The following is a 62,013-nucleotide window of genomic DNA, read 5'->3' on the forward strand; positions in this document are numbered from 1 at the left end:
GGGTGGACTCCTCGTGACCCCCGCTGCGCCCCGGCTTGTGACGCTCCGTCCCAGGCGCGCCCGTGACGGCCTGTGACGCTCCGTCCCAGGCGCGCCCGTGACGGCCTGTGATGCTCCGTGTGAGTGACGGCCGCCGCGTGACGTGGTGTCGCGGCCGTCACCCGTCAGCGGTAGGTCCGGGGGCGGTGACGCGCGTGACGGCTCTCCCACGCGGCACGGCCCGGCGGCCGGAGCTCGGTGACCAGTGGCGCCGGCCGTTCGGCTGCAGCGCGTGCCGCGTCAGTGTCCGTCTGTGCCCGTCTGAGGCTGCCGCTGATACCTACAGCACGTCCATCCGCCGACCTGCCCACTGCACTGGTCACAGGTGAGTACCGAGTGATCACTGAGTTGACGGGCAGAGCGCCATGGCCCATGGACCTAAAATTTGGCGGTCACCTATGTCCCATTAATTGTTTGGATCTTGGAACTTGGAGAATGTGGTCAGATCCAATTAATAAAATTGCATTGTGAATGCTGGCTAAAATCGATAGCACACAAACACATAAATTTTGAACGAAGAGTTATCTAAAATTAAAAAGAAATGATGAAACACTTTTCAATCGTGAATGGACCTGACAAAGTCACTTGAGTAATCAAAAATTCGAACGGATTTACCGTCTTCCCATAAAGTAATATTTAGAAGAAATGCGATAAAACAGATGCCTCAGTCTATTAAACATCCCGAGCCCGTCGGGTCCAAGGCCTGTCAGTCAATGGTCCGGGTCACTCGTTCCAGCTAAGTAGTGCTCGTTGTGCGAGCCAGACGGTTCATCGTCCCAGCCCGACAGGCGGTGTCGGTTTAGTTAGTTGGTGGCTCGCTTTCTCGACGGGCTTAGTGACTATAAAATCACTATATTACTATGTTATACATACATCACTATATTTTTTATAGCTCGATTCTCGATCTGAAAATTTTTCATTGTGCAAAATACTCACTGTCCTAATGCGCATGTCTCTGTTGTTACGTAGTAACGGACTAAATAATATTTCCCGTTACCTACATTTTATACAGCCAGAGCGGATAAACAAGTAATGAAAGTCATAATTTCTCGGCACGGAGGAACGGGTTACGAGGTAACAATTTTGCTGAACGATGCCCACTTACATGAGTCGCTATGCTCATTGCTCACCATGTCTTCATCACCGAGATTTGAACGAATAACTATACTTTTCAAATCATCTCATTTTGATGCCGCTACAGTGCAGGTCCGCAATCCAAACGCCTGCGCTGGTAGGCTACCCGCATGGCAGACGTGTACAGCGGCACAGTATGTGCGCGCCGCCGATAGACGATGCTTGGTGGCCGGCGGCCGGCGGGTGTCGGGCGGTGCCCGTCAGCGAAGAGGTTTCCAGCACGGCGACTATAGATATTTTCCAGCATAAGTCGGAATTTCACATATGAAATTTGGCTGCCACCTCGTTATAATAAAGGCACTTCAAAATCCAGACTGTGCCAAAATATGTATTCTCAAACTCAAAGTCTCAAACACATGTAGAAGAGACCGGGGCAAAGCGGCCACCCGGGCAAAGTGGCCAACCCGCGTTTTATCCCTTCACAACTGACGTCAGCTTCACCTTATGGTTGTCAAGTTTAGTTCTCTTCGCGTTCGTTCAAATGAGTCACACCAGGGTTTCCGGCCCGTCGCCATTGATCCGTGCCAGACGGAAATGCATTTCTTCTTGGGTTATTCTTATTATCCCAATATTCTCACGCTTTTTGAGTGTCATTTTGTACATACAAGCTTGGAAGTTAAACTAAGCGTTCTCATTATTGCATTGAGCACTGGCGGCGGAACACCTTCAATTAACCCTCGCCGGCACAGGCCATTTTGCGTCCCTCGACGGCACAAGGGGGGGGGGGTTGGTACGACCCCCCCTCGCGTTTGGCCCCTGATCGAGCTAGAGCTTCGCGGAAAAACGAGCGTGTTGCCCGTCACGAGAGGAAGCCGATGATACCCAATTTTAAGGTCCTAGGTCATCGGGTGACCTTCCAGGTCAGGTCAATGACCCGAAAACCGGGAAAATCGGGACCTGTTAGAAAGTCGTAAAGTGTGGCTGCTATGTGGTTTTCCGGGGTGCTGATCACGAATATCGTGTTAGTTTTGATCAGAGATGATGTCTTTAAGCATTTAGACCAGGTCGGGTCAGGTCAGGTCAGGTCAACCGGTAGGGGTTGTGACGGGTATTCGTAATACGTGTCAGCCGCCTCTGACAGCTGCGTAACATGTTACGAAGGCACCAAAACTACTTCGTAAATGTTCAAATGGTTGCTAAATTCGAATTCAGCTCCAAAAACTAGCCTAGAAACATGTAAAACTCGAAAAAGTGAACCGAGGTCACCCGAGGTCACCAAAGATCAATGACCTGACCTGACCTTCAGGTGACCTTGAAACCCACCCTAATGTATGGGAGCAACATCAAATCACATGTTTGAACGTTTGAAACCACGAAAAGCTTGCAAACGCGCGGCTAATGCGAGCCGACATACGCCGATTCGCGATTCCGGCCAAACATGGTCTCGGAAAAGAGGTCACAGGTCAAAGGTCATTTGGGTCAGGGTCATGAAATTTTCAAGGTAGGTGTAAAATGGATCAATGCGAGGGTACTGAAAGTTTCGTCGCGATCGGCCGCTTTTTACGCGAGTTATTCGCGAAAAACCTTAGGGGGGTTGCATCAACCCCCCTCCCCCTGGGCCGGCGAGGGTTTAAGGGGGGCACTGGCGACTTTTGGTCCCATTCTTTTCATGCAACGTCCATAAGACTAATGTTAAAATGCGTAAATCAAAGGGGGACACGCCGACACGGTGCCCCGGTGCCCTCCCCGTTCCGCCGCCTATATGGCATTAAGTGACTATCGTACATACATATTCTATGCCAATTTTAATGCGATTTGCCACATGAATAACAGCTGAAATATTTTTCTCTTGGACGGTACGCGCGGGGCCAATTGGACGGGGCAGAGTGGCCAGCTCAAAATTTTATAAGCTGTTTCCACTTGGACAACAAACGTTATCAATATGAAATTATATCGTAATGCACTTATCTCGGTTATCTTGGCGACTTCTCGGTTACATCGGCTCCAAAAAATGCATTTAAGTATTTTCCATGAATGTCCTTTTAATGTTTACCTATATGGGTGGGAAGATGGCAAAATAAACATTCATCCTCGCTTAAAACCTTGTCTCCATCAAACACTACAGTCGTACAACCTAGAAGGTTTCATCTTGATTTCCGTGTGAAGGATATCCTGGTACTGAAGAAGCAACCAAGTTGCGACATTTTGGGACCATGCAGAAGTTCACTTTTGACGTCAGAGGTAAATGACCTGACCTAGAAATATGGCTGGGATCACAAAGCAACTTTCAGCCAGGGGCTCCGCCACAGGGGGGTACGCGGGGGTCCGGACCCCCTCAATAATTTACCTGGGGGGTACAGTACCCCCCAATATTCCCAATAACTATAAGCTTGTTTTCGCATAAGAATGACTAAATCATTCACAGAATGTGTTGAATAATTTAGAATGTGTTGACAGTCGCAAAGCTAAGGAATTTAAGATCTGGAAATGTAGGGATCCCTTAAAATGTTGTGACACACGAAGTGCTCAACTCTCGCCGACCTATATGTGCGGCAGTGCCATTATTCTACCATTTTGTTATTAAAATGAATGCGTTTAAGATTGCTATAGGATTAGCTAAGCATGCCAGAATTCGGCTATAATTTCGTGAGAGAGGTCCAGCTTGCAGGACACCTCCTAGACACAATACCCGCCCTAAATGAGCTTCAAATCGATCTGAGAATCCTTTTTGCATGTGAGGTCAACCGATAGTGTTGGGAGAAGGGGGTTAAGCCGGTCTTTCGAGCACCGTACTAGTCTAAGCAGCCTCACACCGTTCTGAGGTAATCTGCAATATAATATGCACAGGACTCTGAATGCAGGTCGGTAGAGATACATCTACAAGTCACAACTCTTACAGGATCCCCTGCATAACCTGACCTTTGATTCAATTGCAGCATTTTGATATCCATTTTCAGGTCAAGCTAGGCCACACTCTGATCACAGAGACTGAATGTCAGTCTCTCTAAGGACTCCATACTGCTATATGTATGAGGGCAGGGCGGCTTTCAAATCCCTTCAACGACTCCTAAAGCCCTGTGCTTTCCTTTAACTAAGGCCTTGGAGGACCGGCACTGGCCTAAGAGCCTACATAGATATCTGAGCGCCAATGAAGGTCCCTGAATTCCCAAGCCCATGCCAGTCACTGAGAGCCTAATGCGCTGTCTGATGGCTAACACCGCCCTTGGAGCGTGCAACAGCGGCCTCCATTACTTAAGAACGTTGATTTGAGAGGCCGCCACGTCGGTGTCGATGGGCTCCGCTTCTCGGTTTTCGATTCCTTGTGCAAATTGAACCTTGGTTTTTCGGTTTAAAGCAGAATTATCCCGATAAAATTATTAAATTTTCTTTGAGCTCTAGAAAAAGCGGCAATTTTTCATCATCTTCGGGAGCTGCAAGGGGGAGGGGAGGGTGAATTCGCCCAAAATACCCACCCTGGATCCGCCAGCAAGGTTTTGTGTTTTGGGTCGGACCCCCCCAATCCCAAAACCGTGGCGGAGCCCCTGCTTTCAGCTCTGTCAACCTTCAGTTTTCTATTGTCTGCACAGTGCACACTCCGTGCGATCGGATAAAGTCGTCGGAAAAAGTACCCCCTCCCTCCCTGCACCATATAGGCCGGCGAGGGCTAAGACATTAATGGATTTCCCGCTTCAGAAAATATGACAGCTGACAAGTGTCAGTGTCAGTTTGTTTGTTTTGTTGGATTAGGCCCTTTCAGTCCAATAAGACCATTTCAGAGCTGGAAGGATGATAGGAATAATGGGGAGACATTGGTCTGGGCAGGCACCCATAGCGACTCAACGGGCAGAGCCCGTCCCAAAGGACGGACCGAACAGCCCCCAATATGTACTCGCTGCACCCGGCTACGGGTGTGCTCCCTCGGGAGCAGCGTTGCCGCTCCAAGGGAGCAGCCCGCATGAGATAAAGGTGCCTGTCCAGCCCGGACCGGAGGTTGCGGCGTGGAGGAGAAGGATTTAAATGTCCTGAGGATGGAAACGACGGACGGGTATGTCATGTCAGTGTAAGTCTGTGTAGCGCTACATTATCAAGCGTACTCAATATTTGTCGCCCGCAACACGGCCAACCAAGCTCCCCCACCGAGCCCATATCGGTCTGACCACTGTGGCCGCTCTCATCAGCCCCGATTGAATAGAATGTGACCCAGTTACATGTCACGCTCATACGTGTGTCCGCCATAATCACAGGTCACACCCGTGTGTCGCTGCCGCAGGCGCGGTCTGACTCCCCGAGTCACAGGGTCCACGCACCGTTTCAGTCTAGCACGCACCGCACCGGGACGGCTACGTGAGGAATTTGGGAGGGTATTCAGCACAGATATAGAGCGAGGTGCCTATCGAGCTTAATTTGGAAGCAATGGTACGTGTGTGTAGCGGGGGGGGGGGGAAGAGTGACAGGCGACTGGTGACAGGAGGGAGGGGTGCAGACTAGTCGGTGACGCACTGAATGTCACGTGGCGTGCACCATCCGAGGGCACCACTCACACGCGCAGTGACAGACAGCGGGGTGAACGACGGACGAGCGCTCAGTGCTCTCATCGGCGTGACAAAAGGGAGACTGGAGCGAAAGCCAATGAGTTTTGCTGACATCTGAAGTGTCTTCCGTCTAGCGTCTGAAGCGAGTGCCTGACGTCTGAAGTGAGTTCTGACGTCCCAAACGAGTGTCTGACGTCTGAAGTGAATGTCTGATGTCTTAGATTGTCTGACGCCTGAAATGAGTGACGTTTGAAGTGAGTGTCTGACGACTGAACTGTGTATCGGTTCAGTGAGTGCCTGACGTCTGAAGTGCCTGACGTCTGAAGAGGGCGTCTGAGTGTTCAGTGAGTGTTCACTGTCTGAGTGTTCACTGAGAGTTCAAGTGAGTGTCTGACTGACACCCGCCGCCCTAATTTGACAGGAGATCGGCTGTGTCCGGAGCCGGACAGGCGGAGCCATGGCTGCCGGCGGTCGGCTGTGGATGCTCTGCTGCTGTGAGTTACGCCATTGTGGGCAGACGTGGTGGAGCCGTGCCGTGACAATCGGAGCGCGGGATAAAGTGATGGCAAGATAAATATTAGGCCTGGAACTGAAATTGTTCGATTCTTTTAGTGACGAACTACGAGTAAGTTAGGTATGAGCGAGACTTAGGGCTCTTATAGGAACGCATGAATGCCTGCGTAGAGCTGGGCGTTACACGGTTGTGCAAAGTTGATTGTTTTTAAAATGGTCAAGCTTATTGTGTCACGACTATATTCGCATATTTGTGGGAATGTCACCACCTATAAATTTCAAACGTAACATTCGTCGTGTCCATTATTACACACTCTCTTCAGGCCTTCTGCTGGCGACGCATTTGACCGACGCCGGCAAAGGACGGAAGAAGGGTAACGGGGTGAAGGGCTTCCTGTCGGAGCTGCAGACGGTGCTGGACAGTCGGAAGACCAATATGGCTAGGATGGAGGGATGTGAGTACAACCGGCGGCGACCGCTGCCTCCTGGGCTGGGCGACCGGCGCCGATCCCTGGGTTGTGTGACCGGCTGCCCGGCTCCGACCACTGAGCTGTGACAAAACGGCACCGATCCTTAACCCCCCCCCCTCCCGACCCTTGGGCTGTAGGTGTGATCAGCTTTGAGCAGAGCAGCCCCGACCCGAGAGTTGGCGGAGGTGTGATCATTGATCTTCGATCAGAGCTGCATGTGCGATCACATCCATTTTTGTAGCGATCGTCACATGCAGAAAAGACACCTTAAAAGATAAGCAATGAAAGAAAACGTCCAGCCTGCAATTCAATAGATATGAATGATGTTTGGGATTTGAGCGGCCGTCTCCCTAGACTACCTGCGACTGATTGGGCTCCCTTGTCCCCCCCCCCTCTACCTAACAGGCGGAGTGGACAAGGTGGGTGCCGAATGTGAGCGCGCCACCGCCGACGACGACGGGCCCGTGCGGCCCGACGAGAAACGCATCCGGGCCGCCATGATCCCCAAGAGCGAGCGCGAGGCCGTGTCGAGCAGCGGTCGGATCGTCAACTCCGATGCTGAGGAGGAGCCGGGCGAACGGCAGATATTCCTGCCGCCGGGGGCGACCGCAGCCAGCGGCCAGTCGAAGGCCACCACGAGGATGTTGTACAGTAGTGCGGCCCAAGGTATCGGCGGAAGCACGTCAGGTGAGCTGTCTCGGAAATAGAAGTCGTTAGATACTGGGGTAGCGAGTGGATTTGACTAATCAAGAGCTGCTAATAAATTAAAACCATAGGAGGGGCATTCCACGATAGATCGACAAAAAAATTACACCCTTATATTTTATTTTTTGCTTAAAATTGGTCTATTGGGTTGTGATGGGCGGGGAACCCAGCTGTGGCAAGGATTTTTTTCTTCGAACAACGGTTTCCGAGATATAGCCTCGGGCGGTTCCTGGAGGTCACGCTGCAACCCTATGTTTGGTGGCTTATAACTCAGAAACTATTGGTTTTCTATGGTAAAAACTTTATATGGTTCAACTTGCAATCAACCAACAAACGTTTTGGCTATCTCGGATTTTCGATTTTTTAAAAATTTTGATCACGTGGCATCTTGACCTTTTTTCGAAGAGTGACCTTTATATTTTCCCAACTGAAAGTCGCAATTTTGTCTGATGACGGTTACAGCCTTATCAATTGTCATTCATATGCGATAATAAAAAAGTGGCTTCCGGCCTGCGTTGACCTCAGGTCAGGTCATTTTTATGACCTTCCCATTATTACGAGCGGGAGCGACAGCGAGATCTCGAGAACAAAGCAAGATAACGACAAGCGGTAAACGGCACAGGGTACACATGGATAAGGTCTACAATTTTTACTCGGGTCATTTTCAGGTCAGGTCAAAGATGACGTCACAGGGGTAAAAAGAAAGTCTAAATGGCGGCACTACATATAAATGAAGTTTTTTTCTCGAATAACTTTCAAAGTATCCCAGCTAGGAACAAACTAATAGCACCAACGTGATCCTCTCGTCGATCCGCATCGAAACATGTGTATGTTGACCTCGAAAGGTCAAGGTCAAAAGTTTACCTTAGGTCACGTGACCTTAAGGTCATCATATATATCATTCGATGGGCCTTGACGAGCTGAACACAATGAGCTTATCCGCGCGGCTGTATCTCAAACCTGTAAGGAGTTATTAGCAAAAACATTTGGTGACCTTTAATGACGTCACATGACCCAAGAGCAACGTCACAGTTGACCAAGAGCAAAAAAGGTCTCAAGGTAGTCAAAGTTAGTCGTATATGAAGTCACTCATGGTATATTAGGCAATTCCGACGCGTTTTAGTGTAAAAATAAGGGAGCTGATTTTTCCCCAATTGACTTATAATGGGGTGGTCAAGAAATTGACCTGACCTGAGGTCATCGGTATTGAAATTCAAAACGAACTGGCGCTAGGCGAAAGCAAACGCATTGGTGCCTATTCTACGTCTCTTTCTTTATTAGATCAAAAGGTACAGCCAAAAACGGAAAATTATTGTGTGTTCAACGCGTGACCTCGGATGACCTTTCAGCGGGTCACTGATACAAAGCTGCACCAGTGCCATCAATAATAGCCTAACTCAACATGATTCAAAAGTATTTGAACCGGTCAGATGCGTTTCGGTGGTAGTCGATATTTCTGCCATTGACTTAAAGGACAGGTCATAAAAATGACCTGATCTCAGGCCAATGCAGGCCGAAAGCCACTTTTTTATTGCCGCATATGAATGACAATTGATAAGGCTTTAATCGTCATCAGACATAATTGCGGCTTTCAGTTGGGAAAATATCAAGGTCACTCTTCGAAAAAAGGTCAAGATGTCACGTGATCAAAATTTTCAAAAATCGAAAATCCGAGATAGCCAAAACGCTTGTTGGTTGATTGCGAGTTGAACCATATACAGTTTTAACCAAAGAAAACCAATAGTTTCTGAGTTATAAGCCGCCAAACATAGGGTTGCAGCGTGACCTCCAGGAATTGCCTGAGGCTATATCTCGGAAACCGTTGTTCGAAGAAAAAATCCTTGGCACAGCTATCTTCCCCGCCCATCACAACCCATTAGACCAATTTTAAGCAAAAAAATAAAATATGAGGGTGTACGGCTTTGGTCGATCTATCGTGGAATGCCCCAGGAGGTATCTGGTTTCATCAATGACACCTAAGGTCAGAGCGTAAGTATATCGTTAATTGTATATTTTACACTCGCGCTTAGAGCTGTATGAGCTCAATTTATGTTATGCATTTGCACGATAACAATCGTGTCTTAACGCCCTCATTGTTTCAATTTCAGGTGCATCTCTGGCAAGAGACGCCGGAGGCGTTTCAGTTGCCAAGGCGAAGAAAGGTAATGCAATGCAGCATGTAGCTAATTAGTCTCCCAGAGAAAACAGTTTTTACGAGTCTCAGAAGACAGCGCACAGATTAGCGCCTTCTTACCTACTTGCGTGCACAAAATCAGACACTTTCATCAGCGACATGAGCAATTGCAAAACTAGAGCAGCATCGTTTTAATCGTTTAAATCCACACGTATACCGCTCCTCGTAAATTTGATACGCATTAGCCGTTTTCATGACGGGCTATCCGGCGAGTGCATCTAATTTGACCAAATCTGCACCTCTTTCTTCTGCAATCTCTTTCACAGCAAATATCTGTATTTTATGAATTTATTTCAGTGTTTTAATCGATAATATTCTCTGATAATATGACAAAGCAGGCATATAAGCAAATAGTGCAACCCTAGCTGATAGCTACTAAGAGACATACTGAACCTGATTTGACCAAATCTGCACCTAATCTGCACCAGATGTGCACCAAATGTGTACCAGATGGCCGTCGTGAAAAAGGCTGATAGCATGTAAAATGAAACGTACACACTACATAGTACATATACATAATGCATTCCAGTTATCTTGACCGGCCTCCATTTTCCCTTTTCGACGTCTGATTTCGCAGGTCCGTGTCGCACCCGTAACGGAATGTTTCCGCACAAGAACCCGACACGCTACTACCACTGTACCGGCGGACGGTACGTGGTGAAGAAGTGCGCCAAAGGGCTGGCATTTGACGCCAAACTGCAGTACTGCACACCGGCAAAGTCGCCAGGTCAGAGCTCCCGGTCGCGGAGGGGACGGGTTAGGACTGTAAAGTGCGCGGGCGGCAGATTAAGGTTGTGCAGATGACAGGCTAGAGTTGTATAGTTCACAGATTCAGGCTCGCCGTGTGCATACGACGTGGTAGTGATGACAGGGTAGATACTCGTATGTGCCGTTGACAGGTCAAAGTCGTGAAGTATAGACTGTTAGTTGACAGATAAATTACCCATACGTATATAAGCACTGACAGTCATGCTTGCTGACGCCGCCGAGCTTGCGAGCCTTTACGCGCGAGGTCACTTCCTGTATAAAGCTGCCGTTTACTATTTTGCGTCCAATGTTGATAGTTGATTTATGTCCGTCCCTTCGTTTTCTTTCGTAAGAACAGAACTTATCGCGGACATGCAGGATTGACATGGCAGGTCACATTTTTCACTTTTTGCTGATCAGCACAAGTCGTTTACCTTACAGTTGGTATGGTCAATCTTGTACTCGTTAGCGCTTGATGCAGTTTCTCATGCGTATAAGCCGGCATATACTTTTACTTATATAGACGTATACTTTTACTCCTATTTGGCGGTTTCTTAGCAGATAAATTTTTGGTGCGGACCACATAGCCGAAAAGTAGAAATATGCGACAGTGCGAGCAACAGAAACACAAAATGTTATCAGCTTGTATGAAATTGTTCGTATAATTTGTGTATGTAATATGTAGGTATATTGGACTACGTCCATCAATGGGTATTGGGTGCCCATGCCCGTGGATGTTAGAAAAATAAATAAATAGGTAAATAAATAAAGAAATAAAGAAATAAAAAATAAATAATTAAATAACAAACATCGCATGATCATAACCGACAGGGCTGACCGGACGGAGCGCGGCCGGCGCCATCCAGAAAGGCGTGGTGACGCTCGCTGCCAAAGGACAGGGTACGTCACGCTCAACGAAAGCGTCTCTTATGAAAAAAATTTGCATCACCAGGACTGCGTGCACGTCTTATCTTACAGGAGATCCTTGAGCTTATCCTAGCAACGGTCAAGTGTCCGACCAATGATTCGTGTTCCTAGGTTGAAAATATACAATTCAATCCCTAGAGGAAAGGCTACCAAATTATATGAGACTCTGACCGTAATGATAGTTATCTTCCGTGTGACGCATGACGAGATGAGTCTGCCTGAACTGACAGGAGCTGTTGCGGACGCGGTAAGCAGCGGGCCTGGCGACTTGCTCCTGCAGGCCCGGAACAACATGAACAAGCTCCAGCCATCCAGACGATACATCGAGAGCACCGTGCAGCGGGCCATGAAAGATAGAAAACGTGAGTTTTTTTTGTAAGCGGTGAAATGATGTCAATTGTAAATTGTAGCACCAGTATAACGCCTTTTGGGGCGACTAACGGAGCGAGCGAAAGGGTGGGCCTTGCACGTGCGAACTTGCGAGGGGGTACCTCCAACTGACTTGTGCACGACACCCTACTAACCGGCCTCTAGCGATGTGCCAAATTTGAACACAATCGGCCCAGCCGTTCTCGAGATCTGGAAGCGGCACCCTGCACGTGCGCACGCGCAAAATGGGTCCCAACTGACTTTTGCATGGCACCCTACTAACCGGTCCCTAACCATGTGCCAAATTTGAGCGCCATCGCGGTCCAACCGTTCTCGAGATCTGGAATCGACCCCTGCACGTGCGCACGTGCAGCAGCACCCCAATTCTGGCACATGGATATGCATTGCCTAGTGGGTGCCTACCTACATGCCAACTTTCAGCGCAATCGGCCAAGTAGTTACCGAGATATTGCAACAATTACAAAAGTGACACCTCTTCGTTTTGTACGTGGCACGTGCATAAGGGGTCACCCACATGCATCGGGAATAGTCCAATACTTGGTAGAAGGAATGAAGCTATCCTACAAAAATTACCGCGTGTAAATCGGTCAAGTGGTTGCTGAGATATAAGCGTCGCAGAATCGTGACCACGGCCGACCGGCCGGCCGGCCGCTTCCGTTAATCTAAGGAAAGACTACGCTCGCTTCGCTCGCTCCGTAATAACTGTTATCACTTTTGTCCTCCCAGTTCACAGCCAAGCAAGAATGTTGTAAAGGACATCCGCAACACTAGGATATAACGATGGGCTATGTTTTTCGTTAATACCGAACCCTTTTAAGTCCGGGCCGTGTATTAACCCTCGCGGGCCCGGGGGGGGGGCGTTTTTCGCCCCCCCCCCTGGCGAATATTTGCGATAGCTCCCGAACGCTTAGGGATAGGAAAGCGAAAGTTTCAGTACCTTTTCTCCCATCAATTTGACATCTTCTGAAGTAAAAAATTTGGACCTAGCCCCCTTGATGACGTCACAAGGTCCATTTTTCTAGACCCCTGCACAGCAAACTTCGGCGTCACAGACGCAAACTTCAAATAGCTGCTAAAAATAGAGTTTTAGAGATAAAGACAAATTACGAGCACGGTTGTGTAGCGTTTGACCTAGAGAAAAATAGAAAAATAGTTTTGGTGACCTGAGGTCAGAGGTCAGGTCCACGACCCCGAAATGTGGTTTTTGTTTTTCGCAAATAACTTCGACAAAAATGGTCCTAGAGCTACGGCAATGGTACCATCGCATTCGCCTTGTCAAGCCGCGTCGAATGATATATATTTTGTTCGGAAAAGGTCAAGTTTTATGTTGACCTCATGTGACCTCGAATGACCTCTGGTTGACCTTGACACATGAAAGGTCGTTTATAATGGATTTGTACCCGCTGATCACGAATCTGGCATCTATTTTCCTCTAAGCCTTCATTTAGAGCTTCCGGATGGCAAAATTGTCTTATTTATTATTACTAACTTGAATTAGTGAAATAGCCTCTAGCAGGGATACTCTTCAATGACCTTGACCTTTGAGCAGCCTTGTATCGTAAGAGGAACCACAAATAGGGAACTGATAAGCCTCAAAACATTTCAAAACATCTTGAAAGTTAGCACGCAAGATGTGCGAAAAAGTGCCAAGTTTGAGGTCAATTTTGAGCGTGACCTTGACCTTGACCTTTAATTTTGAGCACATTTTCGGAATCCTCAGATTCTCTTCTTTCGTTTTTGACACCCAATTTTGCCGGTTTGATGCCGCCTGCCGTCCTCTAGAAGGCTTACTTTGAGATCACTACACATGTGCCGGTTTTTGCCTTTGACCTTGACCTCTGACCTTGAAAATTGACCTGAGGTCAAAATTTTTAGGTGCTTTAGAATCGTCTCGTAAGGACCTTTCGTTTGGTATCGCTTTTGTTTCCGTAGCTCCCTTATTTACGGAGTTAGACAGGGGGGGGGGCGAAAAACGCCCCCCCCCCGGGCTGCGGTGGTTGGGATTACCCCCCGGGCCCGGCCGGGTTAAGCACGGCCCGAATTATGAAACGGATCAGCCTTATATCACTTATTGAGACTTGTTCGGTATCAGCGGCAAGTACATGAGCTAGTCAATACAATGTTACCATGGATCATTGCGGTATCATCACATTCTGCGGCGTTATCTATCCGTGTCGCGGTCCCGGCAGGCGGCTGTTTCTGCTCTGTGACCCCCACCCGGCGGCCGTGGGAGGCGCGGTACGCCACGGTCGACCAGTGCTGGCTGGAGGCACTGCGGCGAGGCGTACGCTACCTGCTGGTCGGCACCGACGGCTGCCAGTTCTGGAGCAGCGTGGCGCCACTCACCATCGGCTCGTGCACCGACGCCGCCTACCACATCATCGACGTCACCTTCTTCCAGAAGGACCTGGCGCGCCTCCAGCCAGGTGAGAATGTGCCACTGGGGCGAGCGGAGGACGGGGCGTCAGCGGCACATCGGCGGCGCCCCGTCCCAAACAGGAGATCGGCGGCGCCTTCATTTGCCGTTTTGCGTGGCTAGATCGGCGAATGATAGATGATGGGCAGTAGGTATCTTTATGACAGTTGCTATAATATTCTTCTTTCGCCGGTTAAGTGTGTTAGAGAATGTGCAGAACCGATGTATAACAATCGTTATACGCGGTATGAGAGGTGCGCGGTCGCCCTGTTCTGTGGGCAGACATGCAGTTCTGGGTGTCAGCCCGCTCCCCGTCCGACGTCATCTGGGGCACCGTGTCCAACATCGCCTACAAGCCACTGGACATCAGAGGCTGCGGCGAGCTCTGCTACAAGTTCGGCCAAGACTTCGCCAGGGTCGACTAGTAAGCAGCCCACCATCGCTCCTTCAGTCAACAGTTTAGTTGAAAATTATGCAAAAGAAAAAAGGCTCCGTATCTACCATATTGTGCTTGTATCCTGTGCCCTGGTACGACCTGCACCCCGCGTCCCTCTTTGACTTATGACCTACACCCTATCCTGCGCGTAATAAACTTCACGATACTGTAACCTCTGACCTGTATACCTTACTGCTGTGATCTGTGACCCGAACCCTGCGTCCCTTCCCGCAGTCGCGGCTGCCGGTGCGGTATGGCCGGCCGGCAGACGGTGACCATCCCGCAGGAGGACCTGGCCTACCTGCGCCGCCGCCAGGCCGCGCTGGACCCCGGCTTCACGGTGCAGCTGCAGCCAGCCGGCCTGGCCGACTGGGAGTGCACGGCCGCGCCGGCCCACTTTGTGCGTGTCACGGCCGCCGAGAGTCTACAGGAGGCGCTCATCGCCTGCCGCGAGCGGCGCTTCAAGTTCCTCACGCCGGGAAAGTCAGTACTGAACACATACACGAAATGACGAGGAAACGGGATAACCTGTTGCTAAAATTGTTCACATTACACCGACGGTGATCAAGGCAAATGAAATGAAATGCAAATGACTCATAATTTCGTTCATTATTTACAAGCGAAGACGGAAGAATTTTGCGGCAACATGTCCAGCTGTGTGCTCTGTACATACTCAGCCACCTCTAAGCGAGCGCCATGCAACGAACACGTACCGTTCGCTCACCAAATCGCACTTCTTTCCTGTCACCAGGGACGGCTTCTACTGCGGCAACAGCACGGCCAACCTGGAGCGTTTCTCGCGCACCCAGTGCCAGATGAACGTTACCACCACGCGCGCCTACTCTGTGCTCAGCATCCAGGCCGTCGAGCGGCAGATCGTGATGGTCGAAAACACCGTATACGGTCAGTGCTGCCTTCATATGTGTCAGGGATGGTAGTGGGTGGACTCCGGGTCACTTGTGTCACGTCTGTATGACCCACATGCCCTCTGTGCGAATGGGTTACCTCCCTATGACCTGTGTTACCCTTGTATGACCTGTGACCTGCGTATGACCTGTGCGACTTCTGTATGACTTTTTCTACCTTGAACGACCTCCATGTGATCTCTGTGACCTCTGTGTGACGTGGTTGATGTCCATGTATCCTGTGTGACTGTCGTTTGATCTCTGTGTGACCTTTGTGACCTCCATTTGACCCGTATGACCGTCGTGTCACCTGTGTGACCATCATGTAACCTTTGTTTAACCTATACACCCTCCGTGTGACCTGTGTGAGCTCTGTGTGACCCCTGTGACCTCCGTGTGACCCTTGTCTCCGCCGCCAGACTACGTGTTCTGGTGGGTGTCGAGCCGGTCGCCCGGTGTTTTCTGGACCTCGCTGCTCGGCATCACCCAGCTGGAACAGTGTGTGCTCAACTGTGACCGGCGTTTTGTCGCCGTTGGACCGTGAGTGACGCCGTCGGATCGTGAGTATCAAATATTGGATGGTTTACGCAGGACAGTGTACTCTGTGAGATCCGCAGCACCTTGGCTTCTGTGGCAGCCCACAGATAAAATCCGGGGAGTTGCGATGTCACTGGAAAAGGAAGTCAGAGTCTTGATATGACGTGTCCGTCTTCCGAGAAAGTGATATCGGTGCACGCACGAATAAATTGAATTTTCTCTCTCTCTCTCTCTCTCTCTCTCTCTCTCTCTCTCTCTCTCTCTCTCTCTCTCTCTCTTCTACACTCCGCAGTGAGGGCTGCTTCTGTGGCAGCCTGCGAGAGGGCGTCACCAACGTGCACGTCAACGAGTGGGTGGTCAAAAGCGCCAACGCCCCGCACAACCCCTCGCAGGGCTACTTGATGCTCGACAAACGCGGCTTCGTCAACGGTGAGCACCAGCTAGCTACAATGAACCTATCGTTACTGATGCGTGCTGTCTGGGCCTGTCGGTGTGCCTCATCGCACGGATCGCCGACATTTTTTAAAATTACTTTTGTAAGTGAAGTAGAGTAGTTTCTATAGACGACCTGGGTCAACATAAACCACTGGCAGTGCTCTGAGGATGTGGTTGCATTTTGCCATCTACTCGGTACTAAGCCCGTGTCTGTCAGCCACTTTCGAGGTTTGACACTTAGGTACTGCACTCTGCTTGGTGCCATTTATAGTATCTAACCCGTCTCTCCACCAGTTCCTGAGGGCTGGCACTGCACCAGTGAGCCCAAACATTGGAAGATCTATTCCAGGATGGTTTTCTTCGACCAGTGTATGAAGCTTTGCAAGGACGACAAAAAAGAGTATGCAGCCTTTGGAAGGTGAGAGTCGGCCGTATTTCGTGTTCGAGCATTGGCTCTGCTCAGCCTCGATTGGGCTTATCAATCCGCTCTTTGGATGTCTTTAAGCTACATACATATATAATGGTCTGACGGCTTGCAGTTTGGGAGTGTGACGGTCGCTGAGACGCAAAATGACCTCAGCAGACCCTGAAACCCCAATACTGGGCGATGAGTATGACAGCCCTGGTGACGCGCCCTTCCCCAGACTGGGCTGTCTGTGCGGGAGCAGTCAGGACGGCCGACTGCGGCGGCTGCCGATGGCCCGCTGTCAGGACGCTGGTGACGACTCGAAGGCCTACTCCCTCCTGTCGGTTGACGTCTGGACGAGGAACGTCGCCACCGTCACCGCCCAACGTGAGTTAGTGTGGCCGAGTTGGACGGAAGTGTGTGAATAAACAGTGGCTGGTGAAGGATGAACGTCGGGACTCTAACTGTAGGTCTGACTGTGGTAATCTAGCGGAGCCCGACAACCCGCGATCGTTTTTATCGCTTTGGTGGTATATGGAATTATGAAGTTATGCCTTTATTTTTTGTAAGAATGGTGGAGTGAAAATAGTGAGGACCTCCCGCTGTATCTGGCCTCGACAGCGGAACACCAGCGCGTCTGCTGGGTGGGACTGCGACCTGGCAATGACCTCCCCTGTCCACTCTCCGCAGCGGAACACCAGCGCGTCTGCTGGGTGGGACAGCGGCCCGGCGGCGTCCAGTGGGAGGTGCAGCCCGGCGCCAACGTGCTAGAGCAGTGCGTCAACACATGCAACGACCAGAGGGGCGTCAGCCTCATCATACTCGGAGTGTGAGTCACACGGTTCGCAGGGGCCAAGACACATGGCTGTCAAATTACGCATGCTTATTATAAGAATAAGGGTGTTAGTTGGTGAGGCATCATCCTATTTAACTTATTCCATAAATAAACTGGCTTAAGAGTTATGACCAATCGTTCTCTGTTCGATGATCACCAGGAATGGTTGTGAGTGCGGCTTCGGATCGCCAAATGTCAAGACAGATAAGCTCTGCAATCCGCTGGTGAAAAACGCTCGCGTTTTCTTACTCGTCCACAGAAAGCAAGCCTCCAAAGGTATTGCTTCAGTCCAAAGGTTTTGTCCAAAGGTTATTGTCCAAAGGTTTTGTTTCGCCGTATTGTTTCAGGAACCATTTGGCAATATCTATTGATAAGTTTCTGGTAAACTTAGATGTTTACTCTCATAATTCAGGATTCAAGCCTTATGTTTTCTAATATCCACCACACATTGTTTGGTAAATTATTGAAAAGGATGGTGCGGTACCCATCATGAAATGCACATACTTATTTTCCATTCACGCACTGTGAGTGAAAGTGCTTCAAAAAAGTACTACGCCGTTGCCACTTCTATGGATTCCTAGACTTGTGATTTCAGACAACAGTGGACGTAATTGTGCAGCCCCCGATGTCTAATAAAACAGAAAACCATTCCGGCAGGTTACGTTCCGCCAAAGTTTGAGTGGATCGTGAAGGCAAACCTCACCAAGACGGACCACGATCTGAACGTCAGCGTCCAGCCGTGGATTAAACGTGAGTTGGGGTCACGACCACAATCCACGAGCGTCCCACTGTAGCCTAAACGTGCCTGCAGAGAATGTCAGAGTAAGCACTGATTACGGACTGGCAGAGCTGATGTGTGTTTTCTCCCCTGTTCACTGGATTCCAAATCGTCCACTGACCTCCATCTCCATCGCAGTGACTGTCAAGAACACGAACCAGACTCGGTCGCGGACGATCCGCGGCGGGTTCTTTGTGCAGACGCAGTCGGCCGACCAGGCGCGCACCAACGGCTCCAACTTCTCATCGGTGGTGGACGGGCGCAACTTCTCCGTCACGGACGTGCAGGACGTCACCGTCATCACCCAGAACTCCAGCAACCTCACCAGAGACGGTCAGTGTTGAGGGATTCGAACGTCACGCACTCCGCCGTCTAACTCCTCTTTTAATTTCTCTAGAACATAAAAAGCTAGCTGAAAGAAAACTTACCGCAACCTGTCCTGTCACTCTTCGGTCACTACCTATCAGTCATTTTTATTGTATCTAAATGCCTCAAGTTGGCGAAAAATTGGAAAAAGGATATGTTGCAACGTGCCTCCCGCAAATCGTCAACATATAAAGCTGTTAGCACAAATCAAATATATTCAAAAACACACGTAAAAACACACATAGTATGAGTGTTTTTGAATATATTTAATTTGTACTAATTGGTTTATTATTTACATCATTACCCATATAAAGCTGTGTTCGCTTCGTTTCAGGTTCGGTCCAAGGTGGACAGATAGGAACTGCAGACCTCACCTCTCAAAAACTAGTACAGAAAGAACGTAGCGAACAGGATCTGAAGACCAGCGAGCAACACAACATCAAAGGTGGGTAATGTAGACAGTAGACACGTTTGCACTTAGCATCTGTCTTCGCTATCGTAACGCAACTAACGTTTAACTATAATAGTCGGATTGTCTTTTCAACATCACTTTTTATGCAGACCTTTTACCAGTCTTACCATGAATCGTCTGTTTTGTATTACATACCGGTTACGCCATTCAATAAACATGCTGACTAATGCTCTCGCGGCAGCTGGACGGAACGAGATCTCTGTCAACTCTGTGAAGGACAGCAACCTGACGATGGACGAGGAGCTGCGAGATCAGCTCACTGTCGACGGCTACAAGAAACAATACGGTAACGTGCAGACGCCGGCTGTGCTTTTTATTTCGGTCACACGTATTCCTGGTTGTTTTTATTGAGGTGGAAATAAATTCACAGGCTTGCATTGACAGCTCGCTTGTTACAGACCAGCCTTTCAGAATGGATGACACGTAATTGACAGTACAACGTTCCATTATCGGTTCCAACGTATCGGTTCCCTCATATCCATCTATCACTCTCGGGACCCGTAAATACCGAGGGGGCTGTGTGTGCTGCCTGTTCCAGTCAAGGGCCACCGTACCACGCAGACCGCGTCCAGCTTCACCAACGATGTAGACGAAAACGCTATTCGCTCCACGCGAGTCACGTCGGACATGCTGAAGAAGGATCTGCTAGGTGAGACAGCAACCCGCAGACCAGTCACGTCACCTGCTGATAAATTCGAATTGTTAAATAATGTTGCTTAGAAAAACATTTTAACCTTCAAGAGCGCTGCTGTTTTCGCTATTAACACTGCTTGTGTGTCGCTTGATCAATCAACTGGCGCCACCTCTTCCAGTGAACCAAACATTCGGAGACTCGATGTCAATGGATGTGCGCATGAATCGACAGAACAATAAGATAAACAAGGCCACCGAGCGAAACGAGGGAAGATCCGTCATATGTAAGTCATATGCAATTTCCGATGCAGCATCCCCTTAGATGCTTTGCTTTTGTAAGGTATTGATTACATGTATTTAGTTGATGGTTCCCATTATTTTATTTGTAGTGTCGTATTTACACTAGCTTCGAGTTCAGTGATTTTGTGTTCGAATTGTCACAAGTCCTGCTCGGGCGCCTAGGACGTAATCCGTCCGCCCGCCGGCCTGCGGCTCGGCTGGATACTGTGACGCCGCGCACTCGGGCGCGGCGGCACAGCCTAACCCTCAGGCGGCAGTCGCCAGCTCCGCCGAGCCGAGGCTGAGCCTGCCAACCAAACACAACGAAGCGATCCCGCGGTACATACACGAACGTCCATAAATATTACTTCTGGGTTGTCGCGGCCCGCGGGGTTTACACAACGACGCCCCCGTCCAGCCGTCAACACTCTAACGCCCCGCGTGTCGTGCCCCAGTGGAGATTCACGTGGAGGGCCAGTGCTATGACGGGCCGGCTAACTGGACCGGGTGGACGCGAGACTCGGCCGCACGGGGATCGCCCTTCACCTGCCTATGCTCCTGTCTGCTGGACAAAAAACTCTTCTACGCAATATATGAGTAAGTGGGGACGACGGGGAATGGGAAAACGCGATGCAAAACCGCTCCGAGGGATACTATCTATCCGTTAACCGATTCCGATACATTGTATATCCAACTCGACCCGTTGATCGGTTCACATCCCGGCACATTTTGGAAACGATTTGACCAACAGTTATGCCATGCCAGCGCAGTCCCCTATATCAGCGGCAGCCAGAAGCTGGCCACGAAGAGCGTTTTAATCCTCTCGCTTTTTCTCCAGCGGCGGCAACTGTTTCTGCTCGTCCGAGGGCGGTCAGTTCGGTAACGACATGGGCGTCATCACGACGAACGGCGAGTGTCCCGACGGGGGACGGAGCGTCTATGACGGCATGCAGCACACACAGCAGCTGGGCCGCTTCTGCCGCGGCCGACAGCGTGAGTGACGCTTCCCGCTCCGTCTGTGTGTCTGTTGATTTCTGTTATCGCCTCTCTTTCCTGATTGAACTCGAGCTAGATTTTATTTCAAATGATTTTTTGCAGCCTTCATCAATGTACTCAGCATTGTATTTGTATAGTGCATAAAATGTGACGTTAATCGATTTCAGATATGGAGGTCGAGCTTGGAGTAGGGGAAGCCGGGGGAAGCCCGGGCGCGGGGGAAGCCCGGCCACCCCGTTTCCGGCTAAATTATTCACAATAAAATGCTCAACTGTTTGTCCTTTCAGCGTGGCAGCAAGGTAACGCCAGCAAAAAAGTTAAGGCTGACAAAAATTGCATATTGTTAAAGTTGTAGCGCAAAAATGATATTTTAAGGGTTTTTAGCTAAAAAGTGAGATATGTTGCACTGTTAATGTTATATCATACAGTACTAATATTTATACGAATGTTATGTAAGGACCGTTTAAGTGTTTGTAGTGAGGGGTGACGAGGCAGGCTGGCTTAGGTATGACATTTTTTCGAATATCGCTGTTCTAAAATAAAAATTAGCACATTGGGGTAACCCCGGGCGAGTGGCTAAGCTTACCCCCAACCGAGAGCAATGCCACTAAACCACTGTTTTCCATGAGATGATAGGTACTGAGCAGGTTTGGTTTACACCTAGATCAAAGATGAATTTCGAAAATAAACATGTTATCATAGACAAAGCCAGTCATGTCACTTAAGGTCAACTAGGGTCAAACTACGTTTTTGCAGATAACGCGACAGACAATGAAGCTAGAGCTTCAAAAATGGTGTCGTTGTGTTCTTCTTCATCAGCCGAGTCGAATGATATGCAATATGATGCATTAAGGTAAAAAGAAAAATAAATTTTAAGGAATTTTGAAATACACATTTTTTGTCAATTTTGCATCACGATTTTCATCGACCTGTACTGTATATGTAGTAGACGCTAGCTAAAATACCAGTAGTGACATAAACTCTAAGATGTCCAGAGCTAATCAGTACCTTAATAGTTCACTTTCCGTTAATATTTGGAAAACACATAATGGTTTCATCAACTCGTAAAGCGCTGGGGAGGTGGCCGGCGTTACCCCTATGCCGGGCTTACCCCAGAAAAATCAATACTTTTTTAAAACTCGATTTTCTCAACCTTATACTTATTCCACGAAACCGAATTTTTGGGAAAACACGGCCAATGAACTAAGCTAGCTAGCAGGATATCAACATTTTATACAGCACGTATGGTATGTAATAAAAATGAAAAAGAGCTTACTATGCCGGGCTTCCCCCGGCTTCCCCTATTTTATGGGTAATGGCGAATTACTGCAGTCTTGTGCTGCTGAGCTTAGTTTCCGATGGCTAATATAAAAACAAGCTATTAGTCTTTCATAACGACAGCACCCACACCTAATTCTACCATTTCAAACGTATTTTATTCTTCAGATACGAGCATCCAACAGTTCTTACAAAAGGCCCAAAATCAAGGAAACAAGGTTGTGCAGTTTAAGAACAGTGAACTGATGGAGGCCAAGATCAACTCCAGCAGCATTCGAGGTAAATGCGTGTGCCTTATTGTGAGTAATTTAATTTTTAATTTCCGTCTGGCGGCCCTCGTAGCTTATCAATTTTATTTGGGCCGCTAAAAGATGTGCAAGAGCGAATGAATACAATAGGTCATAAGGGATGTTTAACTCAACATAATTGGCGCTGAGCATTGTGCAATGTGCAGGTTTACAACTGTTGACATTCGTCAACCAGCTGCAATGAACCATCGACGCTAGTTATGTCAGTGCCCAGTATGGCCGGCTAAGTGCCTGGATGTGTAACTGTATCTGCAGTGTCCAGCTGTGCGCCCGATGCGGCTCTCCTTGACATGGGCGCCTGACACCCATCTCCACCCGTCCTTCCGCACAGGGACCCACCTGAACAGCACCGACACAGCGGCGGCCAAAACGGTGCTCCGATGGCACGGCAAGGAGGGCGTCACCCGCGACAGGTGGAAGTCGCGCTTCGTCAAAGGTAGGATGGCCCACAGCGCGAACCCGGCGCCCCACGCGAAAGTTGGATAGGCCGATCACCACGCGACTCTGATCCACGAGGGTGGAATAGATGTTGGTGAGGCTGAGCCTCGCATCAGTTCACGACCCCGACCTCCCATAAGTAACTATTTGGCAGTGGTCAGAATATCTGAGACACCATGAAACGCCAAACCTTCTTTTAAATTGCGCGTCACTAACAAAAAGGGCAAGATGCATTGTTCCTTCGTTGCTCATCGGACGGATAAAGAAACATCCCCGCAGCGTATTTGATGATTTACCAACATTTGATCTCAACCATACCCCATATCATTATAGCCGAGACGAGAACCGTCCGTCACCCAGCCATCTACCCGGCCACCTTAGAAGTGTTGGTGACCGGTTTCCCCGACCGTCCGACAGGTCCACTGCGTAACCTGTACGGCCTGCGGCTGCACGTGCACCGCCGCCAGGACTACACGGAGCGCATGAACCTAACCACGCGCGAGCACGTGCGCACCACGCACTCGCAGCGGGGCGTGCCGTTCGCCAGCGGCGACGCGTACACGCTGCGGGCCAGCAGCAGCTCCACGGCCAGCGAGCAGGGCGGTCGGCTGCGGCTGCTGTCGGGCAGCGGCGGCACCACGGACAGCGGCGGGCCGGCCTCGCTGCTCGGCACGGCTACAGAGACGGTCACTGAACCGCTGGTGAAGGCCACAGACGCCGTGACGAACACGGCCACGTCCCTGCTGCGCTCCGCCGGCTGAGCGCGCGGGCGCGCGCCGAGACGGCCCGCAGCTGCACACGAGGACGGGGTGTGTCGCTTATGTCGGCGGAATCCAGTGATAATCCGAAAATGTTCGTCCGACGCAGCGTTTAAAAAGATCAGTGGCTGTACTGAAAAAGTTTTGATTGTGACAGTTTATGAACGGTGTTTTATATAAACCTTTTGCTGAACTTCGTTCATGCGACGCGTTCAACAGCGATTAAAAACAAACAGCTGCCTACTGTATTGTATGGGGCTTTATTGCGATTTTTCATTAATCAGTGCCTTCCTCTATTAAGTCGGAAAATATTATATTAATAAACTTACATCGATAGTAGGCAGTAGCCGTAGCAATAGAAATTCGACTCGAAATAAATCCATGGATCCAAGCAGCCGTGAACATGAGGAACCACACGGGGGATAGTCTACTGCACATCAGTGTGGCCAAATTGGTGATGTTGCGGGGAAAGTCACCCCCAATGAAAAGTATAATGACATCCTCAGAAATTTTAAAATTACATCATCACGACGTTTTTGTCGTGAAAGCATACCTACCTATATAGTGTAGGAATAAAGACTGAAAATGTTCCAATGTACGATTCGCACCGTCATACTCGTACTGTCGCGCTTGCAATGTCGTTTTTTTACATCTTTAATGACAATATTTGTTTTGTTTTTACTTTCCACCAGAACTTGACGTCAGGTATAGTTTTTTTCACATTATCTGTAAAAACTGCACCTAAAATGAGGCTGAAGACGAGTTTTTTGAAAATAGTGACATCCTCGTACGACTTTTTATACATCCTCCCCCTAACGCTAAACCAATTTGGTCACACTGCTGCACGTACTTGATGTTCAGTCAAGTGGGGCATTTCAATATACGCATAACTGAAGCGATCGGCTGAGCCAAGTTCGCAGTTGCCCTTTGGTGGCTGCGCACCCGTCAGCTCCCACCAGCCCACCGTCGCGGTAAGTCTTCGGCTGGCCCGCGGCCCGCGGTTCCGCGAGAGGTGCCCGAGCAGTCCGGACGGCACTGCTGCGACTTCGCCACCGTCACCAATCCAGTTAGCGGCGCGGTATATAGCGGTACCGCCGGTCAGGGGTTTCGCCAGTGATCCGACCAGCTCGGCGGCTGTGAGAACACATACAGGAGACACCTCCGCTCCCCGACCTTCCCATGGTGGTGGCTGTTAAGGTTTTCAAGAAGACCAGTCCTAATGGTAAGTAGCGCCCGCTCTCCAACACAGGGCTTGGAGCGATGGGAACGACGCGGTTATGCCATGGACTTCTTGCTTCTAGCCTATAGCGGGGCTCTCGGAACGTTTAAATTCAAAGGCACCGTGAAAGTCTTGCGAAGTAAAAGTAAAGGTGCTTCATTCAACTCTGCTGTCCGCATATTTGTGCCCGCTCAAAAACTAGGATATTCGGCGAAATCAAAATAATATCTTGCGAGGGTCTTACAATTTCGGTATGCTTTTGGGGATGAGGCGGCGCTCGCCGCACGAAAACCACGAAACTCCCTAATTTCACGTCCCGTCAATTCAATACCGTAGTGGCATTCCGCTTTCGTCAATTACAACTTACAAGCAACCGAAATGTGAAAATTTTCCCATTTTGATCCCATGTCACCAACAAACGCGTTATTTTTCGCATACTCGTTCATTCGCCATTTGGCGTGCATAAAAAGATGGATAAGAGAAAACTGAAAGTCCAGTCTCTTCGGGTTTGTGTTATTCTTTGGGACGGACCTTGTGCTGCTAGAACTGAAACTTGTATATTGATAGACAAGTAGAAAAACACGGAACAAATAGTGCATGGACGCGTTTCGATTATTATATCTTCATCAGCATGACATAATCACAGAGAAAACAAAATATAGCACGATTGCACTGTGACGAGCTCGAATGTTTGTGCGCTATATCTTGTTTTCTCTGTGGTTATGTCATGCTGATGAAGATTTAATAATCGAAACGCGTCCATGCACTATTTGTTCCGTGTTTTTCTACCAGAACTGAAACTATTTGCATAAGTTTGTTACAAATCAGATTGCACTTGAAATAACAACCTCCTTATAATTTCGCTGGTACCTAATTCGTCATTCCTCCCGTCAAAGGCGTCCAAAATTCGGGATCTTAGGGCTTTGGCGAACGAAGCCGATTCAACCGAAGGCGTTGATTCCATTACACTCCATTAAAATGTGTTATGACGATCGGCAGATTCATTGCATAGGCCAGGAGTCTATGCAAGGTCAAGGCCTGTTGTAAAGTTTGCTGCCATGCTATTTTTCATCACTCACGATCACGCCGCAGGTAAACTAACGGTCTATCTGGGCCGACGCGATTTCGTCGACCGCCTGGATCATACCGATCCGGTGGACGGCGTCATCGTCGTCGAAGATGGATACATCAAGAGCAGGAAGGTCTACGGATCGGTAAGTCAGCGACATTTTGTTGAAGGTACACGGAGCGGTTCATTAGGGAAATCTGTACCGCAATTACAGGCGAAGCCGTTCATAAAGCTTCTAATGTAGCTCGATTCTCACAGGATTGAATGATCTGCTAAAGACAAGTCCGTTTAATTACTTTTTCTCGCTCTCCAACTGCGACCCCAACACCTCTCACCACTCTGTCTCCGCTGACCGCACTTGGTCTCGCCATCAGGTGGTTGTCAACTACCGATATGGACGCGAGGAGGATGAGGTTATGGGCCTCAACTTCGCCAAGGAGATCACCGTCTTCAAGGAGCAGATCTTCCCGCAGGCGAACAACGGCGAAGTCAGCGAGCTCCAGGTACCTACTGATAATACCGATAACTACCTGGCCAACAAGCCCACTCAATACTATGAGTATGAAGGGTCAGGGGATCATGGGAGGGATACACTGGCGATCCATGTAGCGGAGAGCTAGCTGCATTGCTGGATAATTACCTCCTTTGTACTGCTCATTTCCAGCCGGTGTGCGCCGTTCTACCAATACCGCCGCTGACCCTACGTCGCGTCCCTGTTTCAGGACCGGCTGCTGAAGAAGCTGGGACCCAATGCGTTCCCGTTCCGGTTCCAGCTGCCTGAGCAGGCGCCCTGCTCTGTCACCCTGCTATCCGGCGAGGGGACCTCGGTAAGAGCGCCTACGGTTTGCTGGCAACGACACGCGTGCCGAAGGTGCCCTGTTTCGACACAGCACAGCCCGTTCGATTACGCACTCGCTAATCACTATCGAACTCCCGCGAATCGCGATACGGTTCAAATTCAAGCGAAAGCTCAGCAATAGTCGGACAAATATGGAGCTCTCCCAGTAAGCTCCAACCGTCACTTTGCGATAAGCCCCGGTCACTGTCAATAGAAGCTTCATGGCTAAATCCTGCGGGTCCGCTGACGCAGTTTCGCGTTCACCCGCAGGGCAAGCCGCTGGGAGTGGCCTACGAGATGAAGTGCTACGTGGCCGAAAATGACGAGGAGAAGCCTCACAAGCGCTCCTCAGTCGCCATGGTCGTCCGCAAGGTAAGCCATGCAGGCTCATGTACGATCAGGATAACAGGCGACCTGAAAACAGCGCTGGAGGCGTTCTACAAACCGGACTGTTCGGTTTAGGAAACTGATACCCAACTACTACATAGATCGGGGTCCATCAACAGGGTTTCAGAGTGGAAGATCGCCCGACGATAGTTCTCTTAAAAGCTAACACGCTCTGTTCATTTCACCCGTAGACCTGGAACCGGACCTTGCCTGAGCGCCTGTCGCCTCTTTCGGTCGGCGCTGACCTCCCCTCCCCCGGTGCCGACCACAGGTCCAGTACGCCCCTGTGGACCGCCAGGCCAAGCAGCCCAGCACCCTCGTCACCAAGGGCTTCACCCTCAGCTCCGGCAAACTCAGCCTGGAGGTCAATCTGGACCAAGACGTGTTCTACCACAGTGATCAGGTACGACTGCCAAAATGTCGAAATGTAACATGATGAATATGCGGATGAATGCATGGGGAGGGACGAGGGCTTCACCCACAAATCCGTCCTGATACCGTGATCCACCCACCGCAGGTGAACGCCAAGATCCAGATCAACAACTCATCCCGGAAGCAGGTGAAGAACATCAAGGCGCAGATCGTTCAGCACTGCGAGGTGACCATGGTGAACAAGCACTTCACGCGCGTGGTGGCAGAGATGGAGACCCGCGAGGGATGCCCGATCACGCCCGGCGCCTCCCTCTCCAAGACGTTCCACCTCACCCCGCTGGCCAAGAACAGCAAGGACCGCGGCGTGGCCCTGGACGGACAACTCAAGGTTAGAAAGCACTGACTGCACCCTCGCCCGTGCCAGGTATCTTCTTCACCTTGGCACATGATCCATCCAAGGGAACTGTGTGCAGCCTCAGATATAAAGTAAAATGTACCAGCACTTGTGAATAGTTGGATCAAGTGCCCAGCGCCACTTGCTGACACTAAAAGAAACGAGGCAGAAGGAAAGACATGGACGGGACGTGGGCTGGTTCACGTCTGCGCCCAGAAGAGTTCCAGTTTGACACTTTGCCAGACGTTCATATGATCCCACCAATCTTCGCTCCTGGCCAATCTGACCCACTAACTCGTCTTCACGCAGGACGCTGACGTCAACCTGGCATCATCGACGCTGGCGGCCAACGACCGCGGCTCTGCGGACGCGCTCGGCGTCGTCATCTCGTACTCGGTGCGGATCCGTCTCAACTGCGGCGCGCTGGGGGGCGAGCTGATGGCCGACCTGCCGTTCAAGCTGCTGCACCCGCAGCCGGGCTCCGAGGAGCAGCAGCAGCACCGCGCCAACCAGAAGGCCGCCGCCATCGACCGGCCTGCCAAGGGAGACGACATCGTGTTCGAGGAGTTCTCCAAACTGCGCCGCGGCAAGAGCGTCGACGATCTGTAGACCCGACTGACCCGAGGGACGGTCTTCTGGAGAACCTTGGCAGCCACGCGCCGCCAGACAGCACGAGCACCCGGGCAGGCGGCCGGTGCCGCGCACGCTACGTCAGTGGTGGGCGGCCCGGCCCGGCCCGGAATACAGCACCGCACTAGCAGACAACCGGTCAAAGATACCCCAGACTGACTGAACTGTGGAGGATAAATAAAACCAACTTATCTCGGAAAGATATTTATTGTCGGCGGAAACGAAAGAAACCAATGGGGGGCAAGATAGTAAAATACAACAAGTCTCCGACTCGATGGTCTAACTAAAACAGTAATGACCGCAGGACGTTTAAAAGTATATCGAGTTAGAAGTAGAAGCGTTGAGCACGCGGCGCACACACTCCTGTACAAAAGACAAGCAGCCGCGTCTCTGGCGGGAGGCGGCTGCGGCGCCTTTCAGGCACCAGCTCCACTACCAAGCTCTCTCACTCACTACGCAGCAAAACACGTCACAGCTCACAGCTCAGTCGTAACACGAGCCCGGTACACAGGGAGGGTCGGTCGTCCTTTCGTGGCCACTCGAACCAGAACGAGGGGGCGCAGGATGCCCCAAACCAAAACCAACCAGTTGCACAAAGTCGCCCGAAAATGCCACTAATCGCATTGAAAAGTGAATTTGAATTTTCATTTGCGCTGAACAATGTAACAGTATCAAATCGGCCGGTGCTCGCAATACCCGGGTTAGGACGACGGCAGTGCGATGCCCTCTCAACGATCGGCGCCTCGGCACCGGCTCCGAGCGGCCGGCGTTCCCCACCGCGTCTCTCCATCACCATCTCAGTCTCTATGAGATCTCGTGGCATGGCGGGGCGCTGCGTGCGTTCACCACTGATCCGCGGCCGGCCTACCACTGGGCGCCGTACGAGTCCGTGTAGAAATCGCTGGCGGATCCGTACCCGCCGCCATAGCCATAGCCGCCGCCGCCGGCAGCGCCGCGCGAACTGCGCAGCGGCTGCTGCGGGATCGGATTGCTACCCCAGTTGGTACTGGTCTGGCGCCGCTTATGATCCCCCTGGTTCTGGTGACCGCCTTCAAATTTCCGCTTACCTGTGAAAACGTACAATTTCAGTCCCCTTTTTGAAAACGGTACCGAAACAGTAAAAGGCATTTTAATCACGAGGGTAAATATGAGTTATCAAATTATGGCAACAAGAACAAATCAATTTAACTAATAGTGAAACGACACAAAAAAACAAAGCAATGAAATGATTGTGTGAGGCTGATTAAAACGGACAACAAAGGCAAGCAAAACAAAAAGTCTCAGGTGAACTGAAAAAAATGAACTGATTTGGGACTGACCGTTAAATTATACGGGACTGACCGCTAAATTATGTTAGGAGCAGAGTAATGAGACGGTTCTGACCTGGTAAGCCTGGTCCCCTGACGGCCCCTCTGCCCGCCCCACGGCTGCGCATAACCCTGGTGGTGGTGGCCGTTCCACGACCAGTTGCCATACCCCTCGCCGTGGGAGTCCCACGTGGCGGGCCAGCGGCGCGACCACGCGCCCCCATACCCCCACGCGAGCGGCCAGCCTGCAAATGATAACACAAAACTCTCTCAGACGGTGGTGCGGCAGTGTGGCAGCGGCGGCGGAGCGGCCGGCGGCACGGGCGGGAGAGGAGCGGGATCCGGAACACCATGACTGGCGGCTCTCCCAACCAACTCGACTGGGGCAGCAGCAGTTATAGCCGACAGGCAAACGGCAGATGAGCCACGAGGTAGCCAACACAACTAGACAGGCAGGCATTTAGAAAGAGTGGAAAGAAATTTGCACAATTTAACGACGAAACAATAGAAGGCAGAATGCTCTAGCTACATAATTTCGGAATGAACTGAAGCCGAAACGGTCACCCACCATTGAAGGTCTGCCCCTTGCTCTGGCAGACACGTAGCTCGGCTGATAACCGTACGAACGCTCGTCATAGTAATCGTCGTAATATGGATCGCTGTAGCCACCTTGATATTCCCCGTATCCATACGCTTCGTAATCTCTATCATAACCGACATCTAGAAAGACGGGATACCAGATTGTTACGTCATGTCCAAAGCTGCACGCAATAATTTAATAACATCCCAGACCCATTTTGTTGTCATATCTAAAACCGTTAGGTGCATCTGAAAGACGGCCAGTCTGAAGATGCCAGTCATAGTGAGGCGAAGGAACGGGCATAATCGAGACAAACATTTCATAAAGTAGTAACCAGATCAGCGTTAAAACTAACACCCAGCCATGCCACTAGACACTTCCCAACTCAAACAGGACATGCCATATTGATGCAATATGTATTGCGTTACCACCTCAAAACGCATGTCCACACACTTACAAAAATAAACCTGCGTCGCACATAGTCCACGCGCATAGCGTCCCACAATGAGCATGGTCTGATTCTACAGCCCTACTGATGTCTGATGACTGAGAATGCGCGCTCGAACACGTTACGCGCCCACAGGCACGAATAAAACATCACCCAGATCATAACACGTTCCAGCCGCCGTCAAGCGCGCATATTATGCGCAGTGCCCATTGGCGGGCACACTGCGCCACCGATTGGCACGTCAGTAGTACCAATAGTTATTGGCGTAGTAGTTGTACCCGGAGAACTTACCATAGTCGCCGCGGCCCATGGCGCCGCGGCCGCCGCCCATTCCACCGCGCATGTAGCCGCCGCGGTGGTGCCCCATCCCCATGCTCGGCGGGAACATGGGGAACCTGCAGCCGGAGAGCACAGCAGTCAGCCTCGGGCACACTCACATACACGGACAACTCGTTCAGGGGACAATATAGCAGCCACGAAAATACTAGTTGGTAATGAGCAGTGGACAATTTTACGTGAAGTTCGCGAAACGTCCGGCCATTAATCTAGCACAAAACGTGTTGATGACGCTTCAGAGTTTTCCTGATAAGCAATTTGTATACTTGAAAACCATCAGCTGTTCAGATGCAGATGAAATGCGTGCATTTTCAGGGCAAGATATTGCCTATGAGGGAAAATATGGTCACGCATCCACTAAAATAAAAAAAACGTCAATCAATTACAGCTCACAAAAAAGTCACAAAAAGTGGTTGTCAGCATCCGGCATCAAGGTTAATTAAAATCTACTCTGGTCGCTGAACGCACTCACCCGCGCTGGGCCATCATGTCCATCATTCTCTTCTCGCGAGCGCGGAGCATCTCCTCCTTCTTTTTCTTGTCGGACGGCGGTTTCGCCAGGGAGACGTCAATGGTGGACCCGCACAGCTCCGTCTGGTTCAGGTTCTCCATGGCCTGGATGGGAGAGAAGACAGCACATCAGGACAACGGCTAAAATGAACCTTGCATATTGTGGCAAATCTCGGAAGACAATGTCATCTGTTGCCCTTGATCTACGTCAAGGCCGGGCTTCAAAACTATTTATATTTTGACAGTCTTTTTCTTACAAAACGGCATATGGGCTGTAAAACATCCATATTACATGACAAATCTGGCATGAACAGTGGACCATGCACTTCAGCCTAGTCATCTGGAACTCATTTCTATTTTAGGCATGGCATTTAGGGTAAACTTGCAGTAATTGACGCGCTCTTTGTAGATTTGGCAAACAACTTTGACAACTTCTAAACAGACCGATAAACGTGCGCGCAGCCCAACCAAAAACATGTTCATGATTGACACAGCTCACCTTCAGAGCATTTTCCCGCTCCTCGAAATGGATGAAAGCATAGTCCTTGATCTTCTTTACCCGCTCGATTTTGCCGTAGATCTCGAACGCCTGCTTCAGAGCTTCCTCTGTGCACTCCTGCGTTAGATTGCGGGCGTACAGGACCTTCACCTGCAAACATCAGGAGATGTTGAGTACTCAACAGAGAAGACCGTTGGAGGAACGTGTAGACTCAAGACTGTCCCTGGCACACATTTCTATATCGATATCTCCATAAGCTGTGTACTTTCACCAGAGGGTAGTCGGTGCCTACCTTGGCCATGACCTCGCGGTCGGGCTCCTCCTGCGGGTCGGCCCAGTCGACGATCACGTCACAGCTCCAGACCTTGATACGGCCACTGCTGAGCCGCCGCTTGGCCAGCGAGGCGGCCTTGTGGGTCTCATACTCGAGGAAGCAGAAGCCCCTGTTCTTCTTCCTGTCGTCTGGCGAGCTGTAGATGATCACGTCCACCAGGCCCTCTGCGACCGCCACGCCAAGTTAGCACGTCGCCGCCATACTGACATCACAATTCTCAGCACACCGCACACGACAAATGCAATCATCAAATAATATTCCCCAAGCACGTCGGACTGGGACTCATCCCTACAACATTTTTCGTTCTTTTTGCACAAAACTCAATTTAAGAGAAAATAAAACAAAATTTTACCTGTATGTTTGCCAAACTCTTCCATGATCTCCTCTTTGCCTTTAGATTTTGGAATGTTTCCGACAAACAGGCGCAGGTTGGGAACACTGATATTGACTTTGAGCGTCTTGCCCTTTTTGATCTCATAATTGTCGAGCTGTGGAACGAAGCACGCCAAATGGTTAGTGGCCACCACCGAATACCAGCACTGGTCCCCGCCAGATCCGCACTCGCTTCTGGTGACGAGGCGCCTTTTTCAACATTTCAAACACTTTACCCACTCAACACGGCAAAGAGGAGACCTGGTAAACCAAACGTTTAAAGACGACTCTGAAGTAAAATGATGACGAGGCACCCAGGAGTGCCAACTCCAGAACTGCAACATAAATGTTATTATAAATGGCACAAGTATGGTTTCATCTCGTAGCAGTCTCCACAGAATTGCCGAACAAGACGCTGGACGATACCTGTTTGACAGCCTCCCTGGCGCCTTCCTCGTTGGTGAACGTGATGAAGGCGTAGCCGCGATTCTGGCCAGTCATCGGGTCCATCATCAGACGGAGGTCCCAGATGTCACCACACTTCTCGAACAGCGGAATCAGCTCGTCCTCGAACATCTCCTTGGGAATTTTGCCACAGAAAGCCTGGAAATACAAGCAAAAAATGACTTATTATCCAAATATGCCATGTATCGCAAAAAGATTTTCGCATGTATGAAAAATCACCGAACATACGCATATCCCTTCAAGGACACAGTCTAAAAACAGATAAAATGCCAATCTAAGTATATGATCCTTGTACAGAGCGAAACCGGGCATCACTTAACATTTTTGCTGAGCGTCATCGTATCATCCTTTTCGTACGTAACACCTTACATTACGGATATAAGGAAAACAAGAAGAAACCCTGCCGGTGTGCGTCTCAATAAGACCAATCGATTTTGCTTGTTTGTTTATTGGGGCTTAAAGGGACTATCCCACCTTTAACATGGGGTTTGAGTTGAGATAGCCAAGTTTGCGGCGAGGTTCAGAAACCACTATCTATCTAGGTTGCAACCCCCGCGGCCTCTTGGTGTTGAAGAAATTCGTTCCCTTCATTTGAAAATGGGCCTTGTGCAAGGCCCTACCTTCAACATGGAGCGACCGTTAGTGTGACGTCACCTCGTTTAGTCATTCTGATTTAAATGGGTTTGTTCGTTGAAAAATCGCTTAAAACTTGGTCTGAACTTTGTTGTGGTGCCTACAGAGTAAAAAGAATCAGCTTTATGACAGTAATGTGGCCTGGGGAAGGAGGTAATTTTGGGCTGTGACGTCACATATTTGAAAGTTTGTGTTTGGAATATGGGAAGCCTAAGATGTTTAATGAAAAATAAATGCCAGAACCGTGTTCCTGGTCATCCAATCTATAAAGTCGGGCACAATTCAACTGGTTTTAACAACATTTTAGAAGGTGGGATAGTCCCTTTAACCCGGCAGTTGCTGGGGTATTTCGCCACCCACCGTTTGCTGGGGGGGGCGTTAAACGCCCCCAGCCGATAACTCGAGAACCAATAGGCGCAGCGAAACGCACGAGGCGGCAAACGAAAGAGCGCGACGAGACACTTCAGATGAGTACTTTAAAGTTGAATTTTGAGGTCACAGGTCGGGTCAAGGTCAGGTCAAACACCTGAAATCGGGCTTTCAGTAGCATGGACTTCAGGACTTCGCAATGCGCGCCTCTCGCCATAAACTCTGTCAAAACGGTGCACAATCCATCTTATAAGGCCTACAAGAGTGTCAGCTCCATGTAGGGGTCAGTCAAGCATAGGTCAGGGTCAAGGTCAGGTCAACCGGGTAGGCGCCACATATCCCCGAAAATCAAAACTGATATTCGCAGCCTGTGACACATGTTTTATAGGTAATTTGGGGCGTAGAACACGATGGTGACATTCATTTTATCATATGTGTACGTGTTTGGCTCAAAAAGTTCAATTTAATAAATTCATGTATCATGGTCGTGAAGTAGTCACGAAAAATTGCCAAGATTCAGTTCAAGATTATGGAAAATGCGGAACGATAATCAATAATCGAAGATAGCCATTTGATTGATCATGGTATTGGCAGTCTAATGGCGTTTACGGCATGTCTGTATGTCTATTCTGTGATTTTTTATGATTTTTTGAACATATGCCGTTTTTGGTCGAAAACTCAGAAATCATGACGTCACTAAAACCTCGATATCTCAAAAATTTTCCGACCGATTTTTTTGAAACTTTGTCACAATAAACTTCAATCAATTCCCTACAGGTGCCCAAAATTTGGCGCGCCTGCGGCGCGCCGTTTTTATGCTATGGCCCGGCGAAAAAAGTGGGGGCGTTTAACGCCCCCCCCCCCCAGCAACTCGCGGGTTAAGGGCGCGCCAACTGTGCGTGATGGCGGTGCCATGAGATACCATACGCACCTCGCAGCCGGCGCCGGGCTGTTTGCCCTCCCAGTTGGGCGGCGGGCCGCCGTACTTCCTCTGGCCCGTGGTGACGTCCAGCGTGAAGCCGGTCCGGTCCAGGATCGCCTTCAGCTTCTCTTCGTCCGGACCCAGGTTGGACGGATACGCCGGGCCTGCAGACGCGAATTCACGTCAGTAAAGCGTTACACGCTGAACAATATTCACGCCTAATTCAACAGGCTTTTCCAAGGCACAAAGCCCGCTGCAAACCATATAATTACAAAGAGCAACGCTACAACCAGCCGATCAATTACCTGGGTGAACGGGAACTTCCTTGACCGTCGATGGCCAAGGGGAGAGACTGATGCATTACCCATTTTTTAAATCCCAGAGCTGTAAAACATGTCCGGAGAATACCACTGCATATTCAGTATTCACTATAGTTTGTTATTTACCTTTTGAACACAAAACCTAAAATGCTATACCTTTTTATGACCAAATATAGAAAAGTGCACCTGGTTCAGTAATAGTGCAAGTTGCAACCGATTTCGACAGTTCGGCATAGTGCACCGCTAGTGCGACTGAGTGCATGATATTCAGTAATAACGCACACGTTTCTAAAACAGCATCAATTCAGAAGATAGTGCGTTCCAATTCAGTCATGACCATATGCTTAATTTCGCCACAGTGCACGGTTTTGTCATGTGACAAGATATTCGGCGTCCCGCAAAGCAGTTGAGGCGATTTTCAAGTGAATTCACTGCTGGATTGGGAAAATATTTTTTAAATGTGTGTCACGAGTAATGTGACACTTGGTCAGAGCTGCTCAAATGCAACTTCAACAATCAGGTATTAACTTATCATTAGTCTCCTTCTAAGAACTCAATGACACGGTCACGTGGCATTCAGGGCTTCTGAATCGGCTGCATAGCTTCGCTGCTGGTTCAAAAAGATCAGGCATGCTATAAATTTTTGTTATCGCCTTTCAGAATCTTGGCAAATTTGATTTAACCTTCCAGGCGGTGGGGAGGGGGGGGGGGGGCATTTTTTTGCCCTCCCCCATTTTAGCTTTTTCAGGGTTTGGTGTTTGTATATTTGTTCATGAACAGTTCGTGAACAATGTTTGTTTGTTTGTTTATTTGATAGTTTAACGAATTTTGGCATTCAAGGTCACATGTTCATCAACGGTTCTCTGTTCACGAACAGTTCGTGAACGTTCATGAACGTTCATGAACAAGTCATCATTTCTGATATCTTTCGAGCAATTGTTATCATACGGTGCAGACATGACTGCAGGCATGTTTTACATGTGAAAAATGCACCAGTCATATCTCAAGCACAGGAAATTGTGATTCATAATTATTCTTGCAGTGCTGAGGCTTAAATTGTGCATTTCAGACCTAACATGACGTCATATTAGACGCCTTCAACGTTGTTAGGTACAGTAGGAGCTTTTCGCTAATAACTTCCGATCAAATTGAGCTAGCGAGTCGGTTGAGCCTTCAATTGACTCAGAAAGAACTGCCAAATCGATTGATATGCAGCATGACATCCTTCATGGAGCTTTGTGACCCGAGGGGCTTTGACCTGACCTTGACCTGAGGTCAACATCCTAAAAAGACCTAATCCAAACAAAAAGTATATTATTCGAAGCGCCTGGCCACGACGAGCACGATGGTGCCACAATCGTGGCTCTGTCACTATTTGTGGCGAAGTTATTTACCAAAAACCAAACCCCTACTTTGTGACACTTGACCTGACCTCAGGGGTCATCGGTTCGTGTAAGACCTTGAAATCGGATGCCAATCGCTGTGGTTCGTACTGACGCACACGCTGGGAAATGGCTAAGGAGGGGGTCTTATCTACCCCCTCTTTGCCGTGTTCGCGAACAGTTCATGAACGTTCGTGAACTGTTCGTTGTTTGTTTACCAAAATGTGACTGATGACGTCACTTGTTCGCGAACACATTTGTTCGTGAACAGTTTGTTTATGTTTGTTTATTTGAAAAATTAAACAAACACCAAACCCTGTTTTTTTCGATATATCTCCAGAACCGCTGCGCCGATCGTCATCAAACTTTCATGACCCTCCCGTGAATAGCTATCGCACATTGTGACCAAAATTTTTCCAAAGGCTATCATAGGTTGGCCGCTAATGACGTCAGAGTGACGTAATTTCTGCCATTTTCGACCAAAAAAAAAAAAAAAAAGGTTTCTCGGGAAGAGCTGTCAGGCCTACAGCTTTAGAGATACAGAAAAATGTTTCAGAAATAGATGCAGAATTAAGAGGGCTACAAAACTGCTATCTCGAATTTTTGAAATTTTTGGATTTTGACCCCCAATTTTTTTTAATATAATAAATCCAAAAAGTTTTTTGAGTTTCGAAAAACCCGGAATATATGTGATAGTCCCTACCACCTTCTATCTACATACCAAATTTGAGATCGATACCTCTTTTTTGGTCAAGTTATAGCGAAAAACTGTTCAAAATTGATGTCAAATTTTCAAACTCAATTTTTAGCAATTCTAGACATCGTAGCGCAAAACAAAGACCACCATTAGACTCCCCATGACGAGCTGCATCGAATCAATACATATTTTATGCAAAACTATAAACTAATTTGACATTTTACCTGACCTCCACCAGAAAGTGACCTAAACAGTACCTGGTGGTCTTATAACCAACACCATTGAGCTGGAAATGAAAAATTGGCCATAAAACATGCATCGCACACCCTTAGTAAAATTGGGTTCATGTAGTGATCCTTGGTGACCTGACCTGGTATGACCAGTGACCTCTAATAGCAACATATGTATTAGGTAGACAACTGACGCCCTATCGCTGATTTTCGACAAAATGCGTTCTACTCGGTGTTATAGCGCTTTCCCTAGAAGACCCGTGAACGGTGAAACATTTTATCTTTGACCTGACCTGTGACGTCATCGGTGACCCCGAGGTCAATGCAATTTGGTTTCCCTCAACAAATTTGACAGGGCTATCGAACGCCGTTTGAATTTTCCGGATTCGTCCTGTAGTTTTGGAGATACGGGGAGGGGGGCAAAAAAATGCTCCCCCCCACGGCGCGGAAGGTGGCCGGGAGGCCCACCGCCTGCCGGGTTAATTACGCCGAAGAAAGATTGCTCACGCCAAACTTGAAAGCACCCGACGAATATTGTGCAATATGTCTTATATGGTTGAAGCTAAGACAGACAGGCTACGTGACTTTTTCGCGTTGCTGACTGTCTAGAGTGTTGTTGGAGGCTCTGCTAGCGTAGGATGTATAAAAAATGGTATCGCTTATTTAAGCAATGCCGGACTTATTGAACAGTAGGGTGTGTCACTAATCGCAATGCAAGGTGCTCCATCGATTTTATTGTGCTCCACTCATGTGTAAAGGGCGTGGCATTGTTTATTTCCCGCAAATTTTAACCCCCAGGCGGCGCCGAGCGAGAGAAGTTCACCCTATCTCACAACACAGGCGACCCTAGCGCCACTAGCGGCTGTTTGCGAAACTAACAGGCCGCTTACCGTATGGGATTATCTCTACTCTCTGTAAGCGCGTCTAGGGAATAAGAATAGTACGGACAGATTGCAGAGTGCAAGCTAACGACGAATACCTATAATTAATACAATGTATTGTCACAGGGGCCCAGGAACATTTTTCAAGTTGGGGTGCAACTTGCAAGCCCAAAATACCTGACAGGACGCATATGAAATAGTAGCGTAGTCCGGGGGTCCCAGGAGGCACGTGCCCTCCAGTACCCCCCCCCCCCCATCGGATTCAGAGGACCCCTCGGGTCGGAGGGGCTCTGTGGCACCTGTTTACCGCTCAGGGTCCATGCTGGCCATATTTCGATTCAGAAAGGCCCCATAGGGCTCGTATAAACACCTCGTGGGTCCAAAGAAGCCACACTACATTGTCCATGAGGGTTACACGCCGGCTTCTGAAGGCTACTGGCGGCCTCTGAGGACCCTTTACCGGCCTCTGATGGCCCCTTGCCTGCCTTTGCGAGTCCTTGCCGGCCCAAGAGGGGCCATATCTACAGGGCCTTACACTAACCTGTAATGGCCTCACACCAATTTCTCTGACGGCCCCATTACGACGACTGTGAGACTGAGGGCCCTCACTGGTGCTTCCGAGAGCCCACCCGGCCACAAAGGGCCCTGCGGCACCAATTGGCCTCCGAGGGTCCACGCTGACTATATTTCGACTGAGAAAGACCTCACAGGTCTCGTAAGAGCACCTCATGGACCCCTAAGTAGCCACACTAAGATCTCCGTCAGGGTCTACGCCGGCTTCTGAGGATCCCATAACGGAGACCGTGAGGGCCCTCAGCAGTGCCTCTGAGGGCTCGCAACCGGCACCTCTGAGAGCCCCACACCAGTGGTTTTAACTTCTAAGGGCCCACAAGGACACCACTGAGGGTCCCCCACGCCAGTGCCACACCATGTATGCAACCCTATATCGGTGGCTCTGAGGTACCCACACCTGGGCCTGTGAGGGTTCCACAAAAGCACATCTGACGGCCACCTACCTGCATCTGTGAGGGACCTACACCGGAGACTCTGAGGGCCACGCTGGCGTCTCAGAGTACCTTGTCGGTATCTAAGGACCCCACAGGGCTTCTGAAAATGCCGCCGGCCTCTGTGGGCCCCTTGCTGATCTGAGGTCCCCCGCCGGTCGTTAAGAGTCCCCTGCCGACTTCTAAAGGGTTCGCACCAGCAGCTCTAAGGGCCACACGGCACACACCCACATGTAACGGACCCACACCAGTGTCTCTGAGGGCCTACAACGGCGTCTGTATTCTGTGAGGACCCTCACCGGCGCTTATGAGGGCTTCACACTAGCACCTCTGAGGGGCCACACGGGCGTCTGTGAGGACCCCCACACCAGTGCCTCAAAAGGCCCCTAATAGGAGGCTCTGAAGGCCCTGCATCGGTGATACTGAGGGTCCTACCAAAGGCACAACACAAGCCATTAGTCTGCTTCTGAGCCCCACACCCCAAACTCCCACCAGAGCGAGTAAACCTGTATCAATCAACGACTTTACCACCGTCGTCCGTCATATTGTTCTCATCACGCCGCCAAATCAAATACCATCCGGGACCAAAATGGTCCAGTATAAAATCTGGCCTACCAAAGTTATGATCAAGTTCAGATAAACTCAAAGTGGGATGACAATAGCAGCTGTTCTTAAATCGATGCTGAATCGGTAGGAACCATTCACATGCAAGAAAAATACCTTGTGCTGATGTTTATATAAAAACAGACTTGTAGGTCCATAAAAGGGAGCATAGGCGGCGGAACGGGGAGGGCACCGGGGCACCGTGCCGTTGCATGGAAAGAATGGGACCAAAAGTCGGCAGTGCCCCCCCCCCCCTTAATTAACCCGCGCCCCAGTGGCGGTCTCAGCCAACTTCGCCCTAGTGGGGGGGGGGGGGCATATGTTACCACCCACCTCTAACTCAAAAACTAAGAGGGCTAGAAAGACGCGGTAAAAAGCAGTCGATAGCTCTCAATGCGTACGTTTGAAAGTATTTAGGTCATTTTTCACCTTAGAGCAATATTGGGGTCACCAGAGGCCATCAAAGGTCAAAATTTGCCAATTGTCATTATATTTTTCAGAAAACATGCCGCTATCTCAGGAACTATGGTAGCTAGAAAAACGCATGAAAGAGCAATCGATAGCTTTTGAACTCTTCTTTTGAAAAGGTCCTTATCAATATTGACCTCAGGTCAACGGTTTAGCCTCCAGAGGGCAAAAACTCCAAAAATAGCTGTTTTTACGAAAAGTGTTTTTCGACAATAACTTTCGACTACAAAAAGCCACGACATTTCTATTGCCAGAATAGTGTTCCCCTCGCCGAGACGCGTCGATTGAACTATAATTTGACATTGAAAGGTCAACTTGAAAATTTGACCTCAGGTCAAGGTCATGACCTGACCGGAAAAGGTCATGTTGCATATCAGTCGATGCGTCTCAACGAGACAAACACAATGAGACCATCCCCAGCGTTCTATCTCTTTCCAATCGCGAGTTATTGGCAAAAAACTGTTTGTAGCCTCAAATGACCTCGGATGACCTTTCTAGAGACTATCAGCAAAAATGACACCTTGGTCATCACGAGTGGACTAAATCATTGTGATTCTGAAATATTTGGACTGTTCCTATGCGTACACACGGATATAGAGGCATTTTCATTTTTCTCCATTGACTTGTAATGGAAAGGTCACGCCACTGACCTGACCTTAGGTCACGGATATAAAAAATCCGAGGTATACAAATTGTAGGCGCCCATAACAGCATGCAATCCACGAAGTTTAAAACCTTTCTGACAAACACTGCAGGCTGGACATGATTGCAAACTTTTTTTTAGGCTTGGTCAGTTAACTTGACCTGGTGACCTGACCTGACATGACCTGGGGTCAAAAATTTCACATTGTCCAAAATTGATGTACCAAAAGCTACCCCAAGCGGCGCGGCGCTACGCGCCGCGGTTTTTTTATTCACACGCGGAAAACGCGACAGGGTGGTAACATATGCCCCCCCCCCCCCCACTGGGGCGAAGGTTAAAGGTGAGATAGGCCAAAGTGTCGGCGGTCGGCGCCGCATGGGTGTTAATGTTTGGGGGAAATGAAAAATGCCACACGGTTTCTACGTGTCTGGGGCACGATAATATCAGTGGAGCACCATGTTTTGCAAAAAAGTGCCCAAAATGACACAACCTATTGAACAGTGCCTATATTACATGTGGCATTCCGAAATTGCAACGATCTGACGAATAATGTGCGCCATGTCTAATATGCCTGAACCTGGGCCACTTTAACCCGCGCCCTGCTGGGGCAGGGGGGTGTTTGAACACCCCCCCCCCCTTGTGGTTTTTCGCGAATATCTCAAACGCCGCCGTTTTTGGTACACCTTATCATACATCAATTCTACACATGTTGTGAAATTTTCAGACCAAGGTCATTCAAGGTCAGGCCACCAGGTCACTTGAAGTGACCTCACCTCATAAAAAGTTTCAATGTCTGTCATAGCTACACCGAGTGACCGATCGCTTTGAAACTTTCAGCGATTGCTAAGAGCAATAGCATGTACAAAATGTATATCTCAGAATTTTGATATCGATGACCTAAGGTCAGGTCAATTTTGCGACCTCCCCATTATAAGTCAATGGGAGAAAATTGAAATGCGCCTCTTTTGGACGAAAGACATTATAAACACTCCCAAACACCGAATTACAAGTGGTTTAGACACACCGAACATATAAATGGTGTCCGTGACCCTTGTTTGTGCCCTGAGGTCATCTTAGGTCACGAATGGTATCTAACAGTTTTTCGCAAATAACTTTCGATAGAGGCATGCTAGAGCGATGAAAACGCCTCATAAGTGTTCAGCTCGACGATACGGATCGACTGATATGCATCATGACCCTTTCCGGTCAGGTCATGACCTTGACCTGAGGTCAAATTTTCAAGTTGACCTTTCAAGGTCAAGTTATAGTTCATTCGATGCGTCTTGACGAGAGGAACACGATGCCGGTGAAAGTAAGCTCGTACAAGGCTGGGGTCAAAAGTTATTGCAGAAAAACTGTTTCCGAAAAAATCGGCTATTTTTGCAGTTTTTGCCCCCTGCAGGCAAAACCGTTGACGTTAGGTCAAATCTGAGAGAATTACTCAGAAAGGGCGTTAATAGGGCTATCGAATGCACTTTTCCGCGGCGCTGTAGCTCTATTGGTTCCCGAGTTATGCGTTGGCTTCTTGGAAATTTTCGACATTCGACCTGGAAATCGGCGAAATGTTGCCTTCAATGACCTCTGGTGACCTCACCTTTGACCTGACCAAAAAATTGACCGAAGTGATTTCGTCATCATTTTTTACGCTCTTTCGAACGCCGCCTTCCGCGTATCGCTACGTGGCCCAGGAGCCGAGTTACAAGGGGGGGGGTGTTCAAACACCCCCCCCCCCCCCAGCAGGGCGTGGAAATCCAGGACCCCCAGCCGGGCGCGGGTTAACCTGCCGATTAAATGGGTGCACCATGACGAATATCGTGCCAAGATTCAATATACGAATGCAGTATGACGTACTGTAGAAATCGTCTTCATTATTACTGAAAGGTGTGCACTGCTGCCTAAATTGGGCGCAAAACGTGTAGTAGCCGTCATCTTAGTCACGTTAGGACAATTCAAGTGGTGTTTACCTAGCGAGCTCTCTGGCTTCCAGCCATGGTATCCGCATTGCAATCGATAAAATAAATGTCCGAAGGTAGTTACGGTCAGGATCGGTCATGTGGAGCTGGAAGTTCAGGGTTGTAAAAGATCACGCATGGGAGCCTATATTTTACAATCATACCTGAGGCAGACAGGGTTTAAATTTTCAACATCCACTAACATTCTTGTTTTCTAGCAGTGCTGTGGTCGATGCACCACTGACCTGTGACCAGGAATGAGCTTACCTTGGGCCTTACTCTTCTGCCTGTATGTCTTCATGACTCCACACAGATAGGCAGATTTGTTGGACACATGCTCCAGATTGGAGTCCACAAACTGCTTCAGCACAGTCAGAGCTCCCTCCACAGGGAACTCTTTTAATGCATCAAGAGCTCGTTCGTCAAGGTCGGCATGGACCAACTTTTCTGGAAAGAAAAAAACATGTATCTGTCATATATCACAGTTCACCAATATATCGAGGTGTGAAATCATCACAAAACTGCTAGAAGAGGCTAAGATAAAAATACAAGACTAAATACTAACACTGAAACAACATTTTATAGCCAATCAATGACTTATCAGGGTGAAATGGTCCCTTTCAGCAATCAAAAGAGCTGTTGCAGTCAAGAGTCAATACTTCTTCCAAGAGTCAAAGTTAGTCATATTTGACCAAATTGAACTTTTTAAGCTGATCATTTCAAGAGGAGCATGATGCCATTAAAATCTGCACTGTAAATGTTAGTTTTACAGGCACTGCTTCAAGTTTGTTTGTTTGTTGGGGGTTAGGGGCGCGCCGACGGCGAGGTCATTTTGCGCCCATTAACGCACTGCTTCAAGAGCAGAATCGCAGAAAGCATATTTAAAGTTCCTTTTTACCAAAGAAGTTTTGGGCACCAATAACTCATGGGTCATCAGCTGTTTTTGCATTCCAGAGGCCATCTGTTGACCTTGGTCATAAATCTAACCTGAGAACATACAAGCAAACAAGCTCCAAAATAGCAATCAATAGCATTTTCCTAACCACTGAAACTGAAATTGATTCCAGGGATAAGGAGGCAGCTGATCAGTACAATGCAATACAATGCCTAGTACAGTAAAATGCTCAATAACTGATAGCAACTTCCATTTCATCAGAGCCAAATGCCATTCACAACACATCCACACAAGTTTCAAAACAACCATGAAAGCAATTCCTATAGCATCATGCATATGTCACTTAGCCCGCGCCCCGTAGGGCTATCGGCGGACCCTACCACCCGTAGGGGGGGGGGGGGCCGTTTCGGCCCCCCCTAAGATCTCAGAAATTTACCGGCCGATTTTCAAAATTCAAACGGCGTTCGATAGCCCTACCCGGGAACTACCTTGTGACCAAATTTCATTGATCTAGGTCAAACCGATGACGTCACAGGTCAGGTCAAAGGTCGGATTTTCACCGTTGACAGGCATTTCAAGAAATGTGTTGTGAAATCGAGTAAATTGGTAATTTATTGAAAACCATCGATGGTACATTGTTCGTCAAACACATACTTTGCTATCTGAGGTCACTGATACCAGGTCAGGTCACAGCGAGGTCAGGTCACCGGGGTCACAATATGAAAGTGTCGTAGGATACATGTTTTATGGTCCATTTTACATGACAAATGCGATTATGTGGGTTAGGCAGCCTTTGGGGCCAGCCCAGGTCACGTTTCGGTGAAGGTCAGGTCAAGGTCAGGTCAAACTAGGTCAAATTTCAAAGTTGATATTTTGCATAAAATGGGTATCGATTCGATGCAGCTCGTCACGGGGAGTCTAATGGTGGTCTTTGTTTTGCTCTACGAGGTCTAGAACTGCCAAAAATTGAGTTTGAAAATTTGACGTCATCATTTTTGAACAGTTTTTTCGCTATAACTTGGCCAAAAACGAGGTATCGATCTGAAATTTGGTATGTAGATAGGAGACGGTGGGTACTATCACATATATTCCAGTTTTTTAGAAATTCAAAAAACCTTTTTGGATTTTTTGGGTAATATATCCAAAAAATGCTTTTTTGATTTTTGGGGGTCAAAACTCAAAAATGTCAAAAATCCGAGATAGCAGTTTTGTAGCCCTGTCAATTCTACCCCTTAATGTCTTGATCATTTTTCTGTATCTTCAAAGCTGTAGGCCTGACAGGTCTTCTCGTGAAGGTCTTTTTTCGGTCGAAAATGACAGAACATGACGTCATTCTGACGTCATTTGTGGCCAACCTATCATAGACTCTGGAAAAATTTTTGGTCACAATGTGTAAAATTGATGCCCGGAGGGCTCCTGAAAGTTTGGCGGCAATATCCAGCGGTTTAGGAGATATCGACGGAAAAGGACAGGGAGAGGCCGTTTCGGCCCCCCCCTACGGGGTGCGGGTTAGGTAGTGACCCATTGCCCCTTGCAAATATCTTGCCTTATGCTTAGCCCATTATAAAAAGGAATCCTAAGTGATCCCAACCTGGCCATTCAATGCCATCACAGAGCCACTCACCTGTTTTGTATATTTCATCAAGCTTGGCAGCAACTTTCTCATTTAGACCAAGTTGGATCAATTTCTGGTAGTCTTCAGTTCTTTCAACAGAATTTGTTGGCTCTTCCTTGATGTTAATAGGCTCAGACTTGACAGTGGCATCACCATTTCCTTCAGCCATGGTGAGATTTCCTGGAATAATATTGAAGTTTATCAGATAACCCAAGAGTATTATGAAGTGGTAGGAGCTTTACTGAAATGCATTGATGATATCCTGCACTGGTGATAGCTGAAGAGACCAGTTCTTCCATTTATTCACTTATATCAAACAGCATGCTGAGCCAAATAGGCACAAGAGTCAAAGACACTAGGGCACCACATGCCTGGAACTTCAAAACAGGCAATTACAGCAATCATCACCTCTTTGACCTTGCATTGACATGTCTTTCATTCACTTCAAACAGGAATTATCACATCAAGGTGCAACATTATCTGTTTTATGTCTATGTTGATTATCATGGCTTTCTTAATTCTTAACACACCTCATCTGGTAACAATTAACTTTAAACAACCAAAAGGGGTGTTAAGTGCTTGCAACATTTAAAAGGTGAATTGTCATTAACCATGTTATATGATTATCTTTTGTAGAAACATTTTAAAGGCTTCCTTCCTTAGGCAATCTTATTTATCAAGGGCCCCCAACATTGTCTGAGCTGTAAGTTTATTTTGTTCAATGCTGGTAAATACCATCCAGAGACTTTTCAAAGTTGTTCCCAACCCATGCAGATAGAGCTTAATTACTACATTCCAATGTCACCCAAGGCCAGATTGAGATGTTTAAATGTTAATCTCCAGGCCAGGTAAAAATGAGTTAAACATAGCTGTCATCCAGGTCAGTTCCCCATTGCAAAATTGCACATGCTCATTTTTTATAAACAATACTAGTCAAATAATCAAGTCCATAGGCTAACAACTCAACTGCATCAAACCACTCACATGACAAGCCACAGCATGTTGAGAACATAACAAAACAACACAGCCTGCTGAATTCAGTGGGCAATGGCCACCTACCATAATATAAAAAACAACAACACAGCCTGCTGAATTTAGTGAGCTGTGCCACCTACAACATGTTCCTAATCCCAACAGTCTGGGTAAGTTTACAAAGCCTGCAGTCATCCTGACACCTCACTGTCATCCTGTCACCACACGCTATGAAACATGTGCCTTAACATTAGCACGTGGCAGCACCAAAACAAGCATATTCGACCTCCTCTCCACCTTGTATCACAAGAACCAAGACCAATCCACAACACATCAGGCATTTCAATGTGAAACCTTAATCCCCAGGTAAGAAGACCCCCAATGATCCTGACAAAGTAGACTGCACAGCAGCACCCTTTCCAAAACTCCCCACTCGTGCAAAAGTACCGTATAACGTGTTCGCGCCACTAGATCAACACACAGCAATCAAACGCGCCACACTAGGCGACCACGTGGTCTGCAGCACGGCACCGGCAACATTTGCTCGCACTAGAGTACCAATGCACAGTAAGCTCATAAAAATAAACGAAAACGATCGGAGTTTCCTAGAGTTCATCATGCACTGGTTGAAAATGGGCTCATCAAAGAAATACTCACGGAAATTTCGGCCCAAACTCCCGCCCAGGAAATTTTACAAGCCGAAAAACAAATATGGCCGCGCGCACGGTTGTTTCAGCGCGGTTGCTGTCGGGATCGTCATTCGTGAAGGATTCATAGCCCTAAACCAAAATGACTGTCAAAATTGTTATTTCTGTCCTTCCCACAACATTCAAATTTTATTCTAATATTTTCGAAATGTGTTATAAAATCTCATGTTTCACGTAAAAGGCTTAAGATTTATGGTAAATTTTATTAGAGTTTTATCGAACTCACCGAGCCTTTCATATAAATTGAACGAACAGCGAGTTATAGATTCGTCAGTTAATTTAGATATTTTTTATCAAAAATTTTGAATACATTTTTTATTTCTTAGTGCATCTCAGAAATGTTATATGTATACGGAAAATTTACCGCCATACGAGTCAAATATGACACAGATGCGACAATTGTATGGTAAACATAACATGAAAAACTCCACAAAATTCCGAAGGCTGCAGAAAGAAGAGGGACTGCGTTTGGGTCTTGCGTTTTTCTACATTTGTTGGCTATTTTGTTGTGCACGTAAGTAGTAAGTACCTCCCTTAGCTTTGCTGAGCTTTGCTTACATTATGTTATGCCACGACGTTGTTTTTGCTACCGGGTTCACATGAACTGGTCTCAGTTTGACGTTACGATTGCTTCCCGGCCGAAATTGCCGGAGTGACCACTGACCAGGCCAGACTGCAAAGTATGGCAATTTCGACGAGATCTCGTCGGTGCGGGCTTGTTCGGCTGGTGCGGATTTTGGAGTGGTGCGGTGCGGATTTGGCGGTGCGGTGCGGATTTGGCTTGGACCTTGGTGCGGCGCGGACGTCGCTTGGTCTTCTTACCCGGCCGGGTTCCCTTGTTGACTGCGTGCCAGCAACGGTGACGCACGGTGACAGACCACGGCTTTAACCCCGCGTTCGATGTCTCTCGGACGGCGAAGATTCTACGCCGTCCGGCCAATCACGTTCCATAACCGCAGCCGAGCCCCCGCTGACCTTGGACGGGATTGGCCGGACGACGTAGAATCTTTGCCGTCCGAGAGACATCGAACGCGGGGTAAATTTACTCTACGAACTAACAATTGCGGCAGAACAAATCCATTCTCGCATCGGGAATTATCGTGATGACGACGTCATTAGAACGAAGACTGGTTGGTTGCGGTGCTGACTGGTATGTCACATTAGGCGAGCAGAGTGGTTTGGATTGCCAATCAGAAGGCTACTTTGGAATGACATCATTGGTTTCACTCATACGAAAGTTTGTTGGGGCGATTTGATCAAGGCTCGTGAAATTCACACGTGACATTTAGCATGTAGAAGGCCCACAGAGGGGGAGAAGTTCCGAATGTCACGTGACCCAATATGCCCTCCGGCGCCCCGTTTTCACCGACGTCCGTCTATTTGCTCATTTCAAACTTCCGGTGCAAGTGCGCTGCGCGCAAGGCTGCGCGGTCCCGTGGTGAGCGTTTCTCAAGCGGTGAGTGAAACTGAAATTGGACGGGAAATGATTATAGTGAGATGAATAAAGTCCCTTGCATTATAATTTCCTGTGGGTTCGGTGCGGATTTTTTGGGCTCTAGGCCCGCTTTGGTGCGGATTTTCCGGCTAAGTTTGAAGGGTTGGTGCGGATTTTGAACTTGGGCCGGTGCGCCTCGTCGACCTGCGTGCCATACTTTGCAGTCTGGTGACCAGGGAGTGACTTGCCCCCTGCTCGGAAAATACGATAGGCCGCCGGGCGAATAAATGCCCCCAACGCCTTGGCCCTTATCCAGACTGGAACTAATACACGTTATGCCGAATATCCGGCGTAGTGGCGGAATTGCGTCAAAAATTTCAGCGCTCATCCGGCTTAACTTCGCATGCGCATGGCGGCAGCTGTATTTTTCAGCACAGGGCGGCCGCATAATTTTTTTGCCGAATTTAGTCGGCACGCTGGTCAATCTAGCAGCAGATTCGCCCTGTGGGGGGCTGTGGAGACTGGAGAGGTTTCTGGATGAGACGTCCCCGCCCCTGTCGTCGCGTGCTCGAACTGGCGAGCCACCCAGAGTCTATACTCAGCGGAGGAGCAGCCGCCCAGGTTAGGCCTCAACCCTTGGCGTAGAGGTAGGCATGGAAGAGTGAAGAGCCTTGTTGAACATCGCCGTTTGTCGTTAAGTAATACCGCAGTGGGTTCCTGCCCAGTGCCCACTGCGGTATCGAGGGGAATGAGCTGACCAGGGCCCTGTTTGGTTGCTGTTTTTATATCAGCGTGCTGTCGGTTTTCCCCATATAAGGAAGTTATTGCTGGCGCGGCTTGGCCTCTCATTGGTCTAACGAATAGACCACTTGAATTCGACCAATGAGGAGCCAAGAAGTAGCAGCATGGTCGCAGCCTGCTGATAAATAAACGGGGTGCGAACAGAGCTCTGGGCGGTTCATTGTGCGGCCTCGCATCAATGGCGCGCGACAACTGGTCCGAGTCACTATTCAAGCCACTCCCCGGGAGCACGCTGCCGCTCCCTATCCCCGGGGAGGACCGAGACGACGCTGTTTCGGTGCACCAGATGAGGGCGGGCCACTGGGGCCGCTCGCTCCAGTACGTGCACCGAATTGGCTGTGTCCCCTCCGCCGCGTGCCAGCAGTGCCCAGACAAGCGGTGCGTGCCGAGAAGATGCTGATGTACCGGAGCACGTGCTGCCCCGCTGCCGGGCCCTCGCTTGCCCCCGCCAGCCTCGAACACACCGCTCCGCCGATTTTTGTGGCTCCGGAACTTCCGGCTCCGGCCTTGTTTCACGGCACGACGCTGCAATGCGCTAAGCTTATTGAGATATTGGGTTTCCATGGCAATAAAAAGCTTATTCGAACGCTCAAACATGCCTCAAGTTATCAATCTATAATACGGAATTCCACAACAGCTACGCCTGGTTGAGTTGTTGCCACTTTAACTCAAATCAGTTTCCTCTGCTAAAAAATGGTGATTGCACTACCAATAGCTGACTTTTTCAGTAGGTGCTGGATCTTAATCTGCAAGACATGTCATTGTCATTCATATTTTCCTGCCAAAAGTATGAATTTATCATGTCTTTGAAAGGTTACACAAAATGTATATGTAAGAGGCTTTTGAGCTATTCATGATTTTTGTTATGAAGTGTTTCAAAAAATGAGGTAGGCATATTTTACAGGTATTTAACATTCTTGTCAGTGCCATTATTCTGGTTAAATTGACAATGTGGCCTCTGCTTTCATCATAGGTGTTCACCATGAAGCTCAAGTGTGAGCTGCAGACGGTGTACCGAACCGGTGCTGGCGCCTCACAGTCGTCACGCAAGTCACAGGGCCTGCTGGTGCTGTCAGGACGCATGCCCGAGCTGCTGGTCACCGCTTACACTCCGCGCAACAAGCGCGGCCTGCGCTACCAGGTGACCAGTCTGACGCGCGTCTTCACCCGCCATGCGGCCGCCGGGAAGACGTCGCTGAGCTTCCGGGAGCCGGCCCACGACCTGCTGGTGACCGGCGATCCAGTGCACGTGCGCGCGTTCCTGGCACAGCTGAGTGGTGCTGCGCGCGGCCAGGACAGCGAGCGGCCGCCGCCGGCCGCGGCGCCTGAGCGCGTACAGCCCAGTCAGATGGGCCGGCCGCCGACGCGTCTGACGGCGCGCACTTCGGGCGAGTACGTGCGCGCCTTTCCGCCGGGACTGCAGCACCTCGCTGCTAACGGAATCCGACTGCGGCGCGTCGAGGAGCGCCTGCTGCGCCTCAGTCAGCTGCGCTCCCTGGACCTGAGCGGTAACCGTCTGACACGGCTGCCGCCGATCGACCGCCGGCTGCCACAGCTTTGCGAGCTCCGGTTGTCCGGCAACCAGCTGGAGACGCTGGAGCCGCTGGCCGAGCGGCCGGCAGACTCTCAGCTGGCCTACCTGGACGTCAGCGGAAACCGGCTGGCCGCGCTGCCCGACACACTGGCGTTCCTAACAAAACTGCACTTCCTGAACGCCGCCGGTAACCAGCTGGCGACACTGCCCGAGTGTGTGACGAACCTGGCGCGACTGCGCGTCGTCAACGTCTCCAATAACCGGCTGTCGTGGCTGCCGGCGCAGCTGGAGCGGATGGAACTCATGGAGGTGGACACCCACGGGAACGCCGGTGTCGAGCCGGTCTATGAGCCGTGCTCTGATCAGCCTCCTTCCCTGGAGCACCTGGCCGCCGGAGCGGCCGTCCGCCGGCTGGGCGGCCGCCTCCCCAGCGCCGCCGAGCTGCCGCTCTGTCTACTGGAGCTTCTGGTACAGTGCGACAGGTGTCGCCAGTGCGGCCGGCCCTGTTTTGCAGGTGAGGGCGGCTGCGAGGTGCGGTTGCGCCCGGGCCCGCTGCGACACGGTCGGGCCTCACTGGTGCATCCCACCGGCCGGCCCCTGCCGCTCAGGGAGGTGACCTGTTTCAGATGTGTCGGCAGGAGGGCCAGGTGATCTTTCGTTAGACGGTGCTGTGAGACTTGGGCATTCATTTATGACGCCTTCGTGTGATGACCACCCGCGAAGGCTCTGCGTGTGATAATGTTATGGTCGGAATACGGCATAACTTTGAGCAGGACACTACTACGTATTCACTTTCAAATTGATACCATTCTGGACGTGCGAGCTGTAACTTGATGAACTAGGTTTTTATTTTTTCTCAATTTATAGCCACTTTATTGCTTCATCTGAAAGTTTGGAGTAAAGAAGCTCCTGCCATCCGATTCCAGAACTCACTTAGATTACTTTTGGAGGTAAACCACTCGTCGTGTTGTTTAGCCACCTGCTGATGAGTGACATGAGGTGACTTCATGTAAGTGGGTCTTGCCTACGCGATGGTGTGGGTTTCTGTGTCTTTCGCTCCCGGGTTCGCTCCGTAGCTATGCTGAATGCTCCGTGTTTCCTATTCAGTATTCATGTCTGTCGCGGGAATATGTGTCTTCTGATCAACGCCCGTTCTGTTTTATTGATGGGTTAATATACTGTATACAAAATTTGCCATATTTTGAGGGAACTCTGCGGAATTTCGCAGGTCACGCGAACATTTGGCCTGCAGTGGGCCCAACGGCACGGTCCATTTTTTTTGGGGGGGGGGGGGGGAGGGAGGGATTGTATATCTGGTTTGACAGGAACACTTGTCACATGTTCTCACGCTTGTCACTCACATTTGTTTGACAAGATGTATAACGGAAAACAGCTATAGATTTAAATCATCCTATTGAATATGTCGGTCGCTTGATCGGTCTCCGTACGAATATCGTTAACTTTGTGTTGGTATCCGGCTATGGGATCACATATCCGCTGAAAAATGGTGGTAACAGGGACGAGCATTCATGTGACTCGATGTGGTCAAAAGTGTGCCTAGGTACTAGGTAGATTATCAACTGGATTGAAACAAATGTAACAAAATAGAAGAGCAGTAGGCTGACTATCACCTGAACTATTTACACCTCGGTGCCACTAGATGAACAGTGCCACACTAGTGTAGTAAGTTATTATAGAAGTAGTAATGTATTATCCTTCGCCGGACCTATTGGTTTTCTACATACGTGCCGGCCGAGGGGGGGGGGGGCGGTTACGACCCCCCTCGCCGTTTCGCCCCTGGTCGAGCTAGCGCGTCGCGGAAAAAACGAGCGTGTGCGCCGTTACAAGACGCAGAGATTAGTACTCAATTTTAAGGTCCTAGGTCAATCGGTGACCTCTGAGGTCAGGTCAAGTGCCCCAAGGTACGGTTCAGTTTTTGGTGAATAACTTCGCAAAAAACGGCCGCAGAGCGCTGATTTTGGCAGTGTCGTGTTCGCCTGGTTCAGGCGCGTCGAATTATATGCTGTTTGTTTGGGTCAGGTCAACTTGGGGTGTTGACCTCAGGTCAAGGTCAGGTCAGCGCCTCCAGGTCACGAAGTTGGTCGGAAGAGGTCATGTCGCATATCATTCGATTCGGCAGGTCTTTCTGAGTCCATTGGTGGCTTTCCTGACTCGCTAGCTCAATTTGATCGAGAGTTATTGACGAAAAACTAATATGACCCTGATGACGTCATAAATGACGTCACGCAAGGTCAACATTGCAAAAGTGACGCATCTAACCTTGCAAGGAGTGCTCACGATTTTGTGTGCTTGAAATAGTTGGAGATCGTTCCTGGCGCCAGAATAGCAGTTTTCATTTTCCCCCATTGACTTAGGTATAGGTAGGTACCTACCTACATGGGTGAGGTCACGAAAATGACCTGACCTCATATGACCTTTAGGAAAAATCCGAGATATACAAGTTGTGAAACTCGTAATGGATACTAAATCCTGCAAGTTTCATTTCCCTGCGAAAGCTCCTCTGGCAGTGAGGGCGTTGCGAAGTTGCGACATCTGAAGACCGTGCAGAGGTTCACTTATGACGTCATAGGTCAGTGATCTGACCTGACCCGAAAATGCGGTTGGTGTCAAAATATCCGGCTTGAATCAAAGGTAAGGTATGCCAAGTTTCAGCTCTCTATCGCCAGCGTGTTTGGAGCTATCGCGAAAACCCAATGGGGGGGGGGGCGGCACCCGCCCCCCCCCCTTCGGCCGGCGAGGGTTAACAGCATGCAGGTGCGCAGTGCGCACCTATCTATCCTGTCCTGCAGAGAGGTTTCTGAAGAGGTGCGGTCATCACGAGGGGCTTTCTGAGACCTAGTACCCTCACTAAGAAGCAGCGGTGCCAGTCACGCCATTCGTCCGCCATCGCCGGCCATCCCGGGGCGCCGCTCGCGCCGTGCACGTGCTGTTGAACACGGGACTGCGGTCGACACTAGCGCCCGGTAATTGGACGGTGCCGACCGGCGAGCGGCGATCCGACGCGATTTCCAGAGCCGCCTGAGCCGATTGCTCCGGTCGGACATGCAAACCATGGGCCGATGGTGTCGGATTCACGGCGTGGAGCGGCGGCCGCATCCGGCCGGCGGCAGCGCAGTATACTGCTGAGTTGTCGTGCGCGGCGGCTGCCAGACCGCAGGCACCTGCGGCTGATGCGGCTGTTATCTGGGAACCATCTGGGAACAAGTCCGAACGGTCGGGATAAGAGAAATAGCGGGTGTCAGATTGTCGTGTACCTTATTTACCATCATTAGAAGAAAGTTAAATGTGAGTAATCGCCCGGTGGTGCGATTACTTACAAATAAAGTTGCTTTTAGTCCTGTTGACAAGCACATACGTTTTATTGAACAAACTGTGCATTCCTGCTAACCCTATGCGGTTCAGAATTCATAGGTGACTCCGAGTCCGAACTCGCTTTACTATAATAGAAATGGTTTTGTATTTCTGTTAGATGTCTTGCGGTGCAGTATAGCTGCCAGGTGACGGAAAAGGCATGTCCGGTACGGCCCGGCCATGACACTGGCTTGACGGCACGAAATTATGTTTGCAGACTGACTTTACAAAAATATATAAGGAGAGTGGGAGATGATGCTGGTGACTTCCTGTGTAGCTGAGTGTGATCTACCTATGGGCTATTGGCATTGAGCATGGTTTGATTGACGCAATGTGCCAGGAATCATGGCGTTATTTGCAGTGGTTTCCGCATGCGATAGGATGAGCGATAAACGATAAACGATGATTATCGCTGTTATGTAAATCGGTTATCGTTATCGTTTATCGCTAAATTTTCAGAATTATCGCTCATCCATTTATCGCAAGTTACAAAAATGATGAACGATAAACAAACATTTAACTATCGTTATCGTTTTGTCGTTTTATCGTTATCGCTGTTAATTTTTTGAAAAATGTTATCGTTTATCGTTTATCGTTATCGCAAACCTTTCTTACCTATCGTTTTATCGTTATCGCAGGTCCGAAAATAAGTTATCGCGGAAACTGGAAAGCACTGGTAATTTGCCCAAATATCATCTCCATCGACTCGGCACCAAAGCGGCCTCCGGTGGCCGGGCAGAGACCACATGTAACCATAGCACACAGCAGCCATTACCCCGGGATTTATGGCGTGTTTGGCGCAGCGGGAGCTACTTCTTGGTATAGTTCCATAAGCAGTTATTTGATTATCGTAGAAAGGCGGTAAAACGTATAATGATTAAGATAGATGTTACTTGTTAGAAGCGAATGCGATGGCAAGGCGCAGGCGTATGCTGGACCTGCATGTGACTGCCAGAGGTGGGCATCGCTACCGAAATTTGGAAACCGCTACCGCTACCTTCCGCAACCTGAGGTACCCAAAGCGCAATCGCAACTCCGAAACTATTTTGTAGATCGTAAAACCGCAACTCGCAACTCCGCAACTCCGCAACTCCGCTACCCACCTCTATTAGGTAGGTACCATGTTTTATCAGTTTTAGCCCTCGCATGTATAGGCCGTGGGGGTTGGATGGACCCCTCGGTTTTTCGCTAATAACTCGCGCAAAAAGCGGATGATCGCGACGAAACTTTCAGTACCCTCGAGTTGATCAATTTTACACCTACTCTGACAATTTTATGACTCTATAACCCAAAATACCTTTGACCCCAGTGGGGCGCGGGGTCTAGGGTATCGAGACCATGTTATCTTGGGTATCGAGACCATGTTTGGCCGAAATCGAGATTCAGCGAATGTCAGCTCACATTATCCGCGCGTTTCCAGTCTTTTGTGATTGTAACGTCCGAACATGTGAATTGTTCGTCCCATGCATTACGGTGGGTGTCAATGTCACGTGGCGGTCAGGTCAGGTCATTGACCTTGATGACCTTGGCTCACTTTTTTTTAGTTTTACATGTTCCCAGGGTAGTTTTTTAGGCTGATCCCGAGTTTTGCATCCATTTGAACATTAACGAAGTAGTTTTACTAAGTGCCTTCGTTAAATGTTACGGCGCCGTCAGTGGTAGTTGACACCTACTATAGATAGCCGGCAGGACGCCTACTGGTTGACCTGACCGACCACACCTGGCCTAAACTCATAAAGACATCATCTGTGATCAAAACTAACATGAAATACGTGCTCAGCACCCCAAAAAACCATGACAGCCTCACTTTGCGAAGTTATGGCAGGTTCCGATTTTCCCGACTTTTGGGTCATTGACCTGACCTGCAAGGTCAACCAATGACCTAGGTCCTTAAAATTGGGTGTCATCGGCTTCCTATCGTAACGGGCAACACGCTCATTTTTCCCACGAAGCTCTAGCTCGATCAGGGGCAGAACGGCAGGGGGTGGGGTCCAACCCCCCCCCCCCCCCCGCCCCCCACACGGTAGACGCTGTCAAACGCCGTAGGAAGGTTAGTCCTGAAGTGCAGTGTTATGTAGTACCTTTTGAAGTGGCGAATTTCTCTCTCTCTCTCTCTCTCTCTCTCTCTCTCTCTCTCTCTCTCTCTCTCTCTCTCTCTCTCTCTCTCTCTCTCTCTCTCTCTCTCTCTCGCCCCCGTCAGCGGTGGCGGCCCCGGTAGCGGTTGCGCTTTAGAATTTTTCGCTTCCGCAACTCGCAACTCCGCAACTTTTTTGGGCTCGGTAGCCGATCCGTAACTCCGCTACCAAGAGGAAAGTCCGCAAGTTGCGGAGTTGCGGAGTTGCGGACTTAAGTTGCGCAATGCCCAGCTCTGGTGACTGCAATAATTATTGAAGTGTGTTGACCATAAGTGTTTAGCATCAAACATGGGGAGGGTGTGACGATACGGGATCTCACTGCTAACCGCGCGATGTGCCCAGGGCGGCGACCCTGAGCGGCGTGCTCCGTACAGGCCGCGGCGCCGCGCTGTCTCCTGCCCTCGCCAGCAGTCGGAGCAGCGCGTCCCACAACTGGACGCTCCACCGACCCGTCGACAGCGCCACTTTCCTGCTGGTGTTATAGAATGCCTTCCTGGAATATGTCGTGCTGCAGGTGGCTGACTACCCATCGCGCCAGTTTTGCTCTCATTTTTTTGCCCTGGTTGTGGCGCGATTTTTGCGCAGTTCGACATGATGGAGCGTTTTGCAAAGGAGCCGTTTGTTATAAATATGTTGCTTGACATTGATGCAGTTGTGTTAGCAAATATGGAAGCGAATTGTATAAATTTGTAACCAGGTGCTTACATCTAAAAACACTGTGCGGTGTCTAATGTTGAACGGCATGTGGCATTTCTGCGAACATGGCACAGGTCGTTGCACTCGCACTGCGAATTCTTCGCCTATAAGAGTGTGTTGGACCCAATGTTAGCATGACAAATGAGAGCTCATGGTTAGGTAAGGACTTAGAACCATAGCGGTCAGCAGGTGCACCTGAACCGAAAACCGAACTACCAGAAACCGTCAGGACGGGTACCTCCACGCTTCCGTACAGTCACCGCGGTCCGCCGTCACCATTATTGTCACCGTCACCACATATCACCAATCACCATCGTCACCAAATCATCTCCACCAATGCGGTCCTAGTCACGGCACTTAAACATATCTGAAATCTGCATTGCGCACATTCCTCTATTGAGATTGAGACCTTTGCCACTATCAATCACATCACACATATCGCGCATCCATGCTACAAACGAGCCTTTGAAAAGTTAATTCAAGGCTATAGAACTCCACTTTATAATTAAATTGAGTCTTTAATATGCTAGAACCTGCTGTCACTGTGGCTGGGACACCCACTCAGAGCAAGCCATATCGCGACCACAGCATGCCTCGTTTTCAATGTCGCATTTGCATAATCATTCGCGTGCTTGAATGGGTCTAATTTTTACTAATAACGCTTCGTTTGTAACATACCATAGTTTCGCTTAATGAGTAGCAACGTCAAGGCCACGACCCAATTACGCATTTAAGCGCATGAAGTATTTAGCATATAATGAGCAGATTGTACAAGAATTTGCAGGAAAATGTTGTAAATCTTGTTGCGGATCCCGCGTGGGTGGCATTGGCCAAATGGAAGCCCGAGGCTTGGCGGCTTCCCTTGCCTACACAGTGGTTTGACCTGACCTTCCCGTGATTATACTAACACCACTTCCTGGCATTGAGTGCATGGTTTCCGGCGTGTCGTCTTTCGGCGCTTCAAAGGAGTAGGGAGACACCAGTCCAATTAACCGATTTCAATCACGGCTTGGCCTGCCCGTGACTGCGAGTGGCCAGTCTGCCTCGATAGTAAATAGTAATGCTTTAGATTGACACTGCAGCCGCCCCGTATCGGAGTGTGTAGGTACAGGGTGTTTCACAATAAATGTTACTTTTGAATAGCTGAAATGAAGATCTTACCTGTTCGTAAGCGCGTAAATTTTATATGCATTTTGCTGCAAATTTGTTGCGGTTTTTAGTCCTTATATTTTTTTACAAACCGTCAACGGTTCCATCTATATGGACGTGCAATGCCAACACCGTCAAAACGGGTCAATTCGCCGCGCACAGATGATGAGGCGATATGGGTGGTGATGCATTACGGCGCTTTGCGGAATCTGACCGCAGTGCGACGGACGGTTTCGGTAGCCATTTTAAAAGGAGGAAGGAGATTCTGTCAACAATGTCTTTCAAACGGGTGATAGAAAGGTTCCAGAAGACTGGAAACACGAAACCAGCCCCGCCTCCTGGCCGGACAGCGATCCCAGAAAATCTGGTTAAAAAAGTCAGACGGAAGGGTGGCATAGTGGAGAACCCGTGAAGGGTGCTGAACTGAAAGTTATATGTTCATCAGTCCTACTGTTCTGCTGTCTCATCTGGTAATACTCATGAGCCATGTGTAATACATGTCACTGAAACATCGTCGTTTGAAAAGCAACATTCACTGTGAAGGACCCTGAAGCTTAACAGGGAATTGACCCGTTTTGATGGTGTGGACATTGCACGTACATAAAGAATGCAGTTGATGATTCGTCATAGTTTTTGTAAGGATAAAAAACCCGAAAGTATTTGCAACAAAATGAATATAGAATTTATGGGCATACGGATAGTTGAGATCATTTTAAAAGCTTATCAAAAGTAACGTTTATTGTGAAACACCCTGTATATAGTCCCAGCACGGCATTACAACCCGTCTCGCCTCGGGGTGTGTTACGCAAGACGAAGAGCGTCGGTGCGCTATACGGTGGCACCAGCAGACACTGCAGCTCCAGGTCGCCCACCATGGGCGGCGTGGTCAGGGTTATTTCATCCATGGTCATGGGGTCTTCCGGTGCCCATGGCGTCCGGTGGAACTGTGCCACCTTTATCACCCAGGCTTCCCTGTAAGTGCCCGGCTCGAATCTATGGTGTATAGCCAACGACCGGCTTATACCCGGTGCATCTATAAACTTGCAATCGGTGACGTCCGCTGTTCAAGCACCGATCAACCTCAGACGTCAAATTGCAGTGTGAAAACGCATTAGCATACGGACTGCTGTATAGGATCGGAATATCGCGGCTGGATTGGTGTTACGGCGCACGCCTCGGGCAGAGGCACTGCCGTGGGAGCGCCGTGGTACGGCCAGCGGAGGTTATCGCAGCGTGACACCGTCTCGGTCAGCGTGGGCCGCGTCCCCAATGACCGGCGACCAGCGACCAACGGCTGCTGCCCGTCCTTCGCCGGAGAGGAGTAGGTATGTTAACCCCGCGCCCCGCTGGGCTATTCAGCCATACGCGCCCTGCTGGGGGGGGGGGGCAGATTCTGCCCCCCCTGTCTAACTTCCGAACCGATGGTCGTAGAAAGACGGGGAAAACGGCAATCGAAAGCTCTCAACAGGCGGATCTTAAGAGCCCAAATTTTTTTGCTTAAGTAGGTCAGAGGTCAGGTCAAGGTCAGGTCAAGGGTACAAATGCAAGTTTCTACAGTATCGGCCTTGCACCGTAGTTGCCGAAGATGGACTGAACTGATTGCCCAAAACGTGTTTCTTAGACTACCAAGACAATATTCGTTGCACACAATGTCATTCAAAGGTCAAGGTCAAGGTCAGGTCAGGTCAGGTCAGGTCACCAAAAAAAATATAAAAGGGCATGTGCGACACATTTTTTATGGGTCATTTTACTCATGGATTTCAATAGGCACACTCAATAAGTGATATGGACCACCTCTGGATGAATTTCAGGTCGAGGTCAGGTCAAGGTCAGGTCAAGTGAGGTCAAATTTTGAAATTGGTTGTTAAGGCTTAAAAAGGTGTCTATCCGATGCAGTTTTTGACGGCGAATCGAATGGTGCTATTTTGTTTCCGTACGAGGTCTAGAACTTCCAAAAAAAATCATTTTTCAAAAATTTTGTGTGTCGTGACGTCATAAAATTTAGAATAACTCCCACATTTTTGAACCGATTCTTCTAAAAATTGGTATGTAGGTGCACATAGACCACTTCTTTGACATGTATTCCGGTTTTTTCGATAAACTCAAAATTTTGGATTTTATAAATATTTTCCCAAAAAAGTCAGTTTTTTGGAAAAATTTTGGCCAAAATCCAAAATTTTCAAAAAAATCGAGATAGCCATTTGATAGACAAAGTAGAATCACGTATAACCTTTTTTGTTACGTCTTGATTCCTTTAAAAATGAAGATGTTAGCTGCGTTTGAAATTTTGCCGTTTTTGAGGCGAAAATGGCGAACATGACGTCACTAAAACGTCAATTTCTCAAAAATTTTCCGACGGATTTCGCTAAAATTTTCAGGGAACGTGTCAAATTGATGTATGATAAGGTCTGAAAGTTTGACGTTGCTGGCGTAATGCGTTTAGAAGTTATTGGCGAAAACGGGAGGGGGGCAGATTCTGCCCCCCCCCCCCAGCGGGCGCGGGTTAATGACCGTGCGAGTGACTGCAGAATTGTTGCGCCGTGACCTTGGCCTAACTCCGCAAAACACCGCTATTAAGCACTAAATATACGCTGAATGTGCGTAGTAGTGGCCTTAAATTGCATGCATACTGACGTTTTCATGTGCCCATGCCAACTTACAACCGCACGTGCATGAGGAAGGAGTGGAAATAAGGTATTTTATCTTAGCATCTACTATCGTGTCGTACCATGACAGTACCTGTTTTACCAGATTTTTTAGGTTTGTTTTGGATATAAGCCACTGATAACGTTTTTGAATGCGGGCATGTTTATGAAATAAAATATTAGAGGGTAAATCCATTAATTAGCAGATTTTGCATAAAGATTGCACAGGCCTGCAGATCTTCATAAAATATGCGATAGTAAAGTGCTCGATTAGCTTGATATGAACCATATAAATCAGTGGCTAAATAGCTACCTGTCGAGGCTGT

The 62,013-nt window shown here is 49.1% G+C and overlaps 6 protein-coding genes and 2 long non-coding RNA genes across 9 annotated transcripts; 7 read left to right on the top strand and 1 right to left on the bottom strand.

Annotated features, from left to right (window-relative positions):
• The first annotated feature begins 256 nt into the window (after positions 1-256).
• On the top strand, positions 257-6,614 carry LOC122386565. The gene is made up of 3 exons (XR_006257401.1): positions 257-364; positions 6,067-6,139; positions 6,482-6,614. It is a non-coding gene; the product is annotated as an uncharacterized LOC122386565 (long non-coding RNA).
• A 511-nt stretch (positions 6,615-7,125) lies between these two features.
• Positions 7,126-17,497, top strand: LOC122386562. Its single transcript, XM_043375852.1, has 15 exons — positions 7,126-7,315; positions 9,442-9,495; positions 10,105-10,254; positions 11,106-11,174; positions 11,432-11,563; positions 13,781-14,017; positions 14,290-14,431; positions 14,678-14,926; positions 15,195-15,346; positions 15,768-15,888; positions 16,178-16,314; positions 16,615-16,738; positions 16,965-17,113; positions 17,348-17,370; positions 17,417-17,497. Exons 1-15 carry the CDS (start codon positions 7,126-7,128, stop codon positions 17,495-17,497), a joined length of 2,010 nt encoding a protein of 669 aa, XP_043231787.1.
• A 3-nt stretch (positions 17,498-17,500) lies between these two features.
• Positions 17,501-18,306, top strand: LOC122386547. Its single transcript, XR_006257399.1, has 3 exons — positions 17,501-17,555; positions 17,722-17,837; positions 18,219-18,306. It is a non-coding gene; the product is annotated as an uncharacterized LOC122386547 (long non-coding RNA).
• A 107-nt stretch (positions 18,307-18,413) lies between these two features.
• LOC122386563 lies at positions 18,414-19,528 on the top strand. Its single transcript, XM_043375853.1, has 3 exons — positions 18,414-18,672; positions 19,040-19,150; positions 19,359-19,528. Exons 1-3 carry the CDS (start codon positions 18,414-18,416, stop codon positions 19,526-19,528), a joined length of 540 nt encoding a protein of 179 aa, XP_043231788.1.
• A 225-nt stretch (positions 19,529-19,753) lies between these two features.
• LOC122386548 lies at positions 19,754-23,870 on the top strand. Its single transcript, XM_043375834.1, has 7 exons — positions 19,754-19,826; positions 19,990-20,094; positions 20,545-20,686; positions 20,928-21,082; positions 22,532-22,642; positions 23,003-23,107; positions 23,527-23,870. Exons 1-7 carry the CDS (start codon positions 19,805-19,807, stop codon positions 23,868-23,870), a joined length of 984 nt encoding a protein of 327 aa, XP_043231769.1. The 5' UTR covers positions 19,754-19,804.
• Positions 23,871-24,978: 1,108 nt separating this feature from the next.
• On the top strand, positions 24,979-29,091 carry LOC122386539 (arrestin homolog). The gene is made up of 8 exons (XM_043375824.1): positions 24,979-25,089; positions 26,179-26,300; positions 26,530-26,658; positions 26,878-26,982; positions 27,264-27,365; positions 27,652-27,783; positions 27,898-28,140; positions 28,456-29,091. Exons 1-8 carry the CDS (start codon positions 25,047-25,049, stop codon positions 28,753-28,755), a joined length of 1,176 nt encoding a protein of 391 aa, XP_043231759.1. The 5' UTR covers positions 24,979-25,046; the 3' UTR covers positions 28,756-29,091.
• LOC122386538 (heterogeneous nuclear ribonucleoprotein Q-like) lies at positions 28,965-47,963 on the bottom strand. Of its 2 annotated transcripts, XM_043375822.1 has the most exons (13): positions 47,871-47,963; positions 46,251-46,421; positions 43,999-44,178; positions 35,561-35,715; positions 33,589-33,765; positions 33,143-33,278; positions 32,749-32,954; positions 32,457-32,606; positions 31,920-32,062; positions 31,403-31,506; positions 30,652-30,803; positions 30,160-30,328; positions 28,965-29,843 (listed from the first exon to the last, which is right to left on the bottom strand). In XM_043375822.1, the coding sequence occupies exons 2-13, from the start codon at positions 46,408-46,410 to the stop codon at positions 29,641-29,643; spliced, it is 1,935 nt and encodes a 644-aa protein (XP_043231757.1). In that variant the 5' UTR covers positions 46,411-46,421; positions 47,871-47,963; the 3' UTR covers positions 28,965-29,640. The 2 variants fall into 2 exon arrangements, with proteins under 2 accessions (XP_043231757.1, XP_043231758.1); XM_043375823.1 differs by lacking the exon at positions 30,652-30,803 and having other exon boundaries at positions 47,871-47,942.
• Positions 47,964-48,379: 416 nt separating this feature from the next.
• Positions 48,380-52,417, top strand: LOC122386527 (protein scribble homolog). The gene is made up of 2 exons (XM_043375805.1): positions 48,380-48,441; positions 51,130-52,417. The coding sequence occupies exon 2, from the start codon at positions 51,139-51,141 to the stop codon at positions 52,339-52,341; it is 1,203 nt and encodes a 400-aa protein (XP_043231740.1). The 5' UTR covers positions 48,380-48,441; positions 51,130-51,138; the 3' UTR covers positions 52,342-52,417.
• Positions 52,418-62,013: the final 9,596 nt, after the last annotated feature.

Source organism: Amphibalanus amphitrite, unplaced genomic scaffold (genome assembly GCF_019059575.1).
Source record: "Amphibalanus amphitrite isolate SeventyFive unplaced genomic scaffold, NRLGWU_Aamphi_draft 000255F_arrow, whole genome shotgun sequence".
Taxonomy (NCBI): Eukaryota; Metazoa; Arthropoda; class Thecostraca; order Balanomorpha; family Balanidae; genus Amphibalanus; species Amphibalanus amphitrite.

Excerpts from the sequence above, each read along its gene's own strand:
- LOC122386562 (XM_043375852.1), top strand. The coding sequence starts at position 7,126 with ATGATCCCCAAGAGCGAGCGCGAGGCCGTGTCGAGCAGCGGTCGGATC. Across the intron at positions 10,255-11,105 it reads CACACCGGCAAAGTCGCCAG|GGCTGACCGGACGGAGCGCG; the intron begins GTCAGAGCTCCC and ends CATAACCGACAG. Across the intron at positions 16,315-16,614 it reads CAAACGCGGCTTCGTCAACG|TTCCTGAGGGCTGGCACTGC; the intron begins GTGAGCACCAGC and ends TCTCTCCACCAG.
- LOC122386563 (XM_043375853.1), top strand. The coding sequence starts at position 18,414 with ATGTGTGTTTTCTCCCCTGTTCACTGGATTCCAAATCGTCCACTGACC. Across the intron at positions 18,673-19,039 it reads CAGCAACCTCACCAGAGACG|GTTCGGTCCAAGGTGGACAG; the intron begins GTCAGTGTTGAG and ends GCTTCGTTTCAG. Across the intron at positions 19,151-19,358 it reads CGAGCAACACAACATCAAAG|CTGGACGGAACGAGATCTCT; the intron begins GTGGGTAATGTA and ends CTCTCGCGGCAG.
- LOC122386548 (XM_043375834.1), top strand. The coding sequence starts at position 19,805 with ATGCTGAAGAAGGATCTGCTAG. Across the intron at positions 19,827-19,989 it reads GCTGAAGAAGGATCTGCTAG|TGAACCAAACATTCGGAGAC; the intron begins GTGAGACAGCAA and ends CACCTCTTCCAG. Across the intron at positions 23,108-23,526 it reads GAAGTCGCGCTTCGTCAAAG|GTCCACTGCGTAACCTGTAC; the intron begins GTAGGATGGCCC and ends ACCGTCCGACAG.
- LOC122386539 (XM_043375824.1), top strand. The coding sequence starts at position 25,047 with ATGGTGGTGGCTGTTAAGGTTTTCAAGAAGACCAGTCCTAATG. Across the intron at positions 25,090-26,178 it reads CAAGAAGACCAGTCCTAATG|GTAAACTAACGGTCTATCTG; the intron begins GTAAGTAGCGCC and ends ATCACGCCGCAG. Across the intron at positions 26,301-26,529 it reads GCAGGAAGGTCTACGGATCG|GTGGTTGTCAACTACCGATA; the intron begins GTAAGTCAGCGA and ends TCTCGCCATCAG.
- LOC122386538 (XM_043375822.1), bottom strand. The coding sequence starts at position 46,410 with ATGGCTGAAGGAAATGGTGATGCCACTGTCAAGTCTGAGCCTATTAAC. Across the intron at positions 32,955-33,142 it reads AGAGTTTGGCAAACATACAG|AGGGCCTGGTGGACGTGATC; the intron begins GTAAAATTTTGT and ends TGGCGGTCGCAG. Across the intron at positions 29,844-30,159 it reads CAGGGGACCAGGCTTACCAG|GTAAGCGGAAATTTGAAGGC; the intron begins GTCAGAACCGTC and ends ACGTTTTCACAG.
- LOC122386527 (XM_043375805.1), top strand. The coding sequence starts at position 51,139 with ATGAAGCTCAAGTGTGAGCTGCAGACGGTGTACCGAACCGGTGCTGGC.